Source organism: Microcaecilia unicolor, chromosome 3 (genome assembly GCF_901765095.1).
Source record: "Microcaecilia unicolor chromosome 3, aMicUni1.1, whole genome shotgun sequence".
Lineage (NCBI taxonomy): Eukaryota > Metazoa > Chordata > Amphibia > Gymnophiona > Siphonopidae > Microcaecilia > Microcaecilia unicolor.
This window is the reverse complement of record NC_044033.1, coordinates 339,876,724-339,948,812: the sequence shown is the minus strand read 5'-3', so window position 1 is coordinate 339,948,812 and position 72,089 is coordinate 339,876,724.

Here is a 72,089-nt window from a genome sequence, read left to right as displayed (position 1 = left end):
ATGACCAAAGTTCCCGGGGGCGTGTCGGAGGCAAAGCGAAGGCGGGACTTGGGCGTGCCTAACACATGGGCGTCCTCAACCCATAATGGAAAAAAAGGGCGTCCCTGATGAACACTTGGATGACTTTAACTGGTCCTTTTTTTCTTACGACCAAACCACAAAAAGCTGCTCGAACTGACCAGATGACCACTGGAGGGAATCAGGGATGACCTCCCCTTACTCCCCCAGTGGTCACCAACCCCCTCTCACCCTCAAAAAAATTTTTTTTTTATTATTTTTTGCCAGCCTCTTTTCCAGCCTCAGATACCATACCCAGCTCCATGACAGCAGTATGCAGGTCCCAGGAGCAGTTTTAGTGGGTGCAGCACTGCAGCTATACACACACACACACACGTGTAGAAGGGTTGAAAAGAATTTAATAAACCATACTCCATTATCTGTTCCCCACTTCCTTATATTTGTGTTTGCTTTTATATTCATGATTATATGCTATGTGTTTTCTTAATGATTATATGCTTTTCACTTTTATATTAGTTATATAGCAAAGACTGTGTCCTTATGCAGAAAGCGCCATAATTGTTTTGCACCCCCTTTCCCTAGGTTTATCTACTATTACTACTACTTAACATTTCTAGAGCGCTACTAGGGTTACGCAGCGCTGTACAGTTTAACAAAAAAGGACAGTCCCTGCTCAAAAGAGCTATCTCCACTCTTTGTCTTTTTCACTGGTGCAGCTGGTTTGCCTCTTGCATTTTTTGTGACATTGTTTGCTATCACACTTTAAGAAGGGTTTCAAAATTTGGACCCTAGAGACATATCTGCTAAGACTTGTATGCAATGCAATGTCAATACTGTCTTATCAAAGTGATTGAGTAAGAACTGAATCAGATTTGTTAAAAATCTACCAGCTGAACTAGAAGAGTTTGCTCTGAATTTACACCTTTTCAGCAGCCCTTGGTTTACAGATGAATCCTTCCTGCTAGGTGTTTTTCTCCTGCACTCTTTTCCTATGGAGTTAGGGATATACCTTAGAGTCTGATAAAGAAGGAAAGTACCATGTCTATCTCTAGTCTCTCATGGGAATGGAACTGCTGCTAAACTGCACCTGGTCTATTCCCATTCTAATGAAGAGGTGAAATCAACATCTGGTATCAAATCCTCTGCTACTGTTGCACATTTAGATTTCCGTTAGCCCTTTCCTGGCCCTGATGCCATGGATTTTCTGGTAGTAGTCAGGCACTGTATATAATTATAGCTTGAAGGGAGCTCACAATCACTTAGTTCACAGTATGCTCAGCTTCTTCACATTTATATCTCATCTCACATAGGTCAATAAGACCGGGAGATCATAATTGGATCTGTCAGATTAACATACCTACCCCTGTTTTGGCTAAATCACTCAATGAGCCAAGCATACTTTTAAGGGGTGGTATCGCAATCCTCATCAATCCAGTTATTTTACTATTTTTTAGATATTTTTTTTCACTATTTTTTACTTTCATTTCTTATTATTAAATCAAAGCAATTTATGCATATATAGCAGTTTTGTTTTCTTTATGCTATGCATATATAGATCTTTCGCAATGACACTTAGCTTTCACAAAGCTCTCAATGATGGAGACCAGATGTCACCGACATAGATCCATGTTTCACGCTTCCACACTGTTTCAAGGTAGTCTCCTATAAGAAATATATAATAATAATTCTTAGCTACTGACAGTACTATTACGTACCGATACACATCTCAACCGTTACTAACGAAGAGTGTTTCTGACAGCGGCGTCTAAGATGGCCGCCATCTCTTTACATAGCAGGCTTTATAGCCAATCAGATCCTCATGTGACTGAAGAGCACCAATCACAACTCAAAGACCGACCAGCTGACTGGAATTCGATAGATAAAGTAATTAAGAACCACTCATTTAACAACGGATAATTTCAGATGAGTGTTTGCCATTCAATTTCATGATTTAACCCATATGGTTCCACTGTATTTAAGGTAAAAATCCAGAATTATTCTCTGAAATTTAATATTTTTTCAACATCGCCTCCCTCCCACCCTTCTTTTACTTGATCTATGATTCGCCATTGTGAGCCTCATATTTGATGTTGACAATCTACTCAATGTTGTACCAACAGGGCCTCTAATTTATTGGTAAGAATCCTTGATTTATGTTCAGTAAGCTGTATTTTTATAGCTCTCATACTTCTCCCTACATATATTTTCTCGCAGGGGCATTGAATAATATATACCACCATTTTGGTGGTGCAGTCCGTATCAGTAAATGATTTAATTCTATGATGCAATTGAGGGTCAGTCCATATCAATCCAGTTATCGCGATGCGGCACCACTGACAATGTTCACATATCGTATGAGAAGATACTTGTTGTCTCGCAGCCCGATAATGCTTTTTCCAGGACAGTATCTCTCCTATATTCTTAGTCTGTGTAAAAGCTATAAGTGGCTTTTCTCCAAACACCGTATCCATTTGCACAATGGCTGGAGAGAATAAGGTGTGTTGTGGGGGGGGGGGGGGGGGAGAGATTAAGGTGATTGATTATGCCAAAGAGCGGGGTAAAAGCTGACTTATTTGTGTTCACACATATGGGAGTTTTAGAGATATGTTTATATTATGGTAAAGGGTTAATCCTGCACGGCTCCCACTTGTGATGTGCCTGTGTTGGGAAATTCCTTTCTTTCCTTTCTTCTGTACTGTATGTGGTGAAGGAGGAAATCCCCAAGTCAAGCATCCCCACACCATAAACAACTTTTTCCAAAAAATCAAGGATCGCCCTGCTATGAAGTACAGCCTGCCCAAGCTGGGTACCCCTTTACTGTAGTCAGGCATACCTAAAGGAAAGACACCCCCCCCCCCCCCCCGACACACAGTCATCATTAATCAGGCATCCCTCCTGTACAAAATGACTACCCCCCCCCCCCCCCAATTTAACCCCCCTCATTCTAAAAAAAGACACACACACACACACACAAAGATGCACATATAGATCTGAAAGGCTAAATTCCTCATGAACAGGAGGGAAGAAATGCCTCATGCATGAAGCACTGCTCTTCTCCAAGTGATACCACTATGGATGCTGTGGGTGAGACAGCTTTGCCTTCCCTTCTGTCTGTGGAACATTTAGACCTTTCAGAAAGGCAAACAAAGATTCTAGAGGAGTGCCAATGGGGGGGGGTGCCTTTGGGCTCAAGGGAGGTTCCTTTTCAGCTTAAGGGGAACTAAATTTGGAGTGTTCTTTACAGCAGAAGCAAGGCTGGCTTAAGGAGCAAGTTAGTGAGACACTGGCTCTGGATGTCAAAGCTTAAGGATGCTAGAAAAAAAACTCCTGCCTTACTGACTCTCCCTTTAAAGAGGCAGAGAAGGACATTCTAAAACTGGGCCAAGTGAGGTCGTGGAGTTCAGTCCTCTCCATGCAACTCTGATGCTCCTTGATCCAGCCTCCTGCCTGTGTCAGGGGTCAAATTGTTGTTCCAGTAGAGCAAAGCAAAGTTTCCTAATTTCAAAGTCCACAGTATCAGTACAGGGAGCTCAGGAGAGAGAGTGCAAAGCCTATACATGCATAAACAGGTAGGAAGGTAGAGAACAAAAGCAGCAATGGAAATTTTTATAAGTTCTCTTGTATAGAGGGGATCTGATATCTAACTGTGTAGAGTACTTTAGGACCAAAAACTGGGTAAGCAATGCAATTTCAATTACAATACTGACTTCCTTCCAGTTACAGGCCGATTTCGCAGTGTGAGTCCTGAGATGTGTGTGGCTCATGCTAGGGCTGTACCGAATATTTATATTTGAATCGATTCGGCACTGAATTGTGCCCCGAATACATTATTTGTATTCGGCCGAATAGTGATTTAAATTTGAATACAAATAATCCGGGGCTCTATTGCGCTAAATCTTACTGAAAATAGACACAATCTCTGATTTCATGTTGCTTCTTTTATTATTTGTTATGTTAAAGCTCAATGCCCATTATTTGTATTCAGTATTCGTATTCAGCCGAATAGTAAATATGCTTTTCGGTACAGCTCTAGCTCATACCACAAGAGTGGCCTCAAAATAGAAGCACAAAAGAAACCTTGGCTCAGGGTGTCACAACCACTTGAGACAGCACCGAGGAGAAGGAGAAGAAGAAGGGATGCCTGGTTTGCAGAGGAGGGATTTGGGGGGGAGGGGTGTTTCTTGCAGTGGAAGGATGCCTCACAGAGTGGTTCTTTGCAGCACAGGAATGCCTGATTTAGGGAATTCTGTAATGGTGGGCACAATAGATTTAGGGGATTACCAGGCATTTGCGGGCTATTGGTGCTGGATCTAGATGCCTATTTACAAAGGCACAAAGGTGCCTATGATGACTTTATAGAATAAGTCTAAAATAGATGTGTTTGTGAATGTCTCACATAGATCTCCTGTTATAAAATCAGGCCCATAGAGAAAAAGAGATAATTAAGGGAATATTTCTAAAATGTACCCACAACTGAAAGATTAACCTCACAACACTGAGAACAGATTTTCCATATTTTCCATTATAAGCCATATACTTCCATCAATAGAAAGTGGTTTATTTGTTAGCGAGCAGTCACACTATAGGAAAAATGCCCACTTTCTTTTTCTTTTTTTTTTAAATTTATATATATACATTACAAGTTTCAACACTTGATAAGAAAATAATGCAAATGCCTATAATATCACAAAAAAAATATTCAGTTATAGGCAATAAATTCCTCATTAACATATAAAAGTCCACAAAAATTGGAGTCCAATGATCCAACTAAGGAGAACACAAAGGAAAATATTTTGAAAAACTTAGATCAAGACAGAAGCATTTACAAGCTAGATACAACAACTTCTTGAGAAACCTTTTTTGATGTAATAAAAGAGTATAATTGAGAAGGCTCAAAATAAACATATTTTTCAGTTTGATACAAGACCAAGCACTTGCAAGGATACTTTAAATAGAAAGTTGCTCCAAGTTGCAAAGTTTCCTGTTTCAGTTGTAAAAATTTCTGTCTACGTTTTTGTGTCTCACGTGCCAGGTCTGGAAATATTCGTACTAAGAGACCTTTAAATAATTTTCCTCTTACTTGAAAAAATTTTTTCAATATCCAGACCTTGTCTGTGAGTAACGCAAACGTTACCAATAAAGTGGATGGTATAACTTGTTCCGAATCAGATGTTTCCAAAATAGCCGACACATCTAACACCTGATTATTCACTTGAGCTTGAGAATTTTTTTCCGTCTTTAAGCGAATGTAAAAGGCCTGTGACACTGGAGGAATATGGTCTTCAGTTATTTCAAAGATTTCTTTATAATAAATCTTCAACATTTCCCTTGGGGAAATCATAGGATGAAAGTGAAAATTTATAAAACGCAAGTTATTGCCTCGTGAAGCATTTTCCAAAAACTCTGACTTCCTCCTCAGGTTCACTAAGTCCTTAATCATCGTAGTTTGTACTAATTGTGCCTGTTGAAGTTCTTTTTCCACCTTATTTACCTGTGTTACCAATGATTTTATTTCAGTGTCCATTTCTCTCACTTTCCCTTCAACCACAATTATATCTTCTTTCATTTGCTTTATTTGGGGGCATATCGCCTTGCCCAACTCTACTATCAACATCCAGAGACTGTCCAAGGTAACATCCACAGGTTTTCTTTGAAAAAGAGTAAATAAAATATCTGCAGGCTCACCCTTTTGTTGAGATGTCTCCGTCTCAATTACACCCCGTCTTTCCTCAGTAGATCTCAATATGGCATGTCCAGCTAATACAGTCGATTTTGATGGAATAGCCTCCCACCCTAAGGATCCCGCTAACACTTCAGAATTCGGGTCCACTGGGGCCGACATCGATGAGCTGCAAAACGCCGGTTGAGGAGGCGGTTCTCTGCTGTCAGGACTCAGAGTGGTTTCAAGCCCATTACTCCGTCCGCTATCTCCAATCGCGGATTGAGTTTGCAGGCCTCTCTCCGACGGAATCATTGAGCTTGCTGCTCTCTGCATATACTGAGTAATCAATCCCGTTGAGGTTGGAGTTCTTTGCTGCTGGGAGGCAGCAGCTGCAGCAGCTCTTCCTCTCCTCTTCGGCATGGTAAAGAGAACATTTTTTTAAAGGCAAACGCAGAGGAGCATTCAAACACGTCTGTCTTAATCGGCAGCCATCTTGGACCCCAATGCCCACTTTCTTGTTTCTGTGTTTATGAGCAGTAATGAGATGGAGAAACTGTATGCACAAGAATTTATTTTAGTAAAGCTAAATCTTTATTGTCTGTCTAATTGCCTAGCACACCCTTTCAAAAAGGTTATGTAAGTGTTCTTATATGAATGTTGTCCTGAAAACCCTCTTCACTGCCAGACACTGTTCATCACTATTATGCTAGAAAACCTTTTACATATTTCACGAGTCACATGGGATATTTTAACCTTAAATGTGATGAGGAAGACAGAGTTTCATAGAAGAACTGAAAATAAGTAGCTCTTACTTGGAATAACATATGAAAGGCACTTTTCAATAACCCCATATTACAAGGTACATAATAATTTCAATAACCCCATGTTGTTACAAGGTACATAATACTTCAATATGCATGCACTTTGTAGGTAATGTTCAAAATTGCCTACAAGTACAGTACGAGGGTAATTTTATAAAAAGTTGCCTAGGTAGAGAGATCATGTAGGTGCCTATTTAAAGTGCACCCATGTACCACTTAACAGTATGCTAAACCAGTTCAACATCCAAAAGGAAGGCTCATTCTTAACTTCCATGGCGGCAATATTCAGCCATCTAGCCGTGAACGTTTTGCTCACTGCCGATGGTGTTATTCCCAGATATTCAAAGTTGGGACTTGCGTGGGCTTCGGCTTTGAATATCTGGTTATTTTTAAGCCGGTAAAGACATATCCGCTTAAGTCAATACTCATCACTTAAGCGGCCATGGGTTACCATATAAAAATAAGACAGACTTTTATTTAGTCCCATTTATGCTGTAAATCTGGCCGCTTAAGGGCTGGAGATGCATGACGTGATTAATGTTGGCGTCGTACTTAGCAGGGGGTATGCCTTGATACATCTGGAAAGTGAAACATAGTCTATGTCAGACAAAACAAACCCCCAGCTGAAATACATCTTTAAGATGAGTATTATAATTTAAGCGTTTATTAAATCATAAGAATATATTTAAACTGAAATAATTTTGATACAAACCATACAAAGAAGAAAATTTAAATGTTTAAAATGTATTATCTAGAGAATTTTACCACATTCCGATGAGGAGGTGGGTGTGTAATTCTCACTGCATTAAGATATGATTCCGTGAGTGACACCGCTGACATTTGCAATATATTAATTTCCTATGGGAAAGCAATAGTTTTGAACTTTTGAGACAGCTCCCTGAAAGAATTTAGTGTTTTTGGGAGGTATAAATATTTGATAAAGTATGCATGACAGTAGTGACTCTACCCCAAACACACCAGACTTCGATGGTCTGTGCCCTGAGAATGACAAGAAAACAGCAGGGTAATTGATCTGCAAACTCCAAGATGGAAACCAAATGAAGCAGATATGTATGTGGAAAACAATATTTAATGGATACATATCTGCTTTTTTTGGTTTCCACCGTGTCGGGCTTGCTAATTTTTATTGACTTGTATCCATTAAATATTGTTTTCCACATACATATCTGCTTCGTTTGGTTTCCAACTGAGAATGACAAGGACAAATCAAACTCGGATATACCTATAAAGTATCGCATACCATGTAAAATGAGTTTATCTTGTTGGGCAGACTGGATGGACCGTACAGGTCTTTATCTGCCATCATTTACTATGTTACTATCCAGCTTATTTTCGAAAGAGACGGATGCCCATCTTCCGACACAAATCGGGAGATGGACGTCCGTCTCAAAAACAGGTATAATCGAAAGCTGAATTTGGACGGCCCCAACTGCTTTCCGTCACGGGGATGGGCGAAATTCTCGGGGGCGTGGCCGAACCGTAGCGAAGGTGGGACGGGGCGGGACAGGGGCGTTCCAGGGCGTGGTTAACAGATGGACCTCCGCGCCTGATAATGGAAAGAAGCAAGACGTCCCCGATGAGCATTTAGTCCACACAAAGTTGGTCCTGTTTTTTTCACGACCAAGCTTCCAAAAAGTGCCCAAACTGACCAGATGACCACCGGAGGGAATCGGGGATGATCTCCCCTGTCTCCCCCAGTGGTCACTAACCCCCTCCCACCCTAAAAAAACAAACTGTTTAAATATTTTTTCCAGCCTCTATGTCAGCCTCAAATACCATACCTAGCTCCATGACAGCAGTATGCAGGTCCCCCCGAGCAATTTTAGTTTAAAAAAACATGTAAGTGCAGTCAGGGACGTCCAAAAAAAAACCATGCAACTGCAGTCAGGGACGTCCAAATTAAAACAATAGTAATAGAAGGATTTGAACCACCCAACTTCTGATTACAAGACTTGTGTTCTAACCACTGCACCACTTATTCAGTTGCTTAACCATGCCTTCCCTTTCCATTAAGTCCCTCCAAGTTTCTGTCAGCCAATCACAGCTCATTTACCTGATATCAGTGTCAGCTAAAGGAGCTGTGATTGGCTGACAGAAACTTGAAGGGACTTAATGGAAAGGGAAGTAGACCTCGGTAGCTGAATAAGTGGTGCAGTGGTTAGAGCACAGGTTTTGTAATCAGAAGGTGGCTGGTTCAAATCCCACTATTACTATTGTTTTAATTTGGACGTCCCTGACTGCACTTGCATGTTTTTTTTTTCTTCCGATTTTTGCTCTCTGCATGGGTCCCGCGCAGCACCAACTAAACTAAAATTGCTCCGGGGACCAGCATACTGCTGTCATGGAGCTAGGTATGATATTTGAGGCTGGCATAGAGGCATCTCAGGGGGACCAGTGCACTACGAATGCTGGCCCCTCCCATGACCAAATGGCTTGGATTAGGTCCATTTTTGAGATGGTCGGCAGCAGTTTCGATTATCGCTGAAAACCGCGGACGGCCATCTCTAGGTCCAGTGATCTCACCATTTGTGTCGTCTATCTCTAGAGTCGACACAAATGATGGGATTTCAGCGGGCCGAACCGTATAATCGAAACAGAAGATGGACGGCCATCTTGTTACGATTTTACGGTTCGCTCCGCCTCTTCCAGGAGCCGTCTCCGGAGATGGACGTTTTTACACATGGGTGTTCGCGTTCGATTATGCCCCTCCATATGTTATTATGTTACATACAAAGATATGCATTCATTGGTTCATTACTGCACCTGAAAACATTCAACAGGCACTTTAAATTTATTTAATATGTGTTAACCTATGAATGTTACATGTGCTATATCAGCACATGTTTAAAGAGCTATAACATGTATTAAATATGGTAAGATAGTAACAAGCAGCAGATAAAGACTAGCATGGCCCATCCAATCTAGGGTGGCTTGAGTTGTACCTGCTGCTCAGTGCAGATCATGCAGGTTATCTGCCCGGTGCCTTTGTTTAGGGTTGTTCCTATGGCTTCATGCAGATTACTCCTCTCAATGTCATTGGCTTTGCTTGGATCCCAGCATCTTGCTAGATGTGTTTACCCAAAGCCTTTTAAAGTTTTGTCACTATTTTTGTCCCCAGCCACCTCCACTGGGAGTGTGTTCCAGGCATCCACCACCCTTTCTGAGAAAAAGTATTTCCTGATGTTACTTTTAAGCTTACCTTTTAAGCTTCCCTCCTTCCAGCTTCCCCATTGTTTGCTCAATAATATCCAGTGTTGTATAGTAACTAAGTAAATGTAACTAGTTGCTGTATTTAAATAAATGTTTTGTTACTTTTACTTGTAAAAAAAAGTACAGGATAACATTTGTTATTTTTATTGAAGTAATAATTTTGCCAATTTTTACTACTTTTACTCAGCTACACCTGATGCTTGAAGTTAAAAGAAAAAACGGGAGATGTAAATGATGATTTCTCAGTAAACCAAATGAAACAGCAAAACTGGGAACAGGATTTTGCTATTGCAAACAGTGGATCATCTCATCTTAAATTTTGCTGTTCAGTGAATATAACCTATAAGAACAGTGGAGTTGCCTGTGTTTGTTGAACTGGTTAGTAGCCTTCAGCCAAACAGAACAGTGCTGAATTGGGTCACTTTAAAATTGAGATGAAGCTGAAGCTTTTAGCAATTCTTGGTGAACAGACATATGTTTCTACACAACAGATTGCACGTCATCCCATGGGAAATTTTACATTGGGGTGGCTGTCCACTGGATTGGTAGAGTCTTCAGAGCTGGGCTTTTTTTGAGGGAGTACTTGGGGGTACTGAGTACCAGCACCTTTTCCATTGCCTGCTAAAATTGACCCATGGTCCCCAAGTTTTAATGAAAGAGCTCAGGTTCTACAGTACACACCAATTCTGCCTTGTCATAGATTCTGTGACTGGTTGCAGGGGGTCAGGCTATTGTGGGATGGGTTCCTCAGTGATTACCCCACCTTTGAAGGGTGGCCTGGCATTTGAGTAAGGGCACCTTTTTTGCTAGCAAAAACGTACTGCTTCAGAGAGGGAGACTGCTTGTCTGGCTTTAAGACTGAAAGTTTTCCACACATTTGACGTTCTTGCATCAATTCTCAGAAGATATTCAAATAGAGTTTGCCGTCAGACAAAACATTGTTAGATTTCTGAAAGCCTTCTTTGTAATTGGACAGCATGACAATGATAACAAAGATAACGTGATGAATTAGACAGTGCTACTTCTAATATAGATAAAATGACCATAATGATGATAAAGCACTCTTTGCAAATTGAACTCAAAAGTGTTTCAGAGATTCCCTTGATCACAACATGCAGACCCAGTCAGAGGACATCAGTAATATTGCAAACTGGCCTGATTTGAAGGAACTTTTTTTTATCAGGCTGAACAATCCACTTCCTTCTAGTGCAATTGTTGAATCTTTTTAGTTGTGCTGGATTAATGACTCACATGCACACTCGCATGACTAACAGTCATTTTCAAAAATTTTGCTGTACTAAAAGCAAAGTGGATTGAATTTAGAGCAATAATGTTGCTAGGATAAAAATGTTGACAATAGGTGCATCCATTGTAGTTGCGATACTTTTACTTTTTACTCAAACATCTGTATCATATCACCCCTGTTTCTCCTTTCCTCCAGAGTATACATGTTTAGTTCAGCAAGTCTCTCCTCATACGTCTTGTAACGCAAATGCCATACCATTCTCGTAGCTTTTCTTTGCACCGCTTCAATTCTTTTTACATCCTTAGCAAGATACGGCCTCCAAAACTGAACACAATACTCCAGGTGGGGCCTCACCAATGACTTATACAGGGGCATCAACACCCCCTTTCTTTTGCTGGTCACACCTCTCTCTATACAGCCTAATAACCTTCTAGCTACGGCCACGGCCTTGTCACACTGTTTCGTCGCCTTCAAATCTTCAGATACTATCACCCAAAGATCCCTCTCCCCGTCCGTACCTATCAGACGGTACTTTGTCCCTAGAGGGCTCACAATCTAAGTTTGTGTACTGGGGTAATGGAAGGTTAAATGACTTGCCCAAGATTACAAGGGATTAAACCCAGATTGCCAGGATCAAAGCCCACTGCACTAACCATTAGGCCACTCCTCCACTCCACTTGTACTGCTATTATCAATATAACCAACTCCAATTTTCATTTTACATAGAACATAGTGGGCCCCAGTAAAAGGAGAGAGAGCGGGTTATGGGGACCTCTGGAGAATGTTGGAGGAAGTGTATTAGGCAATAACTTTTTTACTTTCTCTAAAGTAAATTTTTTAATGTGTTGTTCACTGTGCTTTTTACTTTTACTAAAGTATTAAAATATACATTTATTTTTACTTTTTGCTTAAGTACTTTGACCCACTACTTGGAACAACACTGATATCATCTTATAAGTATTTAAAAGTTGGTATCATATCACCCCTGTCTTTCCTCTTCTCTAAGGTATACATATTCCCCCTGATATTCCGCTCTATTTAACCGGCCAGAATGGCTGCCAACCGGTTAAATAGCACTTAACCGGCTATCCGCTGATATTCAGCAGGGAATAACCGGCTATCCCCACTGAATATGCCCAGTTAGCAGCTAGCTGGTTATATCGCTCAATATAAAGTCAGTTTACCAGCTATATTTGGCTGCATGAAAACGTTGGATATCTTTGGCCAGTTTAAAGATAACTTGCTAAGTCTTATAAATCAGATATTCAGTGCCGGTCACCGGACATAGCCTGGCATTGAATATCCAGGCTCAGCGCCGCCTGCAAGAGTTAGCCAGTCCAACTCCTGCAGTCTGACTATCAGCCCCATTCTGTTCAAGTCTCTTCTCATATGTCTTCTGGTATAAACCCCATACCTCTGAAGAACATCAGTTCTATAACTGAATTCAGCCACCTCCTCTGGGAGTGTATTCCAGGCATCCACCACCCTTTCTGAGAAAAAGTATTTCCTGATGCTACTTTTAAGCTTGCCTCCTTCCAGCTTCAGTTCTATAGCTTCTCCGTTGTGGGGTCTCACCAACAACTTGTACAGGTGCATTAACACTTCCTTTTTACTTCTTATGTCTCTCTCTCTCTCTCTATGTAGCCTAGCATCCTTCCAGCTTTGGACACCGCCTTGTTACATTGTTTTACCACTTTCAGATACTCAGACACCATCATCCTGAGGTCCCTCTCCTGTTCCATGTACATCAGCCCCTCTCTTCTTATCATGTACAGCTTCTTTGGATTTTTGCACTCAAAATGCATCACTCTGCATTTCTTTGCATTAAAGCTCAACTGCCAAGCTACAGCCCATGAGTCTAACTTCTGTAGTTTACTTCTCTGTTGCAAATCTTTGTGCCATCTGCAAAAAAGGCTACCGTATTTTTCGGACTATAAGACGCACCGGACCATAAGACGCACCTAGGTTTTAGAGGAGGAAAATAGGAAAAAAAATTTTGAAGCAAAAAGGGTGGCGGAGATCTGCTGGAGGACCACAGGTTGTGCAAGGCTCTTGTATGGGGACAGCAGTTTTGCACAACCTGTGTGGCTCTGCAGTGGAATTTGTCCTCCCCTGCCATCCATGTCCAACGATTCTCCTCTCTCCCCTCCCCTCCATGTCCAGTAATTCTCCTCCCCTCCCCATGTCCAGCGATTCATTCAAACCCCCGACCACCTGCCCGCCCGCCTGCCTGTCCGCCCTCAGCTCCCCAACTTTCTGTTCATGCAACCATGCTCCCTGCCTTGAAATCTTTAATTTACATACCTGAAGTTGCGGCGAACCAACAGTAAGTAAAAGCATCAGGCAGGCAGGCTCACCTCCTTGTCACTTCCCTTCCCTCTCAGCGCGTCCTGCCCTCGCAGAAAGGAAGTTACATCAGCGAGCAGGCACGCTACATTCAGACTATAAGACACACCCACATTTTCCTCCCAAATTTGGGGGGGAAAAGTGCGTCTTATAGTCCAAAAAATACAGTAACTTTCCCTCAACCCTTCAGCAATATTGCTCATAAATGTGTGATGAATTTTTAAAAGGCCTATAAATCAGGGGGAAACCCCAAAGGAGCCAGAAAATGTGTGTCCCTTGCATATCTCTAATCCCCATTCCCTTGATATTCAGCCAGTTGCGAGCCACCAGTGTTCAACTTGGATATTCAATGCCAGACCATTTCCAGCGACCAGCATTGAATATCCAGCTAGCACATGACTAGTTAAGCCAATGTTCAGACTTAACTGGCCATGGCTTAACAGACAAAGATAGGATTGCTATTTTATGTGGTCTTATTTGTCCGTTAAGCCTGGCTGGTTATCTTCCAAATATCGAGACTGAACAGGTCACGCCCCTGGAACGCCCCCAACATCACTGGCTTTATTTTCAGCACTAACTGGGCATTTTCAGCAGCGATAACTGGTTAAATGCTGCTGAACATGACCAGTTATATGCCGAGACACAAGTTAACCATTTGTCAGCCATTCCCAGACGATCAACTCATGTTGGATATCAGCCGGCATGCTGAGATAAGTTTTAATTCAAACCCCCCCCCCCCCCCCAAACACACACACACACACACACACACACACACACATTCTCTGGTAAATAAACTCAAAATCTCAAAATCAAAAACCAGGAAAAAAATACATATGTAAAATGTGAGAATGATGCCCTCAGATAACTAACATACCCATGAGGGGGTCTTAATGAACAACCACTAATAGGGTGAAGTAGAGCACTTCATTCATTTGGGCAAAACTTCTAGCGGAAATAGTGCAAACATATGTGCATAGCTATATGCTTTTAGTCGCAGGCTTTGCAAAATGTTTCAAACATAGCCAGACTGACTATGAAATTCATAAAACTCCAAACATATTGAGACAAAGATGTAAAACTAGTTAAAATCTTTAAGTCTTTGAGGGGTCCTTTTACTAAGGCATACTGAAAAATGGCTTGCGGTAGTGTAGGCACGGGTTTTGGGCACACGCCGATCCATTTTTCAGCACCCCTGTAAAAAAGGCCCTTTTTTGCCGAAAATGGACGTGTGGCAAAATCAAAATTGCCGCACATCCATTTTGGCTCTGAGACCTTACCGTCAGGCATGGACCTAGCGGTAAAGAATCCGAGCGGTAATGACCTACACGCGTCAAATGCCATTTGGCACGTCTGTTATGTGTGTTCCCGAAAATAAAAATATTTTTTATATGAGCATATTGGCCATGCGCCAAAAATGAAATTACCGCGAGAGCAATGCGGTAGTCAGGTGATAATTTCATTTTGGCACACATTGGGCGCACGTAGACGCTTTCGCGGCTTAGTAAAAGGGCCCCTGAGTCTTTAAATCTAAAAGCCAGTTCAAAAAAAGAACATGCTACTTAGCATGACAAACTTGGAGCTGTTGGTCAGTCGTTGATGGAACTGGAGGAGACTGAAGTGTGCCAAATGTAAGAGAACACAAAAAGTAAGTTCCCCTGCATAAACGCCCATCAGCCTCAAATGCTCATCCACTGAAAGTCTTTCTACAGGCTCCCACCAAGAACGTGCTTCCTGCAGAATGATGTCACAACAGAGCTTGATTAAATTTTATTCGCTACAACATAGCAAACATCAGACTGAAAAAACCTGACGATCAGGTAAAGAAGTTTAGATGAACAAACATAGAAAAATATCATTTTATTTTTATTTATTAGGATTTATTTACTACCTTTTTGAAGCAATTCACTGAAGGCGGTGTACAATAAGAATAAATCAAACATGAGCAATAGACAATTACAACAGTAAAAATATTCAAACAACAATACAAAGTATGGCATAATATACTACTTACAATGTCAACACAATACGTAATAGAACATTTTAATTGACAGTACAGAGTAAAGCAAAGATGGAACATAAAGATAGGTAAGAGAGTCAGAAGAGTTAGAAAATAAAATAAGGTGACTAATTTAAAGACAGGTGCACATGAGGTCAGATAGAGGTTAAATATCACACCTAGGGTAATGCTTGATAATGAAAAATACAACAGCCTGTGACTATATTTCTTAAAGCACATAGGACCCCTTTTACTAAGCTGCGGCAAAAGGGGCTTGCGCTGGCATTGACGCATGTTTTTGATGCGTGCTGAGGCCCCCTTTTACCACAGCAGTAAAAAGTAGGTCTTGCTTTTCTGAAGGAAACGGCAGTGCGGCAAGTAAAGCGGCCATTTCAGTTGGGGAGGGGGGAGCCCTTATCTGCGGTACTTCTTTTGTAACAAGCGGTAAGCCTGCGTTGGGCCTATAGTTGCACTATTTCCACTAGGAGTTTTGCCTAATGAATGAAGTGCACTACTTCAGCCTATCAGCGGTTGTTCATTATGATCGCCTCATGTGTGTGTTAGTTATCTGAGGGCATCACTCTCACATTTTACATGCGTCTTTGTTTCCTGGTTTTTGCTTTTGTGAATTGAGATAAAAGAGCATGCATACATGCATCTGAAAAACAAATCCACATTCATTGTTTGTTTGTTTTTCCTCCTCCAACCTAAGCACAACCCCAGAAAATCCTCTCTTAATCCAGCTTAATGTAACCACACAATTAAAGCCCACAAATAGTTTTGGCTACTGGGAGAGGGAACATTTCAACTTGGGCAATCTAGCCAGGTAAATACCTTTCAATAATTGTTCTTTTGGTGTCTCAGGGAGAATTAGCTGATTAATTATTATGCTCTACATTACAACCCTTGGAATATTATGACGTTTTCCAACAGCAAACCAAGTTCCCCCCATACAGGAGTTGGGAGTCTTGAAAAAGTGAGATAAGAAACCTACGATGATAAATAAATTCAGAAACACAAAGGTAATGAAAAGCCAAACTGCAAAACACCTCAAGCTAGTTTTGCTTGTACAGTCTTGAAATAGCATGTCTTTTGTCCACGGATTTTATTTCCTGCAACTTCTAGAAAGAAAAACAATTCTGCAAAAAGTGAACAAGCATGCAACCAAACAGATATTTCTTTTTGTACAAATAGTTAAAGAGAATGGTCTACAAATCTTTGGTAAGAAGACTAACTTGTAGTAAAAGTAAAATATCTAAGGAGTCAGTTTTCAGATGGCACAGAGTCTGTCTTAAGTAAAATGCCAGTGGCAGCAATGAACTGATGCTATAAATAGCCTTGCACACCAGGGAGGACCATTTCATTACCTAACAATGCATTGGTGTTCTGCAGTCATGGGCTTTCATTCTCTACAGTATCCCATACCTTGTATTTATATTTAGAATATAGTGGACTGCAACAGAGTTAAAAGGGAGGACATGGAAGCACCTGACAATAAATAACCACCTTGGCCTCTGGTATTCATTTATAAATGATAGTCCATCACCCAGTCTTCTTTTAATAACTACTTACATCAAATAAGATATTTATTCATTTAAAATGACCATGGGGGTGAGTCATGGCTGAGTTTCTGGAGCTTCTGTCTCCATGTTTTCTCCTTTTCTCAACTCATCTAACTTAATAGTCTTCTTGCTGCTTTCCAGACACTTTTTAACATACTGATTCTTTCAGAACTCTGCTGCACACATTTTTCTTCAGTGTCACTCCACCCTTTAGGTTACCATTCAAATATTGCAAACAATTCTTATTGTTCCTTCTGTTTCAAATCTTCTACTCCTCCATGCAACCCCATCTAGGAGGCAAGCACAGTCAACGTTGTAGAGGCATTTGAAAGTGCTTGAGGATCAGTGTTATTCAAAAGGCATTAGGTTATTGTCAGAAGGTGATTAGTAGACGTGGAGGGGCATAATCGAATGGAAACGCCTATCTCCATGGACGTTTATCTCCGAGAACGGGTCCGTGAAGGGGTGGGCCGAACCGTATTTTCAAAAATATGGACGTTTTTGAGCTGGGCATTTGTTTTTCTTAGCGATAATGGAAACGAAAAATGCCCAGCTCAAAAACGTCCTAATCCGAGCCATTTGGTCGTGGGAGGGGCCAGGATTGGTAGTACACTGGCCCCTCTGATATGCCAGGACACCAACTGGGCACCCTAGGTCAGTGCAGTGGATTTCAGAAAAAGCTCCCACATGCATAGCTCCCTTACCACAGGTGCTGAGCTCCCAACCCCCCTCCCCCAAAACCCACTACCCACAAATGTACAACACTACCATAGCTCTTAGGGGTGAAGGGGGCACCTACATGTAGGTACAGTAGGTTTTGGAGGCCTCCCATTTACCAGCACAAGTGTTACAGGTGGGGGGATGGGCCTGGGGCCACATGGCTGAAGTGCACTGCGGTACCCACTAAAAGTGCTTCAGGGACCTGCATACACGCAGGCCTCTAGGACTGGTTGGTGCTATATAACATCGGCACACCAGTTGACACCTGAAGACTAATCTCTCCGAAAACGTCCTTTATTGGAATAACTGCGTTTACTCACAGTTTACTGCAGATCAGAGGTTGTGCCCCACTGGCAACGAGTCTCCCTGGTACTGAGATGAGCAGTAGGTCAGAACTGGCAGAATGCTGTACAATGCCCTCATTCAGCCACATTCAAGGGAAGAACTAAGTTGTCTAACGTGGCTAACACAGGAAAGGGAACTAAAACTGGCTTACAAAAATGGCCACTACCGCATAGACTACAACAGGAAACACAACAGGGCACACTCTGACCCAGTAGGCAGGGGGAAAAGCACCATGGGAGAAGACCCTACCAACTACCAACATCGTGAGACTGTAACACAAGCTAATGAAATCACGGAGCCCAATACCCTACACCCACCACAATGCAATGCTGATGTGACCCTGTACTGCACCCGAGAGCCACATCTGACCCAGGGAAAGGCTGTGACATGATCGAACACATTCTGTTGTCATGGAGGTGGGTATGGCATTTGAGGCTGGCATAGAGGCTGGAAAAAAAGTTTGTAAAGTGGGTTTTTTTTTTGGTGGGAGGTGGTTAGTGACCATTGGGGAGTCCAGGGAGGTCATCCCCGATTCCCTCCAGTGGTCATCTGGGCAGTTGGAGCACTTTTTTGGGACTTGTTCGTGAAAAAAAAGGGTCCAAATAAAGTGACCCAAAATCGCAGTAAAAATGCCTTTTTTTCGATTATCAGCTAAAGACGCCCATCTCTCCTCGGCTGATAACCACGCCCCAGTTCCGCCTCCACCACGCCTCCGACACGCCCCGTCAACTTTATTCATTTCCATGACGGAGTGCAGTTGGAAACGCCCAAAATCGGCTTTCTATTACAGGTATACCGATTTGGGCGCCTTTGCGAGACAAACATCTATCTCCCGATTTAGGTCGCACTATAGGCGTTTTTCTCTTTCAAAAATAAGCTGGATAAGCTAACAGTTCATCCTTCGAACAATTTAATGCTGTATCATTTGCAGAAATAACACTCTTATTAGTTAGGTTCAAGGAAAGGTGCTGGAGAGACAGGATTTTTAAGGTGCAGGGAGAAGCGGGGAGCAGTGTCTGTATGATCTGGGGGGGGGGGCGGGGAAAGCCGTCCATACAGGACGCCTCTGACGAGTGCCTTTGCCCCCTCCCGATCCTTTTTTGAGGTATGTTTAGTTTTGTAGTGATGCAGGGGGAAGGGGAGAGCCATGTGTTTGTGTTTGTATCTCACTTTTCTTTTTAAACATGCCGGCTTGGATTTTTATGGTGCAGGGAGCACTGGGGAGATGACAGCTCAGGCCTTAACGACAGGTCTGAGCTCACGTAAAATTTCTGACGGTAAATGATTCGTTCCAATCGTCGGTATGGTTAGTGCATTCCTAATTGTCCACATTTCAATGGTAGTTTCTCGTTTGCATTCCGTTTTCGTTAGCTGCTTGCTTCGTAGGAAAAAGGCCTTTAATGCATGCAACAGTTAGGAATTTCCTTTGTTAAAGGGTTGTTAGAGGGTCATTAAGGTTTAGTGCATCTAGCCCCCAGTGCCCATGTAATTAAGTCAACATGGAGAAATTGGGATGGTGTTCAGAATCAGGTCTCGGAGCAAGTGGCAGATTTTTATCTATTTATTTATTTGTTGCATTTGTATCCCACATTTTCCCACCAATTTGCAGGCTCAATGTGGCTTACGTTATGCAGTAATGGCGATTGCCATTTCCGGATAGAGAATTACAAGTGATGTTGCATTAAGGCGCATAAATGGTAGAGTAGAATAATACAGTGGTATTGCATTGAAGTTTCTGAATGATAGAGTGAATTATAAAATAAGTTAGATAATCAGCTATAGAAAGTTCATTTCAGCATGAGAAATAAAGTGGTGGTGTGTATTGCATAACCTTCAGTAGTAGCAACAAAGGTTATCAGTCTAGAGTAGATAACATCTAAGGTGGTGACATGGCACATTGGGGAAATGCTTGTCCTAGATGACCAGCCCCTGAAGGTTCTTGAGAATCTGGGGTGTAAGTGGCTGCTTCATCTCGTAGCTTCTAATTACCCTACACCCTCCAGGACAACTTATAGTATGTGAGTGATCCCCAGCCTATATAATGAGCACCATGCCCAACAAAAGGCACAATATCTAACTTAAAGGGCGTTTGCCTACATTTTACCAGTGAAATCTGAACTAGTCAGACTGCTACACAAGCCTACCTCTCCCTGATAGCATTCTGGTAATGGCTAGATAAAGCAAGGGCAGGCTGTATGCATTGTAAGGTCCTACTAGCAGCAGGGTAAAGGTGGGCTGAGCTGGCTAGTCTGATTCAACTTTTCAGTATCAAAGCTTTTATATATGACATTCTGATGTTTCCTGTCTCTCCTCTTAACATCAACCTCAAACTCCTACAAAGCTGTACTTTGCTCTTGTCTTATCACTTGCTTCCAACAAATTGATATTAAATCCAGACAAGACAGTAGCCTGTTGGGTTACAGGAACCTTGACTCTGTCTAAACCTGGTCTTTCAATTTCCCCAGGTACATGCTTCCACTATTTAGGGGATTCTTGACACTCTTTTCAAAAGCAGATATCTGAAGTGATTGAATGAGGTTTTGCAGCTTTACGAACTCTTCGCTATTCACGCAACTTCCTAGACTTTCCTTCTTTTCACATCGCAATGCATGCTTTCTTAATACCCCATTAGATTATTGCAACTCTGTTTATGCTGGTATTCCATTATCACAAGTCAAACACCTTCAAACTTTCCAGAATTGTGCTGCTAGGCTACTTTATAGGGCCAGCAAATTCAACCATTTTCTCCACTGTTTATTTGACTACATTTGCTTCCTATTCACTTTCAAATACTCGTTACGGTTTTGACTCTGACCCACAAAGCCTATTGCCTGGGTACTCCTCCTGGCTTTCAGGTTTAAATATCCCATATATCCCTCATTCTGTACATTCTCTTGATTCTCACTGGTTAGTGCTACCTAACCTCAAGAAAGCCCAGCTTGAATCCACCAGACGTTCAGCATTTAACTTTTTATCCCCCAGTCTTTGGAATGATCTTCCCACTCACATACATAAACAATCTTTTCTTAAATTTAAAACCGTATGTAAGACACATTCCTGCCACCTTGCTTTTGGGGTCTCAGAATGCTGTCTGAATGGTTGGATGGCTTGTGACACTGGTGGCAATTGGTGTGCCTGCTCTTGGCTGATTGTATATCTTTCCTGGCTCATACCTTGGCATTCTTTTATTTTAAATTTTTATTATTTTAGTAATTGTACACCACTTAGATCCACTTGTTTGATGTATGCAGTTTAATAAGTTTTAATAAACCAAACCATAACCACATGCAGATGATAGATGATAGCCATACTTCAGCCCATATTTTAGAAAAAAAATAAGGACAATGATTGAGAGCTGGCACTTAGGCTACAGAGAGAGAACTATGGTTCCTGATCATTCGATAGACTCTCCCTAGATGAATAAAATGTTTAATAGCAAGGAAATAACAATATATAAAGGGCATTTTATAACTGGACACCCACATTTATGTGCCCCTTGTACATTTAATGTCTAGAATAATAGCACTTATATGAGACTACTGCAAGGTGTTGCTCTTTCCATTTTGAACCCAGTGCTAGCAGAATGAGGAGCAATTAGGGATAGTTTCAACCCCATACCCGTAGACCCCAGTGATTAGTAAAGGTAGACTTGGAAGGGGGCCTGTGAGAGGGTAGGAAGGGCTTGGGAAGAAAGCAGGAGCCTTTTGTAGAGGGGGCTTCTGAGGGGATCTCATATTGGGGAGGCATCACAGGTAGGGGGCCATACTAATACCTTAACCCAATAAGATGTGGCCTAGGATGACCATGTGGAGCCAGGTACTGCTATTATTGAAGATGGTGGCAGCAGAAGCAGGAGCAAGAGGGCATCACTCCTGCCTCATTTAAGATGTAGGGTCTGCGAAGGCCTGAGCCAACCACCACTGAGGCATTGATAGGAAAGGTAACATTTAGCACTCCGCTCTGTGTACTGGGTACTCCGTTCTGTGGATAAATCTCTCTTGTCTGTCCCCTTCTCCTCTACTGCTAATTCTAGACTCCGTTCCTTTTATCTCGCTGCACCTCACGCCTGGAATAGACTTCCTGAGCCTGTACGTCTAGCCCCGTCTTTGGCCGTTTTCAAATCCAGGCTAAAGGCCCACCTCTTTAACGCTGCTTTTGACTCCTAACCACTACTCACTTGCCCTGTACCCTTTTATCCCCACCTCTTTAATTCCCTTACCTCTTAGTTGTTCTGTCTGTTTGTCTGTCCTATTTAGATTGTGAGCTCTTTGAGCAGGGACTGTCTTTTCATGTATGATGTACAGCGCTGCATATGCCTTGTAGTGCTATAGAAGTGATTAGTAGTAGTAGTAATTTAGCAATGAGCTAAATGTGATTTTAACACAGCAGTAATTTGATCATTGCTTACAGGAGGCTGTAGTATTTTTGGAGCGCTAATTTTGCAGTAGAGCCCTGCAGCTTTCTTTATCTTCCCCTCTGTGCTTTGTGGGGTATAACATGCAGAGCTACAGCCAGGGCAGGATTAACCCTTTGGTATACCATAGGCCAGTGGTTACCAAACCTAGTCCTGGAGGCACCTCAGCCAGTCAGGTTTTTCAGGATATGCACAATGAATATTTATGAGAGATTTGTATGCACTGCCTCCACTACATGTAAATCTCTCTCATGAATATTCATAATGGGTATCCTGAAAACCTGACTGGCTGGGGTGCCTCCAGGACCAGGTTTGGGAACCACTGCCCTAGGCAAACAAGCATGTTGAGTTCCCCTTCATAACATAAAAACATTTTACAATTCCCACAAATTGAACCAAACAGGGCCCCAACTACAGAGGAAAACCAACATAACAGGAAGCAGCGCGTAAGAAGTGTGGCTTTTCAAATCTGTCTACCAACTGGGGGAGAATGCACAGAGGGGTGGGAAGGAAATAGACAGATCTCTATGGTGGTGTCTCTAGTCTCTTCACTCACACACATTCAGTAAATGGCACCCAAATTAGGCACTAGTATTTTATAAAGGGCTCTCCGTGCTGTGCACCCTTTACAGAAAACTAGAGTAGTGCAGATTTCACACCTAAGTTCAGGCACCAGCATTTATGCCTGTTGAAATCTGGTGTAAATGCTGGCACCTAGTTTTTGGCAGTTTGGCATGCAAGTGATACTATTCCATAACATTGCGCCTAACTTCTAAGAAAACCCCCTGATCCGCCCATACCCCTCCCATGGCCATGTCCCTTTTGAATTACATGCTAGAAAAGTTAGGCACGGATATTATAGAATAGCAACTAGGGCAAATATGTGCATAAATGCAACTTGTTGCCAATTAGCTCCAATTATTGATGCTAATGCCTATAATGAATTTGCTCACCCAATTAGGACACCCAACTTTTGGCGGCCTATAAAGAAGCCAGGAGACACTATTTTTTTCTGCCAAAAGCTGACTTACCATGGCAAAATAATTAGCATATCTGAAATGGTCCCTTCTAAGCATTTGAGCCCTAGGCACATGCCTAGTTTGCCTATGCCATAATCCTGCTCTAGCATTACGTTTTCTCCATTCCACTGGAGAGACAAAATAAGCACATGATTTCTTCTATAACATCAATGAATTTAAGAACTGTTTAAAGACTTTTAAAAAAAGAAGCTTTTATTCAATTACAGAAATGACTTCTTTTTTACCAAATTTTACTGGAAGTTGTATTATGATATAGTTTGCTTATATATTGAGTATGGTGGTTCTAATTTGATGCTTTTTATGTTATTATGTATGTACAATTCTTCCTGGTCATCAACTTAACTTGCTAACATTCTATAATCTGCCAGGTTCTCAGTCTGAGTACATGGAAACTCTAGTCCTTCAGGTTGTAATCATAGGCGTAGACTGGGGGGGGCGAGGGGGGGCAATGCCCCCCCAAACGACGCGAGGCGCCGCCGCGCCATTAGTTAAAAAAAAAAAAAAAAAAAAAAAACCACATGCAGGCAGGCACGCGCTCCTCTCGGTCCGCTTGGCTTCCCTGCCCTCTCTATCTGCGTCCCGCCTTCCTCTGACGTCATTTCCTTTCGGGCGGGACGCAGACAGAGAGGGCAGGGAAGCCAAACGGACGGAGAGGAGCGTGTCCGTCTACCCCTCTCTCTTCCTCCCTCCCTCCGGCGCAGGCAGCAGTCTTCCAGCGTTCCTGGCAGCGGTAGCGTTGTACACGCTGCCTTTGGCTCTGCCCCGAAGCCTTCTCTTCAAGTTCCTGTTCCCGCATAGGTGGGAACAGGAACTTGAAGAGAAAGCTTCCGGGGCAGACCGAAGGCAGCGTGTACAACGCTACCGCTGCCAGGAACGCTGAAAAAGCTGAAGACTGTTGCCTGCGCTGGAGGGAGGGAGGGAGGAAGAGAGGGGGTAAACGGAGTCCCATCTTGGACCTCGCGGGGGGGGGAGCAGAGGGAAGATGGAAGATGGATGGGACTGGGAGGGGTGGGAAGCAGAGGGAAGGAGCAGGAGATGAATGGGACTGGGAGGGGTGGGAAGCAGAGGGAAGGAGCAGGAGATGAATGGAACTGGGAGGGGTGGGAAGCAGAGGGAAGGAGCAAGAGATGGATGGGACTGCGAGGGGTGGGGAGCAGAGGGAAGGAGCAGGAGATGGATGGGACTGGGAGGGTGGGGAGCAGAGGGAAGCCTACTGGAAAGAAGACACTGCATAAAACAGAAGACACTGGGATCAAAGCGAATAGAAAAACTAAATGATCAGACAACAAAGGTAAATAAAAGTATTTTATTCATAATTTATTAATTGAAATGTGTCAGCTTTTTGAAATGTGCATCTGATATTTTGCCTGTAAATTTCATTTCCTTCCTCCATATTAGCATATTCATTTGCATATTTATATATGCAAATGATATGCTAATATGCTCCGCCCATTCTTTGCCCCCCCAAATGAAACAGTCAAACTACGCCTATGGTTGTAATATATTAAATTATTGAGATAACAGAAATATAAAGACTCACAGGACTTCAACAACTCAAATGCCAGCTCTCCTTGAGCATGTGTGATAAATAAGTTCAGTATTAGCTCTAGGTATCTTGGGTTCTAGCTAGGAAAATCTTTCCTTTCTAATCGGTGCAGAATTGAATCATTGTATCACATACGCAAACATCTTCTCCCTTCCCAGGGCCTGCCCAAACATTAGCACTAGAAAACTGTCTAGGACAGCACCTTTCAAGGGGCACCAAACAGCAACTTCAGTCAAAGCAAAACGATCTTAGCAACTACAAAGAGACAGCAGAATGTACTTTTACCAGCAGGGAGGGTGAGCAGTTTTCAAATAGCCCATTTACCCAGATTATTCTGGGAAAAGTGGTTTTGGAATGATCATAATTGCCCAAACGTTAATTGATCAGGGGCGGGGAGAACACAAGACAGAAGGTTTGCCTAGGAAGCCTAATACTTTTGCACCATCCCTGCTCCTCCCCCATAAGCGAGGGAATGGGACACAGATCTCCAGAGCTTCAATACATAGCCTGAAGCTAGGCCTTAGAACCAGCCAAAAAAAAAGCCTTCTACATTCTCCGCTTTCCCCATTTCAAGACTATGATGTAAGTAAAAATGAAACACTTAGAACCTTCAGGTGGTAAAATAAAATTCCCTTCATACACAGCTGCAAGGTCAGATCATTCTGCACTAGTTCTCGAAAAGAAAATACATGGGTACTTTTCCTTTGAATACTGTGTAGAGAAAATCTGTCCACACCTGCTTTTTCTGCAGGTACCTTCTCCCTGAAAAATAAATGCTCATATTTTTGAAAATTCAAAACTACATGTTGCGTTGCCTCCCTTGACCTAATCCCACCTCTGAATCCTCCAATTTTAAATACTACCTGAAGTATGCCTTTTCTTGATCCCTGCAAGGCTAGAAGAATGGGTGGACATATTTCAACATATTTACCTGAAAGAATAATTTTTGAAAGTTGTCTTCTGCACCCCCCCCCCCCCCAAGTCTGCTGAGTCTCTTTAGAGCCCCTATAGATTCTGTATTCTTGTGATGCTGCTCATGTAGCCATTTAGTTTACTTTTTAAATTTATATTCTGGCAAAAATCAGGCAGATCACATGTTGCACATACACAAAAGAAAGTAAAATAACAAGTTAAAATTAAAACAAAAGCAAATATAAAATAAATAAATCCGTGAACATAAACTGCCCGCCTCTGCACAAGTCATTACAAAAATCCAATAGAACTGTCAGACCTGTGAGTTCTTGAACCAAGTAGAGCGCTGCCGAGCCCGGTTCTCAGACCAGGTTCTGCTTGGCGGCCGGACAACCCCGGGTTTCTCCTGCGCTGATCGCCATTCCCCAGTGGTTGAGCCCCTAGGTGCGGGCGGCCTGCAGGGCTTTCGAGATGGAGCAGGAAGCGGGGTGATGAACGTGATGGCCAGACAGGCAGCAGGCAAGAGAGTGATCCAGGTATAGGCAGAGTCAGTAGGCAGGCAGCAGACACGAGAGTAATCCAGGTACAGGCAAAGTCAGTAGGCAGGCAGCAAACACGAGAGTAATCCAGGTACAGGCAGAGTCAGTAGGCAGGCAGCAGACACGAGAGTAATCCAGGTACAGGTAGAGTCAGTAGGCAGGCAGCAGACACGAAAGTAATCCAGGTACAGGCTAAGTCAGCAATGAAGAACAAAGTAGAGGAGAAGCACACTACTGAGCAAGTAACACCTAACAAAGTAGAAGCTGAAGCAAGGAGTCTAGGGAGAGCTCAGCTGATAAAGTGTTGGCATCTGACATCAGCAGGGAGAAGGGGCACAGCCATGGGACAAGAGCAGGGGAAGGAGGAACCGGAAGACCAATAGGAGAGAAGCAAGGGAAGCCAGGCAGAGGAAGAGCAGACCCAGGTGGGTAGAAGCAAAACAATAGAAATGCATCAGTACACTCTCTTCTGAGTTCTCTTCCCCTGTATTTTCACCACACTTAAAACTCTACCCTCTTGCTATTGTTTTATCGCCCTATCAATTCCCCATTGTTACATTCCATTGTTCTATTCCTCAAATGATATTTTGATTCTGACTTTGTCTTCCCATAACTCTTCACAATGTAACCCATAATCGTAATGCAACAAATTGTATTTCCATCATTCACAATATATTGTAAGCCACACTGAGCCTGCAAATAGGTGGGAAAATGTGGGATACAAATGCAATAAATAAATAAATAAATAAATCAAGGAGCCTGGAAGCCAGGCAGAGAGAGAGCAGAGCCAGGTGCATGGAAGCAAAGCAATCAAGGAGCCTGCAGCCAGAGAAGAACTACACACACATGGCTCAGGGCTGTGCCAGTCAAGGATGTGTGTCGACGGGACCCTGCGCAGCCTGAGGACGCTTCTTGTGTTGAGGTAGGGGACATGACAAGAACTGATCCTATTTCAGAAAGAACACAATAAGACAATAATTGAGGTGCTGCTGGGCATGTTCTCTCAATAGGCTTTTATTGTAGGATTTGAGAAGCACAGAGGAAGCAAACACCTTTTAAAGAAAAATTTTCATTTGCTGCAAAATTTGAAATGGAGCCAAGAAAATTCACTACAGATTTGTTCTGCCCTTTCCACCTCAGGTTTTTTCCATTGCCCTTTGGATTTTCTCAAGATCCATCTAAAAAATCCTCAGTTCACACTTTATAATGTACTAGTATTATGGAAAGCATATGCTTAGACTAGCACTGTTTAATGGGAGGGCTATCTTTCACTGTCAAAGAAAATGTTTTCAAATAAAAAAAACTGTAAAATTTCTCTGTACTAGTTCCCAAATCATCCAGCCTCAGGGGCAGTCTGGTGGCTCAGCAGCAAATGCTACACACTGGTACAGAGAAAACCAGGATTTCATTCCTAGACCAGGCAGAGCTGGGGAAAACTACAAAAGCAGTGCCATGGTCCCTGGTGGTGGTATTGGGGTGGGGTGGGGTGGGGTGGGGTGGGGGGGGGAGGGGGAGAGATCAGCCACTGCTCAAAAATAACAACTACAGCACGGGTTCACAAGCTAGTCCTCAGAACATACAATGCCAGTCTGTTTTTCAAGATAACCACAATGAATATGCATGAGATAAATTTACATACACTGTGTCCACTGTATGCAAGTCTAACTCAGACATATTCATTGTGGATATCCTGAAAAATCTGACTGGCTGGGTTTGTCCTAAGGACTGGATTGAGAACTCTTAGAATATGATAATGTGGATCCTGAGTCTAACCTCTAGGTCAGGAGTTCTCTCAATTCAGTCCTCAGAACACACCCAGCCTGTCAGATTTTCAGGATGTCCACAATGAATATGCATGAGATAAATTTACATACACTACCTTCATTGTTTGCAAATCTACCTCATGCATATTCATTATGGGTATCCTGTAAACATGACTGGTTGGGTGTGTCCCTAGGAGTGGGTTGAGAACCCCTTTCATATACCAATGAGATGTGTTATCCATGGCCACTGGCCAGGCAACATTGGTGCAATTGGTGGATTAAATGTTCTAGGAAGGTATGCAAAAAAAATAAGGGAGAAAGCACTAGATAGTTGCAAATGAAAGCTCATGACACCTTAATACAAAAAAAGGAAGCCAGTTCAAACTGAACTAAAAAAAAAAATCACAGGAACAGGAGAAAACTGCCAGGTGCAATTAAAGTCCTTTTCCATGAAACCATAAAAAAAACTTTTGTTTGTATACAATGCAGAAAATATCCTACTTGACAAGTAGGTCTAGGTCGCTGCATGTGGGTTACACTTACATAGGAATTTGTACTAACTCATTGGTACATTCTCAGAAATGAAACTGCCGATGGCCATAAATGTCCTCAGAGTCTCTGGCTCTTGCATTACTCATTACTAGAATGCTTCTCACCTGATCTGAAGTGTAATCCAATCAGGTAAGCTCAGGTGTGCATAATAGAGGCTTGTTTTAATTCAATCAAGCTTGAAGTAGGAGCATTTTCTCATTCCTGTAGCAGACTTGCTAATCTTTCTGCCATTGGGAGCTGTGTGCTTTCCAAGAAACTCATGGCAGAGTTTCTTGGAAAACGCACAGCTCCCAATCTATACATACACACTCCCACCTACCTTGTACAGATACACACATAGTTACACACCCAGAAGGATTCCCTCTTGCTTTCAGCATTGAATTTCCTTCTCAGTGTCACATACAGGCAACCTTCAATCTCATCTCTCACCTCCATGAATTTTTATTTATTTATTAGCACTTATATCCCTCATAATCCGAATTCCAGTTATTCAGTTCTATATGGCTTACAATAACAGAGAATTAAGATTCAAACAGATATACATTTTCTAGCAAAAAAAAATGACAAAAAAGGCGGTAAATAAATCCTAATAACTAACTAAATAAAGAAATAGTGATGTAAGGATTATTCAAATTATCAGATTTGATTAAAGTTCATAACAATTATCAAAAATTCAGTAAATTATACAGTTAATTCAGAAATTTTTTAAAGAGGAAGGCTTTCAGAAATGTGTGAAATGTTAAGTAAATCAAATAATCAAATGCATTTCTAAGTAATTAGACCTGCATTTGATTATTTGATTTCACCTGGTATAGAATTCCACCATCTGGTACCTATATGTGAAACATCTGTGCACAATATGGATATCTGGTCCATCCCCCCCCCCCCCCCCCCCCAATATGCACAAGGCATTTCCCTCTTTCATATCCACCAGGCTCTCCTTTTAATTACTTCCAGACCCTCTTTCATGCTTCCCTTCTCTTCCCAACTATCCCCCTCCTCCCTTAAAGTAGCTAGCTGCACAGGTCAATGTGCAGAGTTAGGCTCTGGCAGCTTATTCAGTCAATAATTGTATCCTCTGTAGTCCATAATTCCATTCCCTAAAGATTTCCCAGTGTGGCCTTTCCCTCCGTGTCACCTTCCTTCTTTACTTCCTTATGACTTGCCCTACACACTAGAGGCATGCAGCCCAAAATTTTTCATTTTGTATCATTTCCTGTGTCATTTACAGGAACTTTCAATTTGTTTAGCTTTTTTTTTTCTTTATGGGAGCACTATCATTAAGAATGTGTTCTATCAGAAAATGTCTGCATTCTTCGTAGAGAGTGCACACTCTCTAAAAAGGTGTGCCATCTTTGCAAATAATGCACTGTCATAGTGTGAGTGGGGTTGGGCACAAAGCCTCCACTAATACAACCAAACCACAATATAAAAGTAAACCAAAAGCTCTTTATTGGCATTTTCAAACTAATAAATAAATATTGAAGTCTGTTTTCTTCACAGGCATGGTAACTTAATAGTAAGAATAAACCCTCTTGCAAGTCATTTCCAGTCTTCACAAGGGAATGCCTCCTGCCAGACCACAAAACCACAGTGAGCATCAGCTTGAACTTAGTACTGGAGAAAGGAAAGGCTGACTCCTGCCAGGCCACAAAGATCAGAAATTTCAGTTTCCAATGAGAACCTTTCTCTACCTTAGCAAGTTTTCTGATACTTTGCACATAAGTTATGGAAGAATACACTGGAGATCTATTACAGTCTTCTCTGGACATCTCTGGCTTGTCCCTCTGCTCTAGGTTTTTGTTTACCCTGGATGAACCAGGCCCTCCCTGCTGAGTGTGTGTCTATACATGGGGGCGGGGGGGGGGGAGGTCCTAGGAGGGCTTCAGGAGCAAGAAGAGGGGCATGGAACCTCATTATGCAGGCTGCCAGCTCTAGGAGGAGCCAGCAGTAAAGAGATGGAGGCAGGCCTGCAGCCCTCACAAACCTGGAAGTGCTGCGAATTGCAACGTGCGGCTAAACTCCTTGCCGCAGGGATTGGAACAGGAAGGCAGGATGGCAGCAGAGTGAGCCATGGCACTCTCCAGTGTCATGGAAAAGACAGAGGGCAGGCCTAGAAGACAGCCACAGCACCAAAAAGAGAGCTGGAACTGGAGACAAGGCTGGAATGGAGCAGGAGACAAGGCTAGGCTGGAACTGGAGACAGGCTGAGCTGGAAACATGACAGGGCTGAAGATACATAAGGCAAGGCACAGCTCCAGAAGACCTCTTGCGAAGGCCCCGAAGGGAGGCAGGCACCACCCTCTAATACCCTAAATTCTTTTTCTCTGTCTAGTTCTATGTATGTCTCTGTCTGACTTTGTCAGTTTCTTCTTAGGCATAGGCCATGATCACTAGCTACTGAAACTAAAAGATGATTTTTTTAAACCCTGATTAAAGTTGTCTGAGCATATACCATCCGATATAGATGCTGCAGGACCACACCTCCAGGATCTGTGATAACGTCATAGGACGCAAGATTTGTTCAGCCTGGGATATTGGAAAAGACATCAACATTCTGGTGAATCAGTTGCCCCAAATCTGCTTTCTGCTGGTTTTTAAATGGGACTTCAAGGGGTTTGGATTGTGACAGAATCTCAGTCCAAAATAATTTCCATTGAATGGAAAGCCACCGCTTCAGTAAATCCATGTAGATTTTTGCCTCCTTCCATTTATTCAGTTGAGCCATCTTGTAGTTTAAGGGTCCTATTTTCTGAGCCATTTCATGGGGCCCTTGATATTGCACAACAACTTGCTCTCTAATGAAGGCAAGAGTACCAGAACCCTGTCTCCAGGCTGGAAGATCCTTTAGCCTGCTGCATGATTGCATGCTTGGGTTTGTCCCACTTGAGCCTTCTCCAGGCAGAGTTGTGTAGCCTCCTTGGTCTTCTTCAGTTGTTCCTGTATTTGGAATATATAGAGGGGCATTTTCAAAAGAAACATCTAAGTTTGGATTTGGACGTCTTTGTAAAACGTTCAAATCCAGAGGCGGGGAAAACCGTATTTTCGAAAAAAGATGGATGTCCATCTTTCATTTCGAAAATACCATCAAAGACATCCAAATCCAAGGATGTCCTTAAATTTGGACGGCTTTGAAGTTCAGCCATTTTCAAACACAAAGATGTCCAAATGCAAGACATTCAAACCAGAGGAGGAGTGGCTTAATGGTCAGTGCAGTGGACTTTGAACCTGGCAACATGGGTTCAATTCCCACTGGTGCTCTTTGAGGCATATTTTCAAAGCACTTAGCCTTCCAAAGTTCCATAGGTTTCTATAGAACTTTGGAAGGCTAAGTGCTTTGAAAATATGCCTCTTTGTGACTTTGGGCAAGTCAAATGTACAAGGGGCAGTTTTGGATATGACATCCAAGTCTGAATTTGGACGTTTTTTGTAAAATGTGCAAAATCAGAACAGGAAAGGTCATTTTCTACAAAAAAAAGTCTATCTTTTCATTTTGAAAGTGCTATTTGGAAAAATGTTTTGTGATTTGGGGGAGGAAGAGAAAGTGAGCCCCGAGTCCCTCCAGTGGTCATCTGGTCATTTGGGGCAGAGTAGAGGAGTAAACTCATTCAGATTTTTATGGTGGCATATGTCGATTCACGGCTTTTGAAAGATTCTTTTTCGTGAAGTGCCATCTGTCAAGGTGTGCAGTTCAATTGTGAGTTCAACAAATAGATATTCAAGTGGAGATTATATGATCATACTGATATTTATTAGCCCCTGATGCAGCCCAGTTGGGTGAAACACAGCCTGTGTCGGGCTTGCTAATTTTTTATTGATCTATATTTATTCAATATTGTTTTCCACATACATATCTGCTTTGTTTGGTTTCCACCTGTGGCTACGCCATTGGGTCAGTGTCTGAGTAAGTTTCCATACCCGTGTGCCATGCAGTGCACACCACTAACAGTATAAGATGCACATGTTGCATGATGAGACAGTCATGCTGTGCCCCAGGTATGGTCCACTTTCGCTTATACACTATGTAAGTTGCATGCCAATTTTATAGAATAGCACCAAGCACTTATGCCAATTAATGGTGCCAGTTCTACCCATAAGTGCCACTATCCTTTAAACTTTGGCACACAACTGGCGCCTAACTTTAGGTGCGCCTTACAGTACTGCCTTTTTTAAGGGTCCTTTTACCAAGCTGCGGTAAGCACTGACACGTGCAAACTGCAGTTTAAAAGAGTTTACTGCGGGGCTCACTGAGGCATCCCACAAACTCGTGATGTGCGTGTGCTACCCATGTACTAAAAAATAAATTTTATTTCTTGGCCGAGGGGGTATGCCTGGGTGGTGATTAGCATGTGATTAGAACATGAGCCCTGACTGCCTACAAAATGGGTGGCGGTAAGGACCCACCTGCTAATAGTAACGTTAGGGTAATTTTGAGCCCAGCCACACATAGCTATTTGCATCTGAGGGCAACTTGTATGTCAGGCTGCTGTTGCTTGGAAAAGAGAACTCACTGAGAATGAATTTTATTCTTTGTGCTGCACCAGACAGGGGAAAAAACATTGGACTACTCCTGCTGGTTTTATGTTAAGCCCATGACACAGCCCTTGTGAGGGCAAAACATGGCCTTGTTGGATGGTTGGAGGAAAATTGTATGCTGTGTATATGTATCTGCATTGAATAAATATTATTTTATTTTTCTTCGTGGGTCTGCTCCTCTTTTTTGCTGTTCTGGATTTTGCAGACCGCTTGCCTGTGTGCTTTTTGGAATATTAGCATGTGGCCATTAAGGCTGAATATAGAACATCAGCCATTTTCTAGCCACATCAAAAAGTGGCCTTAGTGCATGGGAAAGACCTGCCTAAGGGCACACTAAGGCCACTTTTTGCTGCAGCTTTGTCAAAAGTCCCCTTAGCATTTATTTTTAGCACTACTGAATACGCACAAAGGTGATAAGTATATAAATAAAATATTTCCTTGCCCCAAACAGCTTACAATCTACGGGGCCCTTTTACTAAGGCACATATGTGCCTATATGTACAACACATGTCAAATCGGAACTACCACGTACCCCGGGCAGTAATTCCATTTTTGACACATGTCCAAAACACGCGGTAAAACGTTTCTACCGCGTGGGGCTTACCCGGCGGTAATTGGCAGTGTACACGTGCTGACAATTACTGCCCAGTTAATGCGTGAGACATTACTGCTAAGTCAATGGGTGGTGGTAAGGTCTCATGCCGAAAATGGACACACGCTGGTTTTAATTTTGCCTCACGTTCATATTCGGCCACAAAAAAATGCCTTTTTTGCAGGTGCGCTGAAAAATGGACCTGCGCACGTCCAATACGTACACCTACACCAGCGTAGGCCATTTTTTGATGCACCTTAGTAAAAGGGCCCCTACGTATTTACCTGAGGCAAAGGGAGATAAAAGTGACGGCTGAGGGGAGACATGATAGAGGTATATAAAATAACGAGTGGAGTGGAACAGGTGGATATGAAGCATCTGTTCACGCTTTCCAAAAATACTAGGACTAGGGGACGTGCGATGAAACTACAGTGTAGTAAATTTAAAACAAATTGGAGAAAAGTTTTCTTCACCCAACTCATAATTAAACTCTGGAATTCGTTGCTGGAGAACGTGGTGAAGGCGGTTAGCTTGGCAGAGTTTAAAAAGGGGTTAGACGGTTTCCTAAAGGACAAGTTCATAAACCACTAGTAAATGGACTTGGGAAAAATCCACAATTCCAGGAAGCTTGCCAGGTACCCTTGGCCTGGATTGGCCGCTGTCATGGACAGGATGCTGGGCTCTATGGACCCTTGGTCTTTTCCCAGTGTGGCATTACTTATGTACTTATCAGGGCTTTTTTTGAGGGGGTAATTGGGGGTACTGAGTACCGGCACCTTTTCCATTGCCTGCTAAAATTGACCCATGGTCCCCAAGTTTTAATGAAAGAGCTCAGGCTCTACACACCAATTCTGCCTTGTCATAGATTCTGTGACTGGTTGCAGGGGGCCTGGCTATTGTGGGGTGGGTCCCTCAGTGATCACCTCACCCCTGAAGGGTGATCTGGCATTTGAGTACCGGCACCTTTTTTGCTAGAAAAAAACACACTGGTACTTATGTACCCAACATCACAAGAAGTGTTGGGCAGACTAGATGGACCATGCAGGTCTTTTTCTGCCGTCATCTACTATGTTACTATGTTACTATGTGTTTGAGGCAAAATGTTGAGCTTTTGCTTCACAGCCCATTGCTCTGACCATCAGGCCAGCAAGTCTGGTTCTCAGAGTCTTCACAATGAATATTCATCAGATGTAGCATTTGGTCAAAGAATAACCCGGAAGAGTGTATTTGAACAAAGAATAAATTTGCCAAGCCTGCTTACCCCTTGAAACCAGACTTGCCGGTCTTTAAACAGCCAGACTTGATAAACCATATAATAGAGTGTAATCATCTCTTCTCAGATTTTCTCAAGTGACATCACAGCCCTGTATAGTCAATAACACAATTTAATACCATAACAAAAACAGTCTAAAAATAGTACCTCAAAAGCTTTATGACAATTGTCTTGTCAAAGTGAAGAGGACTCAAACAAAGGTGACCAGGAAGCATTTATATTATCGGTATAAATACTCAATAACTGAGGGAAATGGACATTTTAAAAATAACTTTTGACACTTAATTGTTGTATCAATAAAAGATAATAGTTTTCACAATTTCTTGTTGAAAAATCCACTCACAATTCTGTTTTCTGTGTTCTCTCATAGGTCTTGCAGTAATGCACATAGAGATATTTAAACTTGCTGAAGCAAGGCCCCAGAATTCATGTTTATACATTCTAGATACGAGAATTCTGGAGCCCTTGCTCTCAGACTTAGAAATGATGTCCTAGATGAGGGGTATGTAGTTTTTTTTACAGAGGTGTTGCATTTTGCTAAAATTGGAGGGAACTATAAAAGGCCAATTGGAGGGAGGTCTCAGCACCAAGCTGAGAGAGTAGATGCTGTGAATACTTTTAAACTGGTAAAAACTTGGTTATTTTATACTAGTGTAACCCAGTGGGTTGAATTAATTTTATAATAGTTTATCTGGGGATTTTTTTTTCTCTGGGCTCAATGTTGCATTGGTGTCCAGTGGAGTGATCCATTTGAGGTCTGGAGGCATTTCTGGGGCCTCTGGGCAGGAGCAGGGGCAGGGCTGTCCGCGGCTTGCTGCAGTGCTGCCCAGCCAAGTTGTTTCCCAGCTGGGTGCAAGCAAAAGAAAGGCCAGATTTTGCCTGTGATGGGAAACCAAGCATGGAAGATTTTTTTTGCATGTGCGGTAGCTCTCCTGAGCCAGCACTAGGCCCAAATTGAGGTGGAGATCATGTCCTGACCCTCTGGGAGACTAGGTAAGAGGTCTGGTGGTCTAAGAAATTTTTTTATTTTATAAATGTGTTTTTTTTTTTACCCTATTGGGCATTACAGTTGTATTAATAGAATGTCTAAACTGCTCCATTACTAAATCATTGGCACAGTACCATGCTACTAGCCCAGTACACACAGGGACAAGGACCAGCCAATAGGAAAACTCCCATAAAGCATAGGGAACAGGGACATGTGCTCAGAAAGAGCCTATAACAGAGCACTGCAGTAATATTAAGATTTTTAGTCAAAGGCACTTCCTGCCTTTCATAAGGGCACAAACACTAAACTGTTACAGGCAATGCAATCTGATATAAACAATTTCCAACCTATACATATAAATGACCTGTGCTCTGCCTTCATGTAAATGGGGGCAGAACAACACTGAAGCCACTCACTTCTGTCTGAGATGGACCAGGACCAGCAGCTAGAAAGACTACCAGACAGCAGATGACTGGGGGAAGAGATGCTTAAGAGACTATCTGCATTAAATCAGGGCCTTTTTGTGTTGAGAATTTCTACTGTATTCTCTCCACAGATGAAAAGAATGTGTTTTGATTGGAGAACCACTAATAAAGGTGTTTTAAGAAAGAAAAAAAAACCTCTCCTGGTCTGAGTTTATTTTTCAGAGTGAAGAAGATATGGTTGTTGGGTATTATTAGCAAGGTAGGGCCTTGAGGATGTGCCTTCTCCACCCATCAGGATCCTGGTACAGGAGCTGGAGCTAGATCCAGAGCCAGAGATCAGTACAGGATATGTTATTCCTCTTTCTGCGTTTCCCCCCTTAAACTGCAACTTATTTCACAAGCTTGAGGTATAAGGATCTCTCTTTTCCTATTAATTAAACTGCTAAGATGGTCTCTGACAGTTTCTCTTACTGATGGATGATTTTGAACCATCGGTGCTGCTCATTAGTGATCTGCAACAGTGAGCTCCTCCAATCCATACTGGCTATTTTTTTTTTTTTTAGTAGACATTTTAAGCAAATTTAACAGTGTGAATGATCGAATACAGAAGGATAAAGTGACTGCTTTCTTGCTTGTGTGTCTCATTAGCCACCCCAGAGCTGGCCTGTGAAGGATTTGAAATTCCAGAAGGTCTTTTTGATGTTTGGAGAGGGGATCTCTCTTTCTAAAGCCATGTTATACTTAAAAGCTTAACAGTAATACGAACAATCATTCTAGGACATCGAGGATTACCAGGTTGTGATGACTCAGGGAAATGGTAAGCGAATTAGTCCAAGGTCCTCAGGTAGTAACAACAATCCTGCCAAAACATTTAACATTGCTTCTATTGCAATGAAAGAGAAGCCAGGACAGTTGATGACATTATATGACGCAGTGGTCTAATTTAATTTACGCTTCTTGTTTTCAAGCCAGAAAACCAAGGAAATGCATTAATGCATTTAAAAGCACTCTAGGTATCATCTATTTTCCAAATTCAAACAAGCTGTCAGTTCTCACAGTTTCGGGACTTCTTCCAGAGATTTTGGAGGCATCGAGAGAGCTAGAACATGCATTGTCAGTGCTGCTGTCACATTATAGCAATATGAATGACATCAAGGGTAGATTTGATACATGGAGAAAGTTTTGGTAATGGAGTGCTGCCAACTTTCACAAATTCCAGCATAGTGAGATCTGTTTTCAGAGGGACTTCTGTGTGTAAACGTGAAGAAATTCACTTTGAAAATTGCCCCTTCTCCAGTGGGTAAAAGTTAAGAGGTCCTTTTACCAAGGTGCGCTAAACATAAGCACATGCTAAACGCTAGAAACAGTGGCGTAGCTACGTGGGGCCACGGTGGCCTGGGCTCCCGTAGATATGGCTGATCTGCAAGGCTTTGTTCTGTTTCTGTGAGTCTGACGTCCTGCACGTACAACGTGCAGGACGTCAGACTCAGAAAACAGAACGAAGCCTGGCGCCGGAAGAAGAGGACCTTGGCTGGCGGGGATTGGGTTCCCCCGCAGCAAAGGTAAGCGACGGCAGCGGCGGGGAGGGTTGGCAGAGGGAGGGGGGTCGAGAGGGTTGGCGGCGGGGGGGGGGGGGCAAAGTTGTTGGTGGTGGTGGCAGTGGGGGGGTCAGCAATGGTGGGGAGGGGTCGGCACCGCCGGGGGGAGGGCTAAATGTGCCCCCTCACCTCAGGCTCTGGACCCCCCTCCTGCCAAAGTTTGGCTACGCCCCTGGCTAGAGACACCCATATGGGTGTCTCTAGCCTTTAGCTTGTGCTAAAAAAGCTAGCGCGCCTTTGTAAAAGACCCCCTAAGTATGTTAAAACAGGGAGGAGAAATGACAAAGGAAGGCCAGGGGTAGGAAAGTTCCATGCTTGCTTTCAGCACCATATATTTTCACTTTTATCAAATGTTCAAGATGGTTCCCGCCCTAGGTTAGTCAGTGGCAGATGCTAATCTGCAACAAACACCCTGAAGGAAGAGCAGCTGGAATTTGTTCCTGTCTGTTTCACACTATAGATAGAGTAAAAGGGATAAGTGGGTGGGGAAGGCAATGGAGAGAACATTCAGAGGAGGATTTTTATTTGTTTTTAGCAGAGGGAATTTTAAAAATGTATCATTTATTTATTTATGGGGTTGATATTCAGCCAGCAGCGATGAGTGTTTTTATAGCCACTAGCAGGGTTATTCCTGAATATTCAGTACCAGACCATGTCCGGGCACTGGCATTGAATATCTGGGTTTATGTGGCTGGCTCTCTCTTATGTGTTAAGTGCAATAATCAGCGCTTATCTGCATAAGCGTCACTGCAAAAAGACAAGCTATGACTGCTTAACTTAGGGGCCCTTTTACTAAGCTGCGTAGGTGCCTATATGTGCGCCCAAAATGCATCAATTTGGAATTACCGCCCGGGTACGGTGTGTCCCGGGTGGTAATTTCATTTTTTACGCATGTCCTCTACATGCGCCGGAAAATAAATTTTATTTTCTGGTGCGTGGCGCTAACCAGGTAGTAAAAGGCATTCTACACTCATAGACCATTACCGCCCAGTTAGCACATGAGACCTTACCGCTAAGTGGCAGTAAGGTCTCAGACCCAAAATAGACGCGCGCCAATTTTCATTTTGCCGCACATCCATTTTTTGCCAAGATTTTTAAAAAGGCATTTTTTACAGGTGCGCTGAAAAATGGATCTGCGCACATCCAAAACACGCGCTTATACTAGCTCGGGACATTTTTCAGTGCACCTTACTAAAAGGACCCCTTAGGCGATTAAGTGCTGAATATCGGTACTTAACCACATAGGTACCCACTCCACTTTCGGACCAACCCACAAAATAGCCAGCTTTGAGTTTAGCAGTCTGTGCTGATATTCAGTGGCACTAACTGGTTAAATATCGTTGAATATCAGTAGATAGCCCTGAACAAACGACTCCTGGAGCCATTTCTGGCAAATTAAATCACTCTGAATATCGAACCCTTATTTGTTTAGTGTTTATTTGTTGAGGGGCAGGTTCAGTTCAAATCGATGGTTCTAAACCCAGTTGGGACACACCTAGCCAATCATGTATTCGGGATGCCCACAATGAATATACTTGAGAAAGGTCATCATACAGAGGAGGTGGTCCATGCAAATTTATCTTCTACATATTCATTGTGAATATCTTGAAAACTTGACTGGCTGGGTGTGCCCCAAAGACTGGGTTGAAAACTCCCAGGGCCAGATGCACTAAACCTAACGAGCCAACAACGTGGTTTTTAAACCAGTTCTAGCCAGTCTAGCGAGCAAGTAGTAAAACTAAATATGCACAAAAGGGTTCTCCGAGCCATTTTCCTGTCACGGTAGCAGCTAATGAAAACAGAATGCAAATGATCTAAAAGGTATTATAATGAGCTAATTAGTATTATAATGTGCATGCAAGGCAGTTGCACAGCTGTTTTCCGACCCCATGCACAAAAGCAGTCCCTACCTTTACCATGGAAAACCTAACGGGAGGTCTGCACCTCTCATTAATGCCTGGTTGGGGCTGCTGTGGGCTGTTGCTGGTGCAAGAAGCATAACAGGCACTTCTGTGGCAATTTATTGGAGGCTATAGACAGCTATTATACACGCAGCTTGTCTGTTTGTATGAAGCCTCCTTTGGCATTGTGCAGCAGAGGGAGAGACAGCGGGACAGTGGAAAGAGAGAGAACTGCAAAGTGTTATGGTTCTTGCATTAAAAAAAAAAAGCAGAAGTGCCTGCCAATCACAGCGCGTTTAGCTGTCACTGGTGTCAGCTAAACGTGCTGTGATTGGCTGAGAGAGAGACCTGGGTCTCCATCGGATCGTTTAGTTCACTCTGGTTCCTGCTCTCCCCCTCTGCTGCACAATGCCAAAGGCGGCAATTTATTGGAGGTTGTAGACGACTATTATACACGCAACTTGTCTGCGTGTATGAAGTCATCTTTGGCATGCGCAGAGCAGCCACGCATAATACTTGGCTGCTCTGCGCATGCTCAGCTGGCCGACTGGCTTCCCCCACTAGGGAGGAAATTATATGCAAATGAGCTAACAGCGAGCAGCTCATTTGCATGCGATTTCCTTCATGCATGCCCGTTTTTTTCTGAATCCCTAACGGATCGGTAAGATAAGGGCTTTTTCCGTGGAGTTAGTGCATCTGGCCCCCAGTATAAATACATGAAATAAAACAATAAACAACAAAAAGGGAAAAAAATTAAATAACTTGTGCATAACCCTAACCTTTTCTTGCCAGTCTGGGATGATGGCATTAAGGTATCCGTGGCTTGGAATTTACAAGGTGTGCAGAAGATTCAGCGTCATGTTCACTAGCACAGGTTCAACCTCTGGATGGAACTGACCCACCTTCAGTTAAAAGCTATATGTAGGCAAGTTAGTTTTTGATGAGCCTGTGCTAATTTGGCTGTGGGAAGAGATCAGTGACTTCAGAGAGTATCAGTAGAGACAAGCAGGGCTGGTGTTAGACATACAGGGGGCCCAGAGCAGAAAAAGGATAGAGGGCCCCAACCCCTCCTCCTTCTTCAGGCCGAGCTTCCTTTAATTTGAGGCAGGCTTGGAGCCCCCTGTGACAAGGCAATTGCCCTGTTTGCCACCCCCTAATGCTGGCCCTGGTGGCAAGTGGAAGCCACGTTAGCAGAAATCACCTAGTGGACAAGATGATGGTGGAGGCTGTTTCTAAATCTCAGAAACAGGTAGAATACATTTTTTTTGTCTGGAATAGAATATGAATATATAACAGCACATAAAAACTGTTTCGTTTACTAGTTTGTCCATTTCTTTTACCTTATTGCTTTTAATATCCTGGGAGTAGAGGAGTATGGTAGCCGTGTTAGTCCACTCTTAAGGTTATCAATAGAAATCAAACAAAATAAAACATGGAAAAGAAAATAAGATGATACCTTTTTTATTGGACATAACATTGGACAAGAAATGTATTATGTCCAATGAAAAAGGTATCATCTTATTTTCTTTTCCATGTTTTATTTTGTTTGATTTCTATTAATATCCTGGGAGAACTGCTTTTGCCTTGCTCTGCTGATGAAGGACTGCTAACAGAAGCTTGGCCCAAGTCCTCCGGAAAGGACCCATAGAGGTAGGGAGGAAATGCTATGCTTGAACAGTGGATGAGCCAGCCCACAAGGGCACTCCCTGTTCGGGTCTCACCTGCTAAATTGACAGCGAACAATGCACAAAGAAATATCCGTGCATCTCATTTGCACGTAATCCCCTTTGTGTATTGCTCGCTGTTTGCGACTCACTAAAATTTAGTGAGGTAGCCGTATTTTACGGCTGTCTTTGTGCATCGGGCCCTGGGTGAGGCAGCTGCATTCCACAACCTGAACAAGGCACGGTAGCTAAGTGTCTGGTTTCTGTCTGATTTCTGTACAGATGTTAACCCAGCTTTCAGTAGCATGGAATATTGCTACTATTTGGGTTTCTGCCAGGTACTTATGACCTGAATTGGCCACTGATGGAAGAAGGATACTGGGCTAGATGGACCATTGGTTTGACCCAGTATGGCTATTCTTATGTTCTGATGAGATGCCTGGTGCAATGTTTGGAAGGCCCTGGTGTTGCACGAAATGGAACAGTATATGGGAAAATAAATGCATTGTTTAACTGCAAGTGCCTGTCTATGAAATTGTAGCTGATGGTCTGGAAGGAACATAGTAACATAGTAGATGACGGCAGAAAAAGACCTGCATGGTCCATCCAGTCTGCCCAACAAGATACATATGTGCTACTTTTTGTGTATACCTTGATTTGTACCTGTCCTCTTCCGGGCACAGACCCTATACGTCTGCCCAGCACTATCCCCGCCTCCCACCACTGGCTCTGGCACAGACTGTATAAGTTTGCCCAGCACTATCCCCGCCTCCCAACCACCAGTCCCGCCTCCCACCACCGGCTCTGGCATAGACCATATAAGTCTGCCCAGCACTATCCCCGCCTCCCAACCACCAGGGCATAAGCGGTGTCCAGCTAAACTATGGAAGAGCATAAGACTTTCTAATGTAAAGCGATCCAACATTTCAAAATATACACAACAGGAGTAATGATCAGATGATTTTACAGTACATGGGTAAGCTGGCGGTATCATATTGGCCCCCTTGGTACATGTAAAAGCATGTGCACTGCTCACAGCAGGGATACTTTTATAGAGGCATTTTCACCCACAAATGCTCCTTATACTGCTTTCCCTCTTTGTTCAGCTTTACTATCTCATAGCAGTGTTTTGCAGATAGTTTGCTCCATTGATTTAAACCAGTCCAGTATGTGCCTCTAATAACCATATTTTTTTTTTGTTACATTTGTACCCCACACTTTCCCACTTATGGCAGGCTCAATGCAGCTTACATGAGGCAATGGAGAGTTAAGTGACTTGCCCAGAGTCACAAGGAACTGTCTGTGCCTGAAGTGGGAATTGAACTCAGTTCCTCAGGACCAAAGTCCACCACCCTAACCACTAGGCCACTCCTCCACTCACTTGTGCAGTTGGGCCATTATACATTTTTTAAAATTTTCACATGGTTATTGTGGTATTTATTAATAATAATATTCTGTTTTGTATTGCTCTGCTTTCTACCTAGATCTAGGGGCTATAGTATATATGTCGTATATATTATCTCTCCTTTCTCTGTATCCAATATAATGTTTTCTCCAATTTATAGTAATGTCTTAACTTATCTTGATGCAATTCTACTTGAGCACAATGTGATACCACGGCAGTTTTATAGAGGTATGTTTTTATCTTTTTACCAATATCTATGTAGTGTATAATTATGTATCCACTATAAGATCCCTGTACTCCTTTTCATTGTGTTCATCGTCATTATGAACAATTTTTACACCTCTGATGCTATTTTGATGAACTGTTTAACCATAACATTTGTTTATGTCTCCTCACATTTTATTGCTGTTTCAATTGGTTTAGTTATTACAAATATTGGTCTTCTTTTACATAGTCCTTTTCAAATCAACCACGTTTTTTGTATTAGTCACTTTTTAATGCTTAATATTTATTTACCCCTTTTTAGGTCTCTTTTTATCTGTACTATTTTGATATTGTTTTATTAGTTGCAAAGATACATTATTTTATAAGTATTTGTTTTCTTTCTTTTTTAAAAAGTTCTTTTTACATTAATTGATCTTTTTTTATTTATGCGAGATGCATTTTCTTTACCTTTTTCACAACCTCATTAACTCACCTCACCAACCCTCTCAACTATGAACGCTTACCTTATACAGCTATCCAATTCACTCCCTCCCTTCTTTCCTCTTCCCTTCTTGATCGCTACACACTACTAACTATATCTGATATCCTGATATGACAATGTCAACAAATCTATGTAAGCCACATTGAGCCTGCAAATAGGTGGGGGAATGTGGGATACAAATGCAATAAAATAAATAAATAAATCATTTCAATTTATATAATGCCTGTCAATGTTTTTAGAAATGTTAACCTTTTGGTATATGCTTTATTCATGTATATGTATTGTTGTTTTAATTTGTAGACTTATAGATTTCTAAGGAAGGCCCTTTATCCAAAACATGAATTGTGTAGAGTCTTGTTCTGCCTATCAATAAAAATTATCTTACATCGTGTTGTGGATCTAGCGTTATTTTGTCACCTTCACTGCATTTGGTATTCTTCATTCTTGCAGAGGATTTTTTTCTTTTTGTGTTCTTTTGTCTTTATAAAAGTCCCCCCATACTTACTTGTATATGATTCTGGAGGAGATGCGTTTGAGATGGGAGTGGCTGAAGATGTTATTTACATGCATGGGGGCAATTCTACAAGTGGGTGACTCCTTTTAGGTGCTCCAATCTCCTGTTCTATAATAACACCTGGGAAACCAGAGTCTATTTGAAAATCAGCATACCTTACATTTTCATGCACACAGTCAAGTGGGGTGGAGGAGTGGCCTAGTGGTTAGGGTGGTGGACCTTGGTCCTGAGGAATTGAGTTTGATTCCCACTTCAGGCATAGGCAGCTCCTTGTGACTCTGGGCAAGTCACTTAACCCTCCATTGCCCCATGAAAGCCACATTGAGCCTGCCATGAGTGGGAAAGTGTGGGGTATAAATGTAACAAAAAAAACAATTGAGCCATAGACCTGGCATAACTAAGCATGCCTCAATGCAGCAGGGACCCATGTTACTTATAGTATTCTGTAGGTTGTGCATGTAAGTGGTAGCCCTGCACATATGAACATCCACCTTGCATTTATGCACTATCCCCCAGGCTCTATAAAGGGTGCAGATCCCTAATTGGTGCCCACAATAATTAGTTGATTGGCTACAATCAGGCTTATTTTCAAAAGAGAAGGGTGCCCATCTTTCGACAGAAATCGGGAGATGGGCATCCTTCTCTCAGGGTCACCCAAATCGGCATAATCGAAAGCCGGTTTTGGGCATCCTCAACTGCTTCCCATCACGGGGACAACCAAAGTTCATGGGGGCTTGTCAGCACCATAGCGAAGGCGGGACTGGGGCATGATTGAGAGATGGGCGTCCTTGGCCGATAATGGAAAAAAGAAGGGCGTCCCTGACGAGCACTTGGCCGACTTTACTTGGTCCATTTTTTCTTGCGACCAAGCCGTGAAAAGGTGCCCAAACTGACTAGATGACCACCAGAGAGAATTGGGGATGACCTCCCTTTACTCCCCCAGTGGTCACCAACCCCCTCCTACCCTAAAAAAAAACTTTTTTTTTTTTTTTTCCAGCCTCAAATGTCATACCCAGCTCCATGACAGCAGTTTGCAGGTCCCTGGAGCAGTTTTAGTGGGTGCAGTGTACTTCAGGCAGGCGGACCCAGGCTCATCCCCCCCCTACAAAATAAGTACCTGAATATATGTAAACCGCTTTGAATGTAGTTGCAAAAACCTCAGAAAGGCGGTATATCAAGCCCCATCCCCTTTCTCTAAATCATAATATTCTAGTTTTCTGCTTCCTATTGCCCCTGTTTACTAAACCACCCTAGCAGCTTGCAGTGCACTAATGCCAACACAGTCCATTCACTGTGTTGGCATTGCCTCATGGCTTAGTAAAAGGGAGGGTGATTTTCAAAATTTGTATCTGAGTCCAGTTTTCAAATAAATCAATGCATTCTTTTACTCTATCCTGAACTAAATTAGAATTATCCAGTAGAGGTACCAAGACAAAAATATCATCTGCATAAGATAGAACAGGGGTATCCAACCTCGGCCCTCACCAGGTCGGGTTTTTAAGATTTCCCCAATAAATGTGCATGATATCTATTGCATACAATGGAGGCAGTGTATGTAGATAGATCTCATGCATATCAATTGGGGAAATCCTAAAAACCCAACTGGATTGCAGCCCTCGAGGGCTGAGGTTGGACAACCCTGAGATAGAACATATACTTCCAATCTAGGTATAAAGGATCCTAGTATTTATGTTTATTTTAAAATTTTGATATTCCACTATTTCTCCTTAGAGGTCACAGTGGTTCACAATACAATAAATAATACAGTGCTCATAAAACAAGGAAACAGAACTCCATTAAAATAGGAAAGAACACAATCAAATCCAACAGTAAAGGAATACAAATAAATATAACATAAGAGTAGCCATACTGGGTCAGACCAATGGTCCTTCTAGCCCAGTATCCTGTTTCCAACAGCGGCCAAGCCAGGTCACAAGTACCTCGCAGAAACCCAAATAGTAGCAACATTCCATGTTACCAATCCCAGGGCAAGCAGTGGCTTCCCCATGTCTATCTCAATAGCAGACTATGGACTTTTCCTCCAGGAATTTGTCCAAACCTTTTTTAAACCCAGATACGCTAACAGCTGTTATTACATCCTCTGGCAAAGAGTTCCATAGCTTAACTATTTGTTGAGTGAAAAAATATTTCCTCCTATTTGTTTTAAAAATACTTCCATGTAACTTTCTCAAGTGTCCCCAAGTCTTTGTACTTTTGGAACGAGTAAAAAATCGATTTACTTCTACTCATTCTACACCACTCAGGATTTTGTAGACCTCAATCATATCTCCCCTTATCCATCTTTTTTCCAAGCTAAAGAGCCCTAACCTCTTTAGTCTTTCTTCAAATGGTTGTAGGCCACACAGGCCAGCCAGACATCACCCAGAGGAGGAATTAAAAGCAAGCTGACAACAAAAGAGTCTTCAGAGGAACTTTACATTTCATCAAAGACAGTTCAGACTGTATGGGGAGAGGTAAATTGTTCAGTAATTTTGATGCTAAAAAGAAGAAGACTGAATTTCTTGTTGACTCATAGGGCTAGATTCTATAATAAAAATGCATCAATACACTCTCTTCTGAATTCTCTTCCCCGTACTTTCACCACACCTAAAACTCTACCCTCAGATAAAATTGCTATACCCTAATGCTCTCTTGCTATTGTTCTATCGCCCTATCATTTCCCCATCGATACACTGCATCGTTCTATCGACAAATGATATTTTGTCCATTGATACATTCCACTGTTCTACTTCCAAAATTACATTCTATCACCCTATCATTTCCCCATTGATACATTCCACTGTTATATTTCCCCAAATGATATTTTGATTTTCACTTTGCCTTCACATAACTCCTCACTATGTAACCATAACAGTACTGTAACAAATTGTATTTCCATCATTAACAATGTATTGTAAGCCACACTGAGCCCGCAAAGAGGTGGGAAAATGTGGGATACAAATGCAATAAAATAAATAAATAAAATAAAAATATATGGCACCACAAAAATCAGCCCTGAAAAAAGTGCAATTCTTAAGCCAAACCGTGGATCCCGTGCCTAAATTTACACATATAAATGCCAATTAAATCTAATTAGTGCCAAGAATTACTTGTTAAAAAGCCAATTATTGGAGCTAATTAGCTTATTATTCACTCTCTTCCCCTCATCTACTTTTTCTACCCTGATTTGCACTAGTATTGTTATGCTGAACTTTTCCTTAAACGCTGTAAGCCACATAGAGCGTGCCTTGGTGGGATTATGTGGGATATAAATGTTCACAATAAATAAATAAATAAACTAAATTGTGTGCGCAATTTTTGGCAACTGTTGTAGAATCAGGGGGATAGTTGACATATTTTGATGAGGGCAAAACAATTTGAGACCCCCGCAGCACTCTGCAGGTAGAGGGTCACATGTATATAATGCTGGCTGTCAGCAGCTGCAGTCAAAGGGGTCCATTTACAAAGCTGTGGGAAAAACGGTCCTGTGATAGCAGTGGGGGCCATTTTTCTCATGTACCAGGGCCCTTTTTACTGCAGCTGGTAAAATGCCCCCCAAAAATGGCCACGCAGTAAGATAACTCTTACCTTGTGGCCATGTGGCGGGGGTTTCCATGGTAACCCGGTAGTAGCCAGGCAGTGCACGGTGATGGCCGATTACTCCCAGATTAGCACTGCATTACATTAAAAACATTTTCTGGAGTGCCAGAAAGGGAAATGGGACTTGATATACTGCCTGTCTGAGGTTTTTTGCAACTACATTCAAAGTGGTTAACATATATTCAGGTACTTATTTTGTACCAGGAGCAATGGAGGGTTAAGTGACTTGCCCAGAGTCACAAGGAGCTGCAGTGGGAATTGAACTCAGTTCCCCAGGATCAAAGTCCACTGCACTAACCACTAGGCTACTCCTCCACTAGCAACATTCCATGTAGAGGCTTCTGCTTCTGTGAGTCTGACATTTACGTGCAGGACATCAGACTCACAGAAACAGAAGCCTGCGTGGCCGCATTGCTGATCTGCAAGGACAGGCTTCTACATGGAATGTTGCTAGTGGAATAGCTCTCTCTTCACTAGTCCAAAGATAAGAACTAAGCGTATGCACACAGCAATTATACAAATACCTCTATGAATATATGTTAATATATGTGCAGGTTTCACGTGTTTTCTATATGTTTATTGGGAACCCTCGGACGATACCACTTAATGGCAATTTCATTAGTTTTTTTGCCTAGTGGCTAGGTCTCTCTTCATAGGGCAATCCCTTTTATTAAACCATAAATAATTGCAGTTGCAAACACTTTCCACTAGTGCCCAAAAGTATACGTGCTCAAAATATAATAATTCAAAAAGAAAAAATAGAAAAAACTTATCTTGAACATTACTGCATGTCTCTCTGTTGAAGTCCACTTTGGCTTCCCCTAAATTACGCCCGACGCCGCGGGTTTCAATATTTTCATCAGGGACTCGGGTTAATCTTGCCCGCCTTGAATCCTCAACAGTCCGTGCATGCAGACTCTCGCTGTGCACTGAATTGTTCTTCCTTGGCGCTATTTAATGACAGTGAAGTACTGACGCTTCACTAAGACGTCACTGTGGGAACAAAATCTGAAGTTGGTAAAACGCCCCCCTATCACCGTTGTTTGTTACAAAGTACCAAAGATGTCTTTTTCATGATACATTTAATACTTGAAATTTATGCTTATAGCGTTTCACTGGTCCAACTTACTAAAACAAAATAAATATTTTGAAAAAATATTTTGAAAAAATATTCTGAAAAAATATATATATGTATTTAAACTGATTTAAGAAAATAACATATTAAGGTAAAATTAAATCATGGAATTCCATTCAACCGATTCATTTTGAATTCGATCATATTTTTTATTTACAAAAGACAGGAGTGGCAATGGGCACTGCAGCCGCCCCAAGCATCGCCAATCTGTATGTCAGTCAATTTGAGGAAGACCACTTATACCAATCATCTTGGTACAAGGCTCATATTACCCATTGGCTACGTTTCATCGATGATGTATTCTTTTTATGGACAGGGACTCAAGATCAATTGGAACATTTTTTAGGATGGCTAAATCATCTAGATAGCAATTTAAAATTTACGTCTAACAGTAGTACTATTCATATTTCATTTTTAGATGCTTGGATTTATAAAACATCTGATAAGCTACAGGTTACAGTATATCACAAATCCACTGATCGTAACACCCTTTTGTCATGGCATAGCCATCATCCACATAAATTGAAGTGGTCTCTCCCGATAGGTCAGTTTTTACGGTTACGTAGGATCTGCTCTACCGATGAAACGTTTAAGGAGCAAGCCCGTATGCTTATGTTAAAGTTGCAAGCCAGGGGATATAATCAGAAGTGTATTCATCAAGCATACAATAGAGCTTGGTATGCTCAGCGTTCTTTATTGCTGTTGAATAAAGAAAGAGAAAGAGACAAGGAACAGATGGACAAGATGGTATGTGTATTGGGGTTTTCCACTTTAGCCCCCAAGGTGGCCCATTTAATTTTCAAACATTGGCAGGTACTTACATTGCATCCAGCATTTCAGGAATATCCATGTATAGCCTACACGAGGGGCAGAAATCTAAAAGATCAATTAGTTCATACTCATCTTCTTTCAGAATCTTCTACTGTTATAGCAGGAGGTCATCAGCCATGTGGTCAGTGCCAATTTTGTGCCCAAACAAGCACTATGTCTCAGTGGACTCATGTCAACACCCGACGCACATACAATATGGAACAACAAACTACCTGTTTATCATCGTATGTGGTGTACATTATACATTGTCCTTGCTCCTTGCAATACGTTGGTCGTACTATAAGGACTATGAGAATAAGACTCATAGAACACAAAAGTAAATTAAAAACAAAAACGTTGACAGCTCCTCTGGTACCACACTGTTTACAGTACCATCACACTTTTGCGGATTTAAAATGGTTTATCATAGAGCAAGTCCCAGAGACCATCGTGGGACGGGATCGAGCTACAGTTTTGACACGAAGAGAACAATGGTGGATACATAGGTTACATACAGTCAGTCCTCATGGATTGAATGAATCGGTTGAATGGAATTCCATGATTTAATTTTACCTTAATATGTTATTTTCTTAAATCAGTTTAAATACATATATATATTTTTTCAGAATATTTTTTCAAAATATTTTTTCAAAATATTTATTTTGTTTTAGTAAGTTGGACCAGTGAAACGCTATAAGCATAAATTTCAAGTATTAAATGTATCATGAAAAAGACATCTTTGGTACTTTGTAACAAACAACGGTGATAGGGGGGCGTTTTACCAACTTCAGATTTTGTTCCCACAGTGACGTCTTAGTGAAGCGTCAGTACTTCACTGTCATTAAATAGCGCCAAGGAAGAACAATTCAGTGCACAGCGAGAGTCTGCGTGCACGGACTGTTGAGGATTCAAGGCGGGCAAGATTAACCCGAGTCCCTGATGAAAATATTGAAACCCGCGGCGTCGGGCGTAATTTAGGGGAAGCCAAAGTGGACTTCAACAGAGAGACATGCAGTAATGTTCAAGATAAGTTTTTTCTATTTTTTCTTTTTGAATTATTATATTTTGAGCACGTATACTTTTGGGCACTAGTGGAAAGTGTTTGCAACTGCAATTATTTATGGTTTAATAAAAGGGATTGCCCTATGAAGAGAGACCTAGCCACTAGGCAAAAAAACTAATGAAATTGCCATTAAGTGGTATCGTCCGAGGGTTCCCAATAAACATATAGAAAACACGTGAAACCTGCACATATATTAACATATATTCATAGAGGTATTTGTATAATTGCTGTGTGCATACGCTTAGTTCTTATCTTTGGACTAGTGAAGAGCGAGATAGCAGTTTCCAAAGGTTCGTGGTATTGGAGATATTAGTGGTTTCAGCTAGTGGAATAGCAACATTCAATGTAGAATCTCAAATAGGGAAAGGGAAATGGGACTTGATATACTGCCTGTCTGAGGTTTTTTGCAACTACATTCAAAGTGGTTAACATATATTCAGGTACTTATTTTGTACCAGGAGCAATGGAGGGTTAAGTGACTTGCCCAGAGTCACAAGGAGCTGCAGTGGGACTTGAACTCAGTTCCCCAAGATCAAAGGCCACTGCACTAACCACTAGGCTACTCCTCCACTACAGCCAGAACTACCGCCGGTGGCCATGTTCGGCTGGCTGTAGTTCCGTTTTAGCGAATGGTTAGCCCATGTTGGACTTACCACTGCTTTGTAAAAGACCCCCCTAAGTGCCTTGTTATTACCACCTGTACTGTATTTTTACCAGTATCTGGAATTTCCACACACTTATCTACTTTGCTTTGCTTATAGAACATTCCTTAAAAATCAGCATTGATTATTCAGCATGTAACGAACAGATCATTGTTTATAGTACAGGTGTAACTAAACTCCTTAACTGAGACACTCCTTTCAGTTCATCCAAATGTACCTCACTCATTTGTCCAACAAAAACAACAACAACAACAAAAAAGAATCAGCTACAAAAAATGTAAGTAAAACAGTCAGACAATAATAAAGGTCACAAGTTATGTATATATGCATTTATTTATGTATGACATTTATAACCTACATTATTCCAAACAAGTTCAGGTTCTGTGTGGCTCACAGTTGAACAGAACATTTGATCACCACTCCTAGTTATATAGAATATATAGTATCAAATCCAAATAACAGTCAAACTATGAGAAAAAAATATTGAAATGAACAGGAATAGAATACATTTTCATGATTAATTGCATACTGTAAATTAGATATTGGATTGTTGGCTGCATCAGTGATATGCAATCTTACCAAGTATGTTTTTAGAATTTTGCGAAATATGAAATATTCATTTGGGTGCTAGGCAGGTAATTCTATCTAATTGTATATTGGTAGGAGAATCCAGCAGAGTGAATTGTTATAATCAAGGACCTAGACCTACCTTCCCTAAATGTACAAAGTAAACTTTCTCAGAAACATGGCATAACAACTCATAAATTGTATGGCAGTACAAATCATAAATTATGTCCGATGAAGAAGTTTTACCCAGTATGTCGCAGTCTCTCTCAGCCAGAGATCATTAAGGGAAGGGGCTGAGCTACTGACTTCATTCGCCTTAAAGCAACTAATTAATGAGAGATGATTAATATTCAACCACAATATTGTACGCAATTTTGGTCATCGCATCTCATAAAAAGATATAGCGGAATTAGAAAAGGCACAGAAAAGGGCGACGAAACTGATAAAAGGATAGGACGACTTCCCTCTAAGGAAAGGCTAAAGCGGCAAGAGCTCTTCAGCTTGGAGAAAAGATGACTGACGGGAGATATGAGGGAGGTCTATAAAATATTGAGTGGAGTGGAACAGGAAGGCATGAATCACTTGTTTACTGTTTCCAAAAATATATGGACTAGGGAACATGCAATTTAAAGCAAATCGGAGAAAATACTTCTTCACTGGATGTGTAATTAAACTCCTGAATTCATTTGCCAGAGAATGTCATAAAAGCAGTTAGCTTAGAAAGTGTAACAGGACCACCTAGTTTCAGTGGTGCTCTATCTCAATGTAATAGCAGGATCTGCTATCAGTCACAGTGATTAAGAGTAAGTTGGCTGCCCGTGAGACAGAGCATAGGTGGACTAACATGGCTACCACACCACTTTACTTAAGGTAGGCTACAAATAAGCGTCTTTGTGCCCTCTCAGTCCTGTTAGTCCACTTTTAAAGGTAATAAAAAGAAATAAAACAAAACAGAAAAAAGAAAATTATACCTTTTTTGTTGGACTAAATACATTTTTTGATTAGCTTTCAAAAGTAAGCCTTCTTCTTCAGATCAGAAGAAGGGTTACCTTCAAAAGCTAATTAAAATATATATATTGCTAGTTCAATAAAAACAGAATCATGGAGTAAAGGAGCCAAACAGGTTAGACTGAGAATAGGAGATGGCATGATGTCACTGAAGCCATTTGCCCCTCCCCTCAGCCCCCTGTCTCCTCCATGTAGCCACTATTTCAATACACTCAAAACAACCTATCAGTTGCTGCATCCACATTGTCATTCTTTATTGCTGGTAACAATTTTATTTGATCTCACTTATATTTTCAAACATGTCAGCTTCTACAGCAGAGGAAGTATCGGTTTCATCAGTTAGATTAGTAATTAGTTCTAAATTGTAGTTAGTGTGTCATTTTGTGCCCTCTTAGTCTGGTGCCAGTGGGAGTTAGATCCCATCCAGTACACTGATGAGTACACCTTCACCACTACAGATTTCCTTCTTTTCTTGTTTCACAAGGGTTGAGGTCCCTGCTCCACCAACTTTCTTCTCTACTGATGTCTCTAAAGATCTTTTAATGGAGGAGGTCCATCATCTCAGGCCTCTACAGATTTTGGGCAGCAAGACATGGCCACCCCATCACCCTGCTGATTCATTTTCAGGGCCGCCAAGAGACTGGGCCAGGCCCGGAGCCCCGCCTCCGCCCCTGAGGTCATCACTGCCACCCCCCACCAGGCCGCCGTGCCGCAGTCCCCACCCACCCCCTCCATCCACCACCGGGCCGGGTCCCCTGCATTGAAATCACCACAGTGCCTCACCTGTCACCTCGCTCCGTGACTGAAAGCACAGCAGCAGCAGCAGCAGATCGGATTTGCCTCCCTTCAGGCCTTCCCTCCCTGTGTCCCGCCCTCGCGGAAGTTATATCGGATGAGGGCGGGACACAGGGAGGGAAGGCCCGAAGGGAGGCAAATTCGATCTGCCGCTGCTGCGCTTTCAGTCACAGAGGTGACAGGTGATGATTTCAATGGGGGGGGGGGGCCCTGGCCCAGTGGCGAATGGTCGATGGAGCCGAGGGCGAGTGAGATCAGGGACTGCAGCGCCGGGCCACCCTTGGAAGGGGAATTTTTCCCCCCTGCCCCCTCCCCTCTCGGCGGCCCTGCTCATTTTCACTGCTCCAGTGATCTGCTATGTTCCTATTAGAGAATGACATGGGGACAGGGTGGGGATGGGGATACAGCCCACATGGGGTAGGGTGGGGTCACAGCCCATGGGGACAAACTTTGTCTCCATGCCATTCTCTAAAAGATGTAGACTAACACCTGCGCTAATCTGCACAGAATGCTCAGAGGGCTCTAACATAGGAAACAGCATGCACAACAAAGATGGCCACAAATTGTATTTAAATGTAATCAAACGGATGTCAATGAGGTCATTTGTTATTCCCTCTCAATGCTCAGAGAACAGCACACATACAAACCCTGCTCTTACCACTACAAAAATAAGGCCATCTTGGAGATGACACTGGGGCAGTGGCATAGCTATGGGTGGGCCTGGATGGGTAAAGGCCCACCCATTCCTGGCTCAGACCCACCCTGTATGGCCTTCATAATAGTTCTGCAGCGGCCGCCTCACTCTCCCTCTCTTTCACCCCCAGATCTGGCATTTGTCTCCCACCTGCAGCTCCACAACACACCCCTTCCCTGTTCTACCTGAGCACCTTCCTCAGCAGCTTCCCTTTACCACGCTCCGGCTCCCTCACTGACATCAGTTTCTATTTCCTCCCTGGCATTATATGGCAAAGGGAATCCTGAGGGGCTGTCCAGGCAGTGGATGTACATAGCTGCTGTCAAAAGTACTGAAGTTTAGGGGTAGTTTCAGAGAGGGGGGAAGATGCTGGTACTCGGGGAGAAGGGGAATGCTTGATCTGGGGGAAGAGGAGGGGGAGAAAGATGCAGGACAAAGGAGGGAAGATTTTGGAAGGCCCACCCATTCAAATTTTGGGCCAAAATGAAAGGTCTAGCTATTCCCCTGCATTGGGAGCTTTGAAGAGAGGATTTCTTATGATTCTCTGTTTAAAATCTGCTGTTTATGTGTTTCAGAAGTGGAGGGAAGCCCATGCAAGCCTCTAAGCACTGGTACTGAAAAACAAATGTGTGCGAGTCTGAGCAAACCCGAAACTGAAAGCACACAGTGGCGCTTATTATCTGCACTTAAATAAAAGCCTTCCAAGTGAAAAAAAAATTGTCAAAAGCTTATATTTAAACGCACAGAAGAGCAGTGCCAATATGTGCTTTGCTTTTGGGTTTGCCTGGAGCGTGCGCACAAGCGCCACACTTACTATGAAACTCATCTGCACATGCGACAAGCACTTGCCTCCCCCTTACTTTCAATTTTACAGTGCGCATATAATTTGAATGCCACTAGCTTTGAGCATTGGAGGGCTGTGCTTTTGCGCTGTTCCCACGGTATGGGGCCGGTGCTGTTCACTTTAACGCCTAACCTTTGAGCATCGGGACCCAGGATTGCAGTTTGAGACCCCTGGCATTGAACATCTCTGCAGAAGGACCTTTCTTTCCAATATTTTATAAGTGAACCATTCCTAATCCTCTGAACATGCAACTGCTGTACGTCATTAGGTAACACTGAGGCTGTTTTTATCTGGATCCAAGTGATAAGGACTTTACATTCATATTTGGCACTGACTCTTCACCCTACCCCTACAATATCTTGATACTGCCTGAGAACATTGACAAATTGTTTAACTCAGATGCCTGTACATGACGTTAGCGAAAGGAGAAAGGGAGCCAAGACGGAGATATGAATTAGGAGGGCACACAAAAGGTGCAGCGATGGCGGGCGCTGATTGGAGGTTCTCAAGCTTCAAGGTGCACAGCTGACGCGTGTTCATGGTGTGTGGAAAACAGATCAGCTGAATACACAAACAAACACAGGAGGTGAGAAAAAGAGAACATTTAGCAGAGATCAAAATTTAGGTCAGTAAAGGTCAAAGTGGGAAGCTGAGGTTCCCGTTAGATAAATCTGAATGCTGCCAGTCTGCCCTTTCTCCTTGTCCTCCTCCCCCCCCCCCCCCCCCCCCCCCCCACCACACACACATTCATTTTCAACTGAAAATAGTCGAAGTTGAAATGCAGGCAGGGGTGAACATATCAGATAAAGGAAAGCTGTTCCTTCAAATAGAAATAACAGCAGAACACCTCAGCCTTTGGCATCTCTGTAAAGGCTGCACTAGCACAGCAGAAACTAATTTTGCTCCTCACTTTAAGCACCTTATTTTCTTCAAAAGGGTACTCTCAAACTGTATATGGTGCCTCCCCCTTTCCTTGTCTAGGAAGTCTTAACATCAGGAAGGTTTCTTTGTCTGCCGGGGTGATTTTATAACTGTTTGCCTGGACTGAGAGGGCACAAAGGTGCTTATTTGTATCCTACCTTAACTAAAGCGGTGTGGTAGCCATGTTAGGCCACTTTTAAAGGTACTAAAAAGAAATAAAACTAAACAAAGAAAATAAAATTATACCTTTTTTATTGGACTAAAAACATTTTTTGATTAGCTTTCGAAAGTAACCCAGAAGAGGGGTTACCTTCAAAAGCTAATAAAAAAAAATATATTGTTGAATCAAGGTATCATCTTATTTTCTTTCCTATGTTTTGTTTCTATTTATTACCTAGCCTACCTTATAAACCCACTTAGGTGGTTGCATTTATTTTCTAAAGTACACATTGCATAAATCATGACTCCCCAAAATGCTACGTCTCACTCATTAGGAGTGTGTCACACTCATTTGAAAGCTCTCTCAAGTTCACACTTTTTCAGCCCTATTTCTCACTCATCAGAGCATCAGTACCAGTGCACTGATCTTGATCACTGCTTTCATGAGAGGGAAACCTTAGAGAAGAAAACCAAGTGGTACAACTAATGGGAAGAAATCTGTGCACGCCATCCTGTCTACTGCTTCCCCTTGCCCCGTCCTTTTTCCCTATACTGCAAGTACATATGCTCTGAAACCGATGTGGAACAGGGTGGAAGACAATTTTCAGCTCAAAAAATTTACCCAACTGCTCCCCACGTTGTCTGTATTCTTTCAGAGGCTCCAAAGAACAGTCAATATTATTTAATGCTTCCTTGATTCACTTCCAAAGCAATACTAGGGAAAGGGGTTGGGACTTGATATACTGCCTTTCTGTGGTTTACTATCAAAGCACTTTACATATTATATACAAGTACTTATTTTGTACCTTGAGCAATGGAGGGTTAAATGACTTGCCCAAAGTCACAATGATCTGCAGTGGGAACTGAGCCCATTTCACCAGGATCAAAACCTGCCTCACCAACCACTAGGCTACTTCTCTTACTATACTTAAATTATTCTAGATTTATACCCTGGATGTACCATCTGAAAAAATTTTCACTCTTTGGGATGGTTCACCCTTGGCATCTCTGGACTCCACTCTCCACATAAACTCTGCCCCAGAACATGGCTACACTAAACACACATGTGAATATGTGCAAGGTTGCCATCATGCACACTTTTACGCATGGTGTAATCTTATAGAAAGTATAATCGTACTGCTGCTCCTTGTGATCTTGGGGCAAGTCACTTAACTTTCCATTCCCTCAGGTACAGACCTAGATTGTGAGCCCTCCTGGGACAGAGAAATATCCAGAGTACCTGAATGTAACTCACCTTGAGCTACTACTGAAAAAGGTGTGAGCAAAATCTAAATAAATAAATGGAGGCAATTCTGTAACTGGGCTGTCTGGGCATCCCATTGCCAAGAACCAGTTCTACAACAGAACCTCAGTGACTAGGTTCTGTTGTAGAATACTAGTTTAACCCGGTAACGGCACACCTAATATCTAGGCTGTAATATAATGTTTTGTTTTTAACAGATTTTAATTATGCGAGAATAATTTAATATCTATGTGTTGGGGAATTGCACTAACCTGCACTGTACAATGTTTAAGGAAGTATACTCAGAACTGTACAGCCTGGTAATACATTAATTTTAGCACTCATTTTAGGGATCTTAAACAAGGGAAATGTGCCTCAAGACAAATATATTATTAGAAAGCATGAATTATAATGTATAGAATGTTTGTACGTTTGGGAAGCTTGCCAGGTGCCCTTGGCCTGGATTGGCCGCTGTCATGGACAGGATGCTGGGCTCGATGGACCCTTGGTCTTTTCCCAGTGTGGCATTACTTATGTACTTATGATAGGTATGAACTCACTCTGATTGAGGCTCAGATGTATTCTTTCTTATTTCTGCTGCTGGTTGAAGTGGTGAAGGATATCTTGTATCTGTAGCTTGAAGATGATCCTTGCTGGAAGAGAAGTCTATTTGCAGATTGGATGGGAGTGGAACATGAAGAAATCTTATCTTGAGTGCAGATGGGGAGTCCAGCTAAGGTCCAGAGAGAAAATTTGGTGAGAGGTTCAGCGAAGGTCCAGAGAGAGAGAGAGTGAGTTTAGTGATAGTCCAGCTTTTATAATTCTTCTTGAGTCTTTTACAAAGGCACTGTAGCGTTTTTAGTGTGCACTAATGATTAGCATGTGCTAAACGCTAGAGACACCCATATGAATATATGGGCGTCTCTAGTGTTTAACGCATACTTATTTATAGCATACGCTAAAAATGCTAGCGCCTTTGTAAAAGGCCCACTTGGTGTGTAGAAACCCAATCACAACTAAGGAATAGTTGAAACTGGTTCTTTCTGGTTTTGGAGATGGAAGCATGAAAAAGTTGGTTTAAGCTGGTCACATGCTTCTTGGCTTACCAGGCACTGAGATACACATCCCAGAAGGTACTTAACAAGATTAAAAGGGTCATTGTCTGGGAGTTTCAGGTAGATGGTCTTTCTTTTGCTATATCTAGCAGCGTACCTACTTTATATGGCATCCAGGGCAAAGCACCACCCCTCCTCCAAGCAAGGTGATGCACAGAGCAGGTCCGCGGCTGTCAGCTTTGCTGGTCCCCTGCTTCCTCTAATATCAACTTCCTGTTCCAGGGCAGGGGACCGGCAGAGCCAACAGCCATGTACCTGCCATGTGCATCCCCTTGCTGCCAGCACCCAAGGCAGACCTCCCCCACCACCCCACCCTAGGTACACTAGAGGTTATATCCAGCCTCTTTGATTGCTGTTAATATACAGATCCTGTTCTTGGAGATTGGTAGTAATTAACTCTCCTGTATCAACCCAGCCTTCTTATGTTAGGCACTGGTTGACCATTTAACAGTTCTTTTGTTTCAGGCTTTGGAGGAGGAAAGGGGCTAGATCATCTGTCTGGGCAAGATACAGTTATAAACCTTTGCAATCCATTTTTGTATTTCTGTATCCAGCACTACCAATAACTCTCTAAATTCTTCATGTCTGTGCCCTGAAGAGCACAGGTAGAAATCAAAGTAGGGTATACACAAAAAGTAGCACATATGAGTTATCTTGTTGGGCAGACTGGATGGACCATGCAGGTCTTTTTCTGCCGTCATCTACTATGTTACTATGTTACTATATCATGCTACAAGGCCCAGTGGCATTCCTAGGGGGGCTGACACCCGGGGTGGATCGCCGATGCGCCCCGCCCCTCAGGTGCAGCGACCCCCCCCCCTCCCCAGCGAAAGGACACCCCCGCGAAAGAACTCCCCCATGGGTGCACGCTACTGGGGGGGGGGGCGGGGTGCCACGCACGCCTGTCCTTCGTTCGTTCCAAGCTCCTACTGCCCCGGAACAGGTTACTTCCTGTTCTGGGGCAGAGGGAGCATGGAACGAACGAAGGACAGGCATGCACAGCACCCCCCCAAGCGGCGTGCACCCAGGGCAGACCGCACCCACCGCCCCCCCCCCCCCCCCTAGGACAAGGCCAGCCATTCCCAACTCAGTCCTTGGGGGCAATCCTAGGCCCATCAGGTATTCATGAGTTACATTTTCATGCAACTATGACAGCGCATGCAAATCTGTCTTATGCATCTTCAATGTGAATATCTTGAAAACCCAATGGAACTTGATGTGCCCCAAGAACTGGGTTGGGAATGACTGGTCTAGGCATTTGCACTTGCACCAGCCACAGACCTGCCATAAGCGCACGCACCTAAGCACAGTAGGGACACATGTAACTTACAGTATTCTGTATGTTACAAGCATAAGTGGGAGCTCGGCCTATGTCCTGCCTATGCTCTGCTCATGTGTACACCCCTTTACAAATATCCACTATGTAAATTAAATGAGTATTCTCAGAATAGCACTTAGGCAGAATATGGGCAATTGTGCACATATGTGAGCACATACACATTGATATGTCACTATTCTAAACATGTATGTGTATAAGACACATAACATATAGTAACATAGTAGATGACGGCAGAAAAAGGCCTGCATGGTCCATCCAGTCTGCCCAACAAGATAAACTCATATGTGCTACTTTTTGTGTATACCTTGATTTGTACCTGTCCTCTTCAGGGCACAGACCGTATAAGCCTGCCCAGCACTATCCCCGCCTCCCAACCAATTTGTAGAATTATACTTTATGAGGTAGATACTATACATGGTGCCTAAAAAATCAGCAGCAATAAAAGTAACATTCAGTGCTATTCTATAAACCTCGCTTAAAGTTAGACAGTTTATAGAATAGCGTTTATACCCAGGAATCACACCTAACGTTAGATGCAGCCATTTTCACCAACTGAAATGTGGTGCAAATCCTCATGCCTAAATTAGGCATGTATCCCCCTTATTCTACAACTACGTGCATAAATTCTAGGAATGCCCTTGATCCTCCCATGACCCTCCCATTACCATGCACTTTTTCGGACTCGCATGTAACATTTAGGCGCAGATACCAATTTTCAGTGCTAATTAGCTCGTTATTCAATTAAGTTGTGTATGCAAATTGGACACACACCCAAATTTCCATGCTAATGTCAAAATGCCATATATAGAATCGGGGGGTATATGCGCATGTCTTGACATAGCCATATGAAAATGACTTCCTTAAATTATCCCCATCAATTTTTAGTTGCACTTAGCCAGTGCCGTAGCGAGGGCGGCTGACACCCAGGGCGGGTCGCCGCTGCGCACCCCCCCCCCCCCCGGGTGCAGCACGGCGCAACCCCCCTCGGCGAGCACCCTCCCCCCTCCGGAGCGCACCCCCTCTGGAGCGCATTCGTACTTGCTTAGGGAAGCTGTGAGGGGCAATCTGCCCCAAGTGCACTTCGCTGGGAGCTGCGTCGGCTCCGCTGGTTCCCTGCTCTCTCTGCCCTGGAACAGGAAGTAACCTGTTCCGGGGCAGAGGGAGCAGGGAACCAGCGAAGCCGACACCGCCCCCCCCCCAGCGGCATGCACCCAGGGCGGACCGCCCCACCGCCCCCCTTCCTACGCCACTGCACTTAGCTCTAAACTATTTAGACCAGAAGGAAACTGCAAGCACACAAGCATTCATTTTCAAGCAGAAATTTTGAACTGAGTCATCGGTTTCTGCATAGATCTGAATACTGTGTGTGTTTACCTATGGATTGAAGATGCAGTTCCAAAGGTAGAAACAGAGCAGAGAACTGAAATGCGCTTACTTTTCAATCAAAAAATTGCATACAACAAAGCAGGTGCACAACTCTGCATATAATTTATCTTATGCATATTCATTGTGGATATTCTGAAAACTCCACTGGCAAGGCTCTCTCGGGATGGGTTTGGGAGCCACGGTATGACTCACTTCATAATTCATTTAACAAAGGTCATAGAGTGGCAGGTGAAAGATCAAAACCTTTTTCCAACTGGCCTCATTTAGAATAATGCACCAAAGAATAACAATTTAAATGCACATGACATAGCACAATGGGTCAATAAGACATCTATGCAGTTTACAACGTAAAAAAAATTATAAGAGAGAAGAGAAGATGAAAGGGGTAGAGCAGGGAGAGGGGAAGAAAAGAACAGAGTAGAGCAGGGGAAGATCAGCCAGCAAGAAGGCTAAAAGTTTCAGAGAAGAGGTAAATTTTGAGTAGCTTCTTAAATGTGTGAATGGATGTTTGATTTTTGATATGCAGGGGAGTGAGTTCCAGAGCTGAGGACCTAAGTAGCTGAATGCTGCTTCGCGTGAGATGGTAAGGTGCAAGACAGAGGGAGATGGTAGGACTAGTAGGTCATTATCAGAGGAGTGCAGGAGGCAAGAGGGAGCATAAGGGGATGAGGAGTTTGTTGATGTAGAGGGGAGCAGTAGGTAGGTGACCCTTATAGACTAATAGAAGAAGATTGAATTTGATATTAGCAGATATTGAGAGTCAAGTGTTCGGAGCATAGTAGCTGAATGACATGGTCAAAGTGATGGGAATTATGGAGAAGTTTGACGGCGGAGGATTGGATAAGTTGTAAGCAGAGGGAGGGCTACATAAATCGAATTACATTTGGACTTAAACAAAATTGAGGCAAGTGGAATATGTAAGATAGCATTTCTTCTGCCCATCCTCACACGTGTGGATAATAGAGGCAAGAAAAACAAACTGCAATCCAGAATTTCTCATAGGTAGAAAGGTGCACTAGAAACTAATTAGATCAATCGTTAAGTCTCTGAGTTGGCAAACTCTTTTGGAATAAAGGAAGACAATGAACTAAAAGAAGGCATCTGGTATTTCTGTAATGTGTGTCATTCGTTGCTTACAGTACTAGGGCAGAATCAAAGGAAAACACTTGCATCAACTAGTATTTACCTACTTCCAAGGGAGAGAGGAGATGGATGGCAGGAGGGTGAGGGCGTGGAATTGTCCTGTGGAAAGGGAGGGGATCTGTTATTGCCCATGTTGTCAATAATCTGATATTGACAAATGTAATCTAAATCCTGTACCCAAGCAGTAACAGAACTTTAAGTACTTCCTAGGTATTTCTCTGATTTTTACCTGGCTTGTGTCATACTGCCTCCCATCTACTATAACTGACCTTCTAAAGCACCATAATGTACTCCTGAGTCTGTTCTTCAAATATACACCGCTGATTACCTCCCCCTCCCTCACTTAAACATCTAGTTTACCATGTTGCTAGAACTGTGTAGAATAACCCAGCCACCTCAACTCCATCTTTCCTTTATTGATCAAATCACCAATGCTTCTGTGAACCGTCCAGCAAGAATTACAAGTATGAAGTCCAGTAGATGACCACAACCACTTTTGCTTACTATGTAATCCTCACTACTAATGGTCATTCTTTTGCATGCAACTGCCTCCTTCTCAGCCAGGTCTGAGTCTTCCATCTTTCCACTGTCATATCCTGATTGCTTTACAAGCTATGCTTTGATGGGTCAGCCACAGTGTGTTGTGTCCTCTCCCTCCAGTCAAGGGCCGCCCTCAATGACCTGCTCTGTGACCTGGGCTCAGGCTCTGTCCCTATTGGCCTCTTTTATTTGCCTTCTAGCCTTGTGGGTGTTTCTTTTTTACCCGTTCTGATTCTGCAAGAGCAAGCATTCCATCTTGTCTCGAGAGCATGGTGCTCCTTCCTCCCTCTCCTCCTAAAGATGAACTCACTTGTCACTCTTTTCCACAAATGTAGCATCCTATATCGCTACCATTTTATTTTCTCTACTCAGTATCTTTACCTTTCCAATAAATAACTTTCTCTTCAGAACTCCACCTTCATCTCCCAGAAACAGTTATTGCCAAATTGAAGGCTCTTGCACTGAGACAATAAGGTTCAGATTTTCAGATATGTGCTGTAAGTAAATTAGCTACATTTATTTGCAATGAACAGTGAAATAAAATTAAAAAAAAAAGATTAAAGCCTTCCTGTGTATATTGATGTGCAGGTCAAAAGTTACTGGCCATTATTAGGAAAACTTAAAAAAATAAACATTATTCAGCTCAGTGATTGGCTAGATGAGAGAAACTGGCTAGAACCATGAAAATCTGGTTTTAAACCTAGCTTTGGAACAAAAACAGTCCTTGTATTCCTACTAGAAAATCTTCACAGAAACCAATACAGGAGATTTGCCTCAGTGTTAGTGTTTCTGAATTTCTCAGTAGCTTTTGCCACTGTGGACTACAATATCATATTAGCATGACTGGTTCAGGTAGGCAACAGTCTATATTATTTGCCACAATGTTATCGCCATGGGTGCTGACCTGCAGGGTACCACAAGGATCAATAATGTTGCTTATTTTGTTTAATATCACTAGCCAAGCAGATTCAGTCAATGGATACTCAGTTCCCTTTCTATATCTATGCAGATGACGTGCAACTACTCATACCTGTTGAACTAGTCATACCTATAGCCCTGAATAAATTGACTACCTGTTTATCTTCAGTTTAGGAATGGACTATAAAACACAAACTTTGTCTGAACTCAAGTAAAACTGAGCTCCTGTGTGTCCCTAACACAAGTGGTCACATACCTGATATTAAAACCTCTTTTGGGAGATGTGAATTCCCCCTTAAATCTCAAGTCAGGAATCTTGGGGTGCAGCTCTGCTCAATACGTATGCTGATCCCCCATATCCAATCAACTTTCAGGAGCTGCTTCTATCATCTTTATTTATTTATTTATTAAGATTTATTTACCACCTTTTTGAAGGAATTCACTCAAGGGGGTGTACAGTAAGAATAGATCAAAGATTTAAAACGACAGTAACAGATTAAAACAAAACAAGGAAACAAAAAAAAAACTGAAGTATTGAAAAGGAAAAAGAATTGTACATCATTCATGTATAATTTATAGTAGACTTTTAAAGCCTTTAATTTCTGTCGCAATGGAATAAGACAGATGTCAAACAAGGTAGCTGAAAAAGCCCTGAGGCATCCCTGTGAAAAGATTCCTCAAATCTGACTTAAGCTCACCAATACCTACATTTGGTTTCCTCCCCTTTAAAAAGGAAGAGAACTAATCCAGTAACGACTCCTGAAAAGCCACAGGACCTCAAACCATCTAAAATGATAAAGTGATTTAACATATCAAACACGGCTGACGGATCTAATGTAGCCAAAAAATAACTAACATTGGTCCATACCTTGTCTCATTACATCAATAATGGACAAGAAGTCATGATTCCGTGTTGTGTGCCTTCTGGAAACCATACTGAAAAGGTTCCAAATATTAGCCTTTTCCAAATAATTTTTTTCCACAATATTAACCATCATTGGCATAATTTCTAAGACTGGATGAGTCCATTGAAGGTTTCTTTAAAAGTGGATGTACTACACCAGTGTTCACAGATGCATTAACTATGGCAATAGTTGCCGGACCCAAACTCAGGCCAGCTGCTTAAATCACAAATGGAGAACATATATCATCTCAAAGATTTCAAAACAGATCACACTTCAAAACAAAATTTAAATAATGATTTCTAGTGAATCATAGTATTAGAGACTGTATGCAGCAATTACAAGATGAAAATCATGAATGCCTAAACGATACCTTTTCATTTATGTACAAAACTAGTAAAACAGGCCCGTTTCTGACACAAATGAAACGGGCACTAGCAAGGTTTTTTTCGGAGTGTGTATGTTTGAGAGAGTGTGTGTGAGACTGACTGTGTGTGAGAGAGAGAGAGAAAGAGGGAGTGCATGTGCGACTGTGTGTGTGTTACAGAGAGAGAGTGAGACTGGGTGCAAGTGTGTCTGTGAGAGAGAGATTGTGTGTGTTAGGATGAGAGTGTGTGCCATGGGCCCCCCTCCCTCCCTCCGAGTTCCAGGGTCATCCCCCTCCCTCCCTCCCTCCCTCCAAGTTCCAGGGTCGCCCCCTCCCTCCGAGTTCCAGGGTCGCCCCCCCCCCTCTCTCCCTCTGAGTTCCAGGGTCGTCCCTCCCTTCCTCCCTCCGAGTTCCAGGGTCGTCAGTCCCCTCCCTTCCTCCCTCTGAGTTCCAGGATCATCCCCTACCTCCCTGTCTCCCTCCGAGTTCCAGGGTCCTTCCTCCCTCCCTTGGAGTTTCAGGGTCATCCCCCCTCCCTCCCTCTGAGTTCCAGGGTCGCCCCCCCCCCTCCATCCCTCTCTCCCAGTTTCAGGGTCATCCCCCTCCCTCCCTCCAAGTTTCAGAGTCCCTCCCTCCCTCCATCCCAGTTTCAGGGTCCCCCCCTCCCTTCCAGTTCCAGCCGCACTCCCTGCAAATTTTAAAAATCATATTCACACATATCACGTCAGGTTTTCAGAGGACGAAAGCAGCGTTAAAAGGTGTGCAGCCTTGGCCCTTCTCTCTCTGTTAGCTCTGGTCCCACCCTCATTGCGGAAACAGGAAATGAGAGCAGGACTAGAGCTAACAGAGAGAGAAGGGTCGAGCCTGCATGCCTGGGGGCGGCGACCTGGGGGGGGCGTGGTGTTCCTGAGAGGTGTGAGGGGCGGAGCCTCATACTGCTGTCATTCGACCTGGGGAGGCGTTGTGTTGCTGCGAGAGCGGCAGGGGCAGGGACTCATGCTGCTGTCGTTCGTGCTGCTGTCATTCGACCTGGGGGGCGTGGCCTTGTGCTGCTGTCGTTCGGTTTGTCAGTGCTGCGGGTGACGTACCCGGAACTACGTGACGTCAGTTTAGTAGCTGGAGCAGAGTCTTACAGAGAGCAGGAATGCTTCAGCCACGCAGTCAGCTTCAGAACGTTGGAGGTGCGTTTTATTATATAGGATGATAGCAAGAACCTGCTTTTTACATTCATTTTGCAATAAACGTGTTCACCTGATTAATAAGTACAGATGGAATAATTGTGTGTCTTTGACAACTACACTGTCTCTCTCCATATATAGAGAAGGCAAATCTTGTTGCAGTGGTTCATGACATAATAACGTCAAACCTGGATTTACACTAGTTCCAATTGATTCAGAATACTGCAGAACAACTGATAGAAGTTGGAAGCGATGTGATAACATCACATCATTTCTGAAAACTTCACTGACTACCAATACACTACAGGTCTAAATTTAAAACTGTATGTCTAATCTTCAAGTCCCATAAAGGAAATGGGCCAGAATACTTAAAGAACAGGATCTCTCTCTATTAATCTCCAAGGTCACTAAGGTCCTCCCAAGGAATACCATTAACCACACTCCAAAGGATATCATAAGATGTGACACCACGGTCACTTAGGAGTCTTTTCAAAAATAGCCCCCACACTCTGGAATGAACTCCCAGAAAGACTTTGCTTAACACAAGACTATCTCTACTTCAGGAAGCAAGTGAAAGTTTGGCTCTTCTCCCAAGCCTTTAATGCAAGAAGGAACTAACTAGCTAGTCACATACACACAAGGACTTGATTATCAACTCTTCCCTTAGCTGAGTTCATATTCATGCCCCTTGCTGATTTCACGTGCATTTTTCTTTAAGTCCCCTTATTTTCTATCTAACTCCTGTTATTCTAGCTTATCTGTCTATATGTTCCACCTCAGCTTACTGCAGTATAGGTCAGTAGGAGAATAAGGTGTTACCTTCAGATGTGTAAGATGTTCTGTTAAGATTTTTAAAGTGTATTGTGTTGACATTGTAAGTGGCATATTATACCATGATGTGTACTGTTATTGGAATATTTCTTTTCTGCTGGAATTGTCTATTACCTATGTCCAGATTGTTCTTGATGTACACTGCCTGGTAAATAAATCCTAATTAAAAAAAAATACAATTTCATTTTCTAGTTGCTTACAATTACATCAGACCTTAGCATAGCAGCTAGGATGTAACTAAATGACTGTAGTGATTAAGGGTGTCTGGCACATGTTGCCTACATCTGAAGCCTTTTAAATGAGAAATTTGCTAAAAGGAGCAAGGTAACACCTTATTATCCTACTGATCTATTCTACAATAAAGGACTTTTCAGGAAGATGGTAATGAAAAATGGAAGCTTGAGTAGGAAAAGAGAGGCAGTGAGAGCTAGCAGTTCATGCTAGGAATGAAGTGAGATTGCATGGGCCTTTCCCATTTGTCATAGTTGAAGAGTTGAATGATGGGTCAGAGGTCTCAGTATTCCTTTATTAAAAGTACTACTACTACTACTACTACTTAACATTTCTAGAGCGCTACTAGGGTTACGCAGCGCTGTACAAAATAAACAAAGAAGGACGGTCCCTGCTCAAATGAGCTTACAATCTAAAGAACAAAAAGTAGAAAGTAGATAAGGGATTACACTGCTGAATAATTAAATGTTTAGAAATGAAGGCCTGAGTAGCTGCACTGAGCTTCACTGATTTTAATATAGCTGCTATAATGTTTCTTAGATTTTTGAAGGCTCAGATGTTCTCTTGTACTAATACCATGATTTGGCTTTGCTTTCCTCAAATCAGTATCAGATGCTTAGAAGTGGCCTGTTAATGCTGCTTCTTCAGACCAAAATAGCTCAGAGTCTAATCAGTATTCTCATTGCAGGAAGCATGGCCTTCCTATGACAGGATGGACAGTGGAGACAGCAGGCTGAGAGCGACCACTGTGCCAAAAAAACAGGAGGGAGGGGGGACGCAACTGTACTCACAGGCGACTGGCAGGAAATCTCAGTAAATTGGTGGCCATTCTGCAGAGCAATTTACAATGTTGTCTATTTCCTGCTTGCAGATATTTGGAAATATTTAAATATGTTCTTCCCATTGAAAATTGAAACAAAGCATTGTCCTTTCTTCCTAGGAAAGAAGTCTAAAATCATACACTTTTTCCACTCTGGGTCTAGCTATTATTAATTTGAGGTGGGATTTTTATCAGTCATCCTCAGGTCTAATTCAGAGCTTGGACTTACCCACTATGCACCTCTGTCTGCTCTGATGGGATCCAGGTGTGGCCACTAGCTAGACATCAATCCCAAAACCAAATGAGAGCTTTGTTACAGGATATAAAATGTCTCTGTTATATCATGCTCCATTCTAACAGGAAGGAATGGAGACTAATTGACCCGTTCACTCTCTGGCTCCATAAGAACCTTTAAACTTCCTCCAGCCATTAACATTCTAATACACTCGTTAATAATTAGCCAACTTATTATAATGCATTATACAAGGAACCTCTTACAACAGACCTAAGACACAATTGGTACAAAACTAACTTATAAAACACTACTTCTCGTTTTAAAAATCTACACTTATGGTCAACCTTTATACCTGTTACGCTTCTTGGCCCCCTACTGCCCCTATCGCACACTTAGGTCATCTCAACAGAACCTGCTCACCATTCCTACTTTTCGTGAAAATTACCTATGAGACCACATGACACTCCCTTTTTTCACTCCACGACCCAGAGCTTTGGAATAAATTGTCAGTCCATCTCAGGCTTTCATCCTCTCGTCAACAATTCAAAATGGATCTCAAGTACTTCCTCTTCACTGATGCCTACAATTAAGACTGCCCAGTATTGCACCCCTGACGGCACTGGTCACCAGCCTGGACTATGCATCTTCCTCCATTTGTGTTTTCCCACCCCGCTTTCCTATTGATCATTGTAGTTCACCCTCTTTTCCCCCTCCCCTCCTCCGGTCTGTCATTACACTCTCTCACTCCCTCCACTCTCATTTTAAGAATGTAAGCCACCAGACATTAAATCTGGTGGACAGGATAGAAACTCTAAATAAACTTGGAAACGTGGATCGGGGCTGAGTGGGGAAGAGAAAAAGAGTAGGTTCTTGGCACTTTGCACTTTGATTCATGTGATTAAGGAGAAAAAAAAACCCAACAATGCCCAAGACAGTTTCAACTGGGAGTGGAGAAGGGAGGAAATATATGTCACGTATAAGTTTCATTATGCTGTAAAATAATATGGCTCTCTCTCTCTCTCTCTCTCTCTCTCTCTCTCTCTCTCTCTCTCTCTCTCTCTCTTTCTCCCTCCCACTTCCTGTGTTCACCTACAGATTTAAAGTAGATAGCCAATAATAAGAAAATTCAGAGCTTTGGCTTGAATGCAAAACTCAAGATGTGATTCTTTCAGGTGCTGGTGCCAGCAAACAAGCTGGCAGTACTATATGCTGGACACTAGCTGAAAAGTCACCAGGAGTGGTCTATGGGGGATGTGGCTCTATGTGCAGAGACTCATTGCAGGTCCTCGCTTGTATAAGTCAGTAGGGGCAGAAAAGCAGAGCCATGTACAAAAAACACAGTCACTTCATGGTGGGGCAGGACCTACACTTAGGATACTTTAACTGGGCAGTGACTGTAAAAACAAAGACCTGTTTAGATTCAGATAACTTTATTGGCATGACACTTTGTACATGTGTTGCCAAAGTAATACATTTAGCCAGAGGCGTAGCTAGGTGGGACACCAGGGGAGCAACCACTCCCCCAAATAGACTTCTGACGGTGCCGGTGCCTATCTTTCAGGCAGTCTGGCACACCTACTCAGAATGTGGGGCACCTACATAGTCCACACTCCGGTCCCCCTGGAGTCACATGCTTGCTACACTTCTGCATTTAGCAGTTCAGGTACAAGAGAAGAGACAGTAACTGCAATAAAAATAAATTTACAGAAGACATAATCTATACTACAGCCTCCTAGAAGCAAACTAATCTTTGTTGGCAGAATCCCATTTTGTTTTGTTGAACAATTTTTGCATTTTTATTGACTCAACTAAATTGGATCATGCTTCTTGCCAGAGAGGAGTGAGGGGGAAGGGGGCAGACAAGAGGTGGCAGACCATGAGGGTGAAAAGAACAAGAGAGGCTTTCATGGGCTGGGAGAGACAAAGAAAGGTGATGCAGATGGAGAGCAGAAAGTTTTGGCATATTTACTGAATCCTTTACTATGAATTTCACCATATACCACTGGAACAGAAGGAATCACAAGTACTGAGAAAATAACTCTATATGTATCATAGTCTGACCGGTCTTTATTAATACATTAGCACTAGCATTACTTCAGTCTAAGCAGCAGGTGAAATGTCTATATTTCAGAATTCATTCTCTTATATGCCAAGCAGCCCCTATGTGAGAAACCCAGATCCAATCTGTGAACCCAGTTTCTTCTCCCCAGGTCAGCTTAGTCCAAAGCTCACTATAGAGACTCCCTTGAGATTAAGATCTACTTTTGGAACATTGTAATGAGCATAAACAGTTTGATCAAGACTATGATTGGAAACATTTTATCCTGATTACAAGTCTATTCTCAAAGCTTCATGAGAATATTGACATACGCAAAGCATTTGGATTGATGCAAACATTTATTTATTTGTTACATTTGTATCCCACATTTCCCCACCTATTTGCAGGCTCAATGTGGCTTACATTGTACCGTAGTGCCGAACACCAGTTCCGGAATGAACAAATACAGGTGTTATTGTAGTAAGATAAGTTCATGTAAGGTAGGTATATTGGGGGAACTTAAGAAGGAAGAGGGAAGTTGGGAGTGTCCATTACGATTTTTGGTTTTGTTGTGTTGCAGGTACTCAGGCTTTTATGTTGGGTTGGTGGGATATGCCTTTCTGAACAGGATTGTTTTTAGTTCTTTCCGGAAGTTTAGGTGGTCGTACGCTGTTTTTACTATTTTTGGCAGTGCGTTCCATAATTGTGCGCTTAAATAGTAAAAGCTGGATGCATATGTTAATTTGTATTTGAGTCCTTTGCTGCTTGGGTAGTGAAGATTTAGGTATGTTTGTGCTGATCTTGTTGCGTTTCTGGTTGGCAGGTCTATGAGGTCTGTCATGTATCCCGGGGCTGCACCGTAGATAATTTTATGAACCAGGGTGCAGATTTTAAAAGCGATACGTTCTTTGATTGGGAGCCAGTGTAGTTTTTCTCGGAGGGGTTTGGTGCTTTCAAAACGTGATTTTCCAAATATAAGCCTGGTTGCTGTGTATTGAGCGGTCTGAAGTTATAATTTGTTCTTTGCAGCCCGCATAGATTCCATTGCAGTAGTCTACATGGCTCAGTACCATTGATTGTATCAAGATGCGGAATATTTCCCTCGGAAAGAATGGTTTCACACGTTTGAGTTTCCACATTGAGTGAAACATTTTCTTTATGGTAGATTTCACTTGGTTCTCTAGTGAGAGGTTCCGGTCAATTATTACTCCGAGAATTTTCAGGCTGCCA